This window comes from Uloborus diversus, unplaced genomic scaffold, assembly GCF_026930045.1.
Source record: "Uloborus diversus isolate 005 unplaced genomic scaffold, Udiv.v.3.1 scaffold_146, whole genome shotgun sequence".
NCBI lineage: Eukaryota > Metazoa > Arthropoda > Arachnida > Araneae > Uloboridae > Uloborus > Uloborus diversus.
This window is the reverse complement of record NW_026558165.1, coordinates 179982-252070: the sequence shown is the minus strand read 5'-3', so window position 1 is coordinate 252070 and position 72089 is coordinate 179982. Positions and strand designations below refer to the sequence as shown.

General features: G+C 35.1%; 2 protein-coding genes across 2 annotated transcripts; one reads left to right on the top strand and one right to left on the bottom strand.

Annotated features, from left to right (window-relative positions):
- Positions 1 to 24885: 24885 nt before the first annotated feature.
- LOC129232989 (bis(5'-nucleosyl)-tetraphosphatase PrpE [asymmetrical]-like) lies at positions 24886 to 41307 on the top strand. The gene is made up of 3 exons (XM_054867070.1): positions 24886 to 24969; positions 27901 to 28082; positions 39926 to 41307. Exon 3 carries the CDS (start codon positions 40012 to 40014, stop codon positions 40870 to 40872), a length of 861 nt encoding a protein of 286 aa, XP_054723045.1. The 5' UTR covers positions 24886 to 24969; positions 27901 to 28082; positions 39926 to 40011; the 3' UTR covers positions 40873 to 41307.
- A 6046-nt stretch (positions 41308 to 47353) lies between these two features.
- LOC129232988 (uncharacterized) lies at positions 47354 to 55216 on the bottom strand. The gene is made up of 2 exons (XM_054867069.1): positions 55013 to 55216; positions 47354 to 49824 (listed from the first exon to the last, which is right to left on the bottom strand). Exon 2 carries the CDS (start codon positions 49737 to 49739, stop codon positions 48465 to 48467), a length of 1275 nt encoding a protein of 424 aa, XP_054723044.1. The 5' UTR covers positions 49740 to 49824; positions 55013 to 55216; the 3' UTR covers positions 47354 to 48464.
- Between the last annotated feature and the right edge of the window lie 16873 nt (positions 55217 to 72089).

Here is a 72089-nt window from a genome sequence, read left to right as displayed (position 1 = left end):
GCCAGCTCAGTCATTTCCAGCCGAGGACTGCAGTTTCTCTCTTATTAGCACACATCAGCTTTGCATAGGATTAATTGAGCTGAAGGTGGAAAACTTCTTAAGGAAACCAAGAGTGCCAAACAAACTGGTAGCTAATAGAGAATTAGCGTAGACCAGACGAGTGATCGAAGCAATGGTTCGGTTCAACTCGAGGATTGAAGGCAAGGCATGGTATATTCAGTAAATTACCGACCCAAATAGTCAGGGCTAAAGCAGAAATACATGAAATACACCGCCAGCTCAGTCATTTCACGAAACTGCAGTCCTCGGCTGAAAATGACTGAGCTAGCGGTGTATTTCATGTATTTCTGCTTTAGCCTTGGCTATTGGGCGGTAATTTACTGAATATTTATCTTGATGTGTTTGACAGTTTAGGCCAGTTGGAACCTCATCGTCTATTTCAGGACACCCTGTATCAAATACTGTTACATATACTTGGATAGACATACCTCAGCTGTATGGTAAAGAAGCGGAATCACCTTGTAGCTTAGCTATGTCATATACACTCAAATGGTGTTCCTGACATATTTTCATACTAATCTTGTTTCAATGACAAGAATGCGAAAGTCATGTATATATTACAAATAATTATAAAATGAAAAGATAACAGCCGGTAATTACTCTTTTAAAATGTGCCAAAAACATGAAAGTTATTGAAAAAAAAAAAAAAATCGGCACTTTTTGCTCTTACATACCTACTATTCTGTATACTCATTAAACAAAGCAAAATTTTAGCCAATTTTCACTATATGATATGATGACCCATTAATCTATTAAGAAATTATTTGCTGTCTACCATACATCAACTGCAGTTAAACACTTTTCCTAACACATATTACTCATTTTATAAAGTATGATAGGCTTTTAAATCAGTTTTTAGAAATTAAAAAAGATTCCCCCTCCCCCCCCCCAAAAAAGAAAAAGCACTAATCACTGTCATTAACTTCACTATCATTAAGCACAAAATCACTTTTACGGTAACATATATGCCAAGTAAAACAAAAAAAATGTAAGAACAAAAATATCGTTAACTCACCCAGAGTACCGAATAATTGAATTTCAAAATTATCTCCCTAAGGGAATGGGAAAACACCAAAAAAAAAAAAAAACCGTAGCACTAAATAAGCTAAAAAAAAAAAAAGTCAGTAATAATCCCTACCAAAATTCTTTTGATAGGGATTATTACTGAACGTAAAATTTGTGACTTAGAAGTCACCAAGCTAGTAAAAAAGAAAGCCAGATTAATACAGATGGTAGTTAATAGGGATATTATAAATAGAAGACAAAAGGATGGTCAAAATGAAATACTAAAATGAATTTTTAGACAACATAGTTTTGGCGACAGAAAGCGTGAGAAGGATTTTAACAAGTGCGTGAGATAGGAAGTGGAAATTCCGAACATTTTGCCTAAACAAGTTACACTACATATTACTAACGGACACATTGAAAAAATGCAAATGAACTGCAACGGTTTATGAAAAATAATGAATAAAGCATAAAATAAAAATAGTTTGAAATTATCTAAGAGAAAAAATTCGCGATTTATTGAAAGTTAAAAATTTGAAGATGATTCTTATCGTAATAAAAAAATAAATAAATAAAAAAGAATGTGATTCTATCACAAGTGCATTATTGCAATGTTCCAAACTGTTCACGGCTCAAAAGAAAGATAGTTCATATTTTAGGAGATCGTTCTGACCCGTTCATTTTACGGATTCATTCCTTGGACAACAGTGAATTAGGGATGCGTTGTTGTTCTTCAACGAACGGATCTTCGTTGATGACAACGACGTATAAATATTCGATAACTTCTTCTTCTTCTTTACTAATAATAAAGCTGAATGTCTCTCTGTCCCCGGAGGATGTCTGGATGTCTGGATATCTGTAGGATGTCTGTGACGCGCATAGCGCCTAAACCGTTCGGCCGATTTTCATGAAATTTGGCACGAAGTTAGTATGTAGCATGGGGGTGTGCAACTCGAAGCGATTTTTTAAAAATTCGATGTGGTTCTTTTTTTATTCCAATTTTAAGAAAAAACACTATCATAAATTACGAAATTATCATAACGTGTAACCGTAACATGGGCACAAGCCAATTGGCGAGATACGAAATTATCATAACGTGTAACCGTAACATGAGTACAAGCCAATTGACGAGAAAATTCACAATACATTATTTGTAAATACAGGCGAACCAAAAGACCTTTTAATTTTTCTATTACGGGCGAAGCCGTGCGGGTACCACTAGTTATTACTAATAATAAAGCAGAAAATCTCTCTGTCCGGAGGATGTCTGGATGTCTGTAGGATGTCTGTGACGCGCATAGCGCTTAAACCGTTCGGCCGATTTTCATGAAATTTGGCACGAAGTTAGTATGTAGCATGGGGGTGTGCACCTCGAAGCGATTTTTCGAAAATTCGATGTGGTTCTTTTTTTATTCCAATTTTAAGAAAAAAAACTATCATAAATTACAAAATTATCGTAACGTGGAACCGTAACATGGGCACAAGCCAATTGGCGATATACGAAATTATCATAACGTGGAACTGTAACGTCGGTACAAGCCAATTGGCGAGAAAATTCACCATACATTATTTGTAAATATACAAGCGAACCAAAAGACCTTTAATTTTTCTATTACGGGCGAAGCCGTGCGGGTGCCACTAGTTTCCAATAAAATCCGAATTTTTTTTAAATGTGTGAAAATTTTATTGAAGTTAGTTAACTGAATTGACAAAAAAAAAAAAAAACTATAACTGAACAAGCATATCACATAACTTATGTGGCCCTGAAGACGCCATTTTCCCTTACATCCTGACCTCTCCCCGCTCTGTTTTCCTTTAATTTTTATTATTTTTTCTCTTTGTATTTAATCCAAAATCATGTCAAAAATATCAGCACCAGAACCAGAATGTGTTTTCACCTCGTAAAACACATAATGAAAGAACTCATTAAGTTAAAGAATTGAGAACATCACCCATTTCCAATATTCACTGTCGCATTCGATTCTTAGACCGCTCACCCAGTGTTGCCAGATTGGGGGAAATTTCCCCATTTTGGGGAATTCTGGTTCTCTCTGGGGAAATTTTTGGGAAATGGGTTTTGAGGGGAATTCTTTGGGGAAACATTTTTTTCTTGGGGAAAAGCTAAGGAAAAAAAACCTCTGGGAAAAAAATTTTTTTTTTTCGTATTTAAATTCGCGTCAAGAAGTTGTTTGTATCAAACAGCGTTGGTTTAGCTTTGCTCAACTTAATGGAATTCGCATTTCGCATTATGTGGAATATTATGCTACGGAATTCGCATTAATGTTCTGCGTGAGTAACTAGTTTTGATACGTGAATTAGGTACAAATAAGTGATGAAGAACGTTCTTGGATAAATGTATACAAAAATCATAGTTTAAATGTACATGCAGAAGCAGCGTAGTAAATGCGAGTAGAAAAAAGTATTTGGTTATTTCTTATCTTTCAGTCAGGCGCTTGTATTTATGACTAGTGGCACCTGCACGGATTTGCCCGTAGTAGAAAATTAAAAGGTCTTTTGGTTCCCCTGCATAGTACGTCACTGTTCCACATTATGATAACTTGGTAATTTACTCGTCCATTTTATCATAATTTTGCTCGGAAAAATGTTCTTAAAATTGGAATAGAAAAGGAACAAAATCGAATTTTCGAAAAATCGCTTAAAGGTGCACACCCTCATGCTACAAACTAATTGTTTGCCAAATTTCATGAAAATCGACCGAACGGTCTAGGCACTATGCGCTTCACAGAGATTTTGACAGACAGAGAGAGATCCAGACAGAGAGACTTTCAGTCTTATTATTTGTAAAGAAAGATAAAGATAAAGAAGACAAAAAAAAAAAAGCGAAAATGTTAAGGAAAAAAAAGTTGGGGAATTTTGTAAGAAAATGTGGCTATTAGGGGAAAAGTTGGAAGGGAGTTGGGGAAATCAGGATTCGAACATCTGGTAACACTGCGCTCACCCGCATAGCGAATGAGCTTTAAGACTGTCCCATTTTATGAAAAAAACTTCCTTTACCCAATAGATGGCGCAAAATGTTGCACCCTGGTTGTGACGAAAGCATCATGCTCGTTGTACGTTTTAGCCGCAAACTAGTTTTACAACTGACAGGATTTACGCGACATCCAGAAAAGGGGACAAACCGGAATTTGTGTGGAGGAGATATTGTTCTTCAGAGGAGTCAGTGAGGAATGTCTTTCATTGTTCGAAACACACCCCTCAAGTGCCTTCAGGCATTGACAGCGCGAAGGAATCGGAAAAGCAAACAAAACCGCTGCAGAGAAATGAGATGAGAGCATTTTTGCTTCGATTTGAAGTTTAGATCAGAAATGATTTCGTTATACTAAGGGTTCATCTTTTTAACCGCGGAAACTTCGGTAAATTTATCGCAACATATTTTAGAAATGTCTTCTTTTTGGCTATTAAATCTACTAATAAAAGTTGTCAATCTAATGTTTTTTTTTTAAATTTTAATCTTTAGAAGCTTTGTTTCCTTCATGCTGCATTTATAGAAATTGCTAAATAGTAATAGAAAAGATTGGAAAGTTTGTTAAATCAGACTTGGACAGTTTAAAAGAAAATTGTGTTTGAAAGGTCACATTTTTTTAATCTTTACGAGGAATTTTACCTTTTGTTCATGACAAAGGTCCACAAAAATTACCATGGAATTACAGAGAAAACTTGGTGGTACGAATCTTTTAAAATTTTGAAGAAGAAAACATAGTTTTTTACGGCATTTAACAGGGCCCAGTCGTGCAAAGAGGGGGAGGAACAGCCCCCCCCCCCCGAGATCGATCTTAGTTTTCGCCTAACTTGGAAATAGTCGGGGGGCTACGGGGGAAGAAACTGCAAATTGTGATAAAATTATGAAACTCGGCATGCTTGTAGACATTGTATAAACAAAAATTTTACAAAGGGGAGGCATTCCAAAATCCCCCCCCCCCCCGGCTGCCATTTCTGGTCCAGACCCAAAAACGGCGATTCTTTTTAAATTTTCGTTATTATAATTTTTTTAATCATTGGTTGTGTCATTCCATGGATGTTTATTACATTTTTTATTATTTAAAACTCCAAAAAAATCTAATTTCAGAAATAACTTCACAAAAAATGGTTTTTTAAAAATAAAATCAATATTTTTAAATTATGAGTTCTCTGAAGTGAATTTTTCCCCCATAACAGAATTACAGGTTTCTGAGTTTGAAGATACATTACATTTGTGTTATATCAAAGTAGGATTCCAGTTATCCAAACTCTAATTGCCCGAACTGTCCAATTATCCGGTCATGATGCCCCTCGTTTTAAATGACTGAGCACGCATAATTGAAACTATTTCAGAAGGGTATAATAGAATAAGGACTTGAAGAAAAAAGAGAGAAAAAAAATTAATTTTCAGACAACATAATTCTAATAGAAAGAAATTTAAAGTTAATTTTAAATTTCTGTTCATTATTATTATCGCTATTGTTGCTGTTTTTAATTCTCCGTCACCCAATTGATCATCAGTAAGCTTTTTCTCATTTTATAATTAAAAAAAACAAAAACATATATATATATATAAACAAATTCAAGTTTTGGAGCACCGTATCAAAGCTGGTGCTTTTAAAATTAAAGTTTATTAGATCATAGATTTCAACTAACTTTAGTATCGTTACTGAAACTTTGAAGGAGTTTATTTTGTGTGTGTGTTATATACAAATATACGTGTACAATATACGAATTTTGTATTAACTTATCCAATTATTTAAGACATTTTTAAACACCCTTTAAACTGTTCCAGACCATTTCTTAACAATATATTACCGTTTCTTGCATAAACAGCTGAATTTTTACCGTATTTAAAAAAAAAAACAGCAGTATTCAAACGATGCACAATATCAATTATCAATGGGAGAGAGAGACATGAAAAAAAAAAAACAGTACGGTACATATACAGTATGCAGTAATAATAAAGCACTACACTGTAATAGTACTATACAGTATTGCTGTGCTATCTTCGATCAGTGGCGGATTTACATTCTTTTCAAGGGGGTGGCGGTTGAAAAACGTGGAAGCCATATTTCTCCCCTCAACCCACTATGTAGGGGGGAGGGAATCAATTGCCCACTTTTAGAATGTATTTTAAATTTTAATCACCCCCTATCGCCCCTCACAAACTTATCGCTCCCCTCAAGAGTTAAATCTCCCTTTTGGTGGCTATCACCCCCAGGTTTAGAAACCACTGTTCTAAATCATAGCAAAATGTATCATCATACCAGTATAGTGTAGTCCATGGAAGAAAAAGGTTGGAAGATACATATAGAAATATAAAAATTATTAATGTTCAAAAAAGAGGGGAGGGGCGAGCTTCGGTTTCAAATTAAAAAGTGGGTAATGCTGTCCATCTTCGACTACACTGTCTCAACTTAATTTAAAGCAAATTTGTGGAATGTACTTGATTGAAATTAATAGCAAAAGCTAGTAATTCCTTTAATTCTATATTATTGGTTTTCGAAAATGACAGTTACGGAGGGGGCGGTCGTCTCCACCACTCCCCTGGTAAATCCGCCACTGCCTTCGAACCATTTTTTAGAGTTTCAAGCGTTCAAGAATTCCTTATCTTGTCACAAATTTTCACTTTTTCTTTCTATCTTCACAAACATAGCATGAAACAGCGTGCTTTGGTGCAGAATATTTCATCACCTTTCATATTTAGAATTTAAAATATTAAAAGAAAATTGTGGAGTTGTTATTTATACACACTAACAAAGCGATGTTTTGACTAGCGCTGGGTGGGAACTAGAGCAGTTAGTGATGCTAAAAGGATGAAAGTATATTCACGAAACTAATATTTAGTAGTAAATAGCGAAGCCGTCATTTTGCGCCACGATTCCTTTCCAAAAGTTTTCGTGTTGTGGGTGAGAAATTTGCGTTAGCTCTAACATTCGTTACTCGAGAAAAACTCGCGTTATAGGCATTTGGCGTAAGTTGAATCGCTTTGGAGCGGAAGCCGACTGTATATGAGAAATATAAATGTTCAATTTTGATTGGGGAAAATGTAAGTTTATCATACATTTCACGACAGTATATTTTTGAGTATTATAGTTTAAAGTTGGTTGTATTCAAAACGTTGATCAGAATAAAACATGCGTCTTGTTTTGCCACAATGACTTGAGCAGAAAACGGACAACCAAGTTAGAAAAGTTACTTATTGGATTTAGTTCAAGCACTTCTCTGCTTCCCAAACGTGATGAAATTTTAACTAAATACTGATTTTTTTTCCTTTTGTTTTAGCAAGATTAGTGAACTCCCCCCCCCCCCTTCGATGATGAGTAGTCATTTGATTGTCATCATTTTTATTTGGAGGAGAATGGAATATATACTATGACTACGAGCATTCTTCGGAAGGGCTAGAGAGGTGAAAACCAGGAAAATATGTAGCAAAAAGAGAGATCCAATGGGGTATTCCCCCAAAAATATTTTAAAAATCAATAAAACGATCTATCCTTCCTGGATTTCGTTTCAAAGTTTATTTCAGGTCCGTCATTTGGGAAATCAGGGTGAGGAGGGGCCATTGGAACCCCCTGGATTTTAGAAATATTTTTAAAAAAAGTAGTCTTTTTGTTCGTATTTTTTGTTTGTTCCTTTAAATATTAGGCAAATGTTTGGATAGGTAGCCTCTCCCCCGGAATTTTTCCGGAATTGAAGTTACCAAAACGTATTTTAATCAAGTTTTAGTGATTGGGGGGGGGGGGGAGAAATGATTGGGGGTAATATGAAGGAAACTTTGGAAATTTAAGTTTCAGAAATAGAATAGTAGATTATCTTTGATGGCAAGGCGAAACGATCGGAGACCCTCACCCGGAATTTTTTTTTAAATTTAAATCCTGAAAAGGAATGTTTGTACGGTCTTTAATTATGCAAAAGGAATAGAAGGCACTCCTGTGAAATATTTCCGAAATTGAAAGCTTAAAAATCCATTTCTTTGCTATTTTTAGGGAATGGGATAGGGTTCTAGGAACTTCTCGAAATATTTCCAAAATTAAGTCCTGAAAACGCAATTACATGACATCTTTCAGGATGAGGGTTGGGGTTAAGAGACTGTCTCACAAAAAAATTCGATATTGAAGTTCCAAAAACTAACTTTCAGACAATTTTAGATAATGTTATAGTGAGGTTTTTTTCGACTCTTTCGCGGCAATTTGTAGGGATGCAAGTCCGTAAACCAAAATGTAATAATGCTGAGGGATCATCAGGCTCTTTAAATTCGCCACTACGCTCAAGTATTGATGCTTCTCTAAAATGATTTTTTTCCTCTACATATTTTAGTTTTTAAACTGTTTAATGATATGTTTTTGAATGTGTTCTCTTATAAGAAATTCTTCGCGACTCCCTTGGAAGTCACAACATGCTGGTTGGGAACCGCTGATCTGGAGCATTAGTAATTAACCAAGCTAGTCAATTAATGGTTAAAATATTTTTTTTCTCAATAAAAGTTGTACTATACACATTCATATCTTTAGCATAAAAATGTTTGTAATTACTTTGGTATAAAGAAAAAGCTTTAAAACTAGCATTTAACTATGTCATTACTACAGGTAGATCGTGTTTGTTAATTACTGGCGTTGAAGGCATTTTAGATCAATGCATGTAATCGACCAACCTTCAATAACAAACAGCATAAATGGAAAGTTATTAAATGCATTTTTTTTCCTTCACTGAGAATAAGCATTGATCAGCATATCTCAGTAAATGAACCTGTAAAATTAAATTTAACCTAGAAAAAGGTGATTCAACATTTTATCTGATAACAATTTGCACCAGTAAGAAAAGTGACTTCCTTGAAAACTTCTAGATGTCTCTGTAAGTATATCGTACGTAACCTTCATAATGGTCAAATCAAAACCTTTGTTACAACTTAGTTCAACTTACTGGCTGATGGTCAGTAACTCGCGGATCACACTATAATACTTCCTGTGCAATTTAAATAAACGCTTATCAATATCATGTTTACTTAATCTGTTACTTTTCCAAGTCTAAAACTTTAAAGTATAAAATTGAGATGAAGATTTACTTAATCCATTTGCACAAATTTGACATTTTTATGCTTGTATTTGCAATTTATTCCCAGAATTTTAAGCTTTGTCTTAAAATTTTGATACATTCAAATATAAAAACCATTAAACGTTACATAATATACGAAGTACCTACTTTCTAAAAAAGTTTCGTGTCTACAAGGTAATGATTTGAGCCTATTACGCGTACGCACACAATATGTAAAAATCTTTACTTTTCAAGTTCAATTTTTTTTTTTTTTTTTTGAAAGTTCATATATTATCATACATAATACTTTGCTCTTTGTTATAAAGGGCAAATATATGCACAAAGATGTCACACCTGCGCAAATGGATTGAGCAAGGTTTTTTTAATTAAATAAGTACTATTTTCAGATCATCTTTGTCCTTCGTTAACATTAGAAAATATTAATTACTTCTTGAAAAATAGTTAAAATCGTTGTTGAAATAAAATATCACGAAATTTTAATGATCTCTGTTGCGTCAATTTAGAAAGATATTCATTGCGGATTAGGAAAGATTGTGTGGCGAGCACTCGTAGGCCAACCCTCCAATTCTAGTTCACCCACCTGTTTCTAATAACACGGAAAATACACACGGGGACGTCCTCCCTCCCCCCTTTCTCTTTCCTTGACTACAATCACTGCCGCCTCGAGCCCAAGCTACAAGCACTGACATCCGATACCACTGGCCATCACTTCGGGCACACGCATGGAAAGCCTCACTTTTTCGCAAAAATCTAGTTCATCTGCAAAACTGACTGATGGCGATATTTGTCCGGCGGGATCTCCACGCGATCAGGAACAATTGGTTTTAGAGAAAAAAAAATCTAGACTGATTTATGAAGAATATGAAGGAATGAAACTTGTTACAGAAAGTTTATGGTCCATATGGAATCATTTATTAGCATAAAAATGAGAAAAAAGCCGAGCTATTAATAAAATAGACCTTAATTTCACGTATCCTTACTTATTCGAGTTTTTGACGCCATCTATTGGCACTTTAGGCAACTATAAGATTAGTGGACAGAATCGAGTAAGTTTCAGAACACGTGAGCATTGAAAAATTTTTTAATGATATTTACAAAATATTTCAATTGCAATGCGTCTACATTGTTTCTATGGTTCAGAGAAAAAAATCTCGAATCTCTGTGTTTAGATGATTTTTCATGAATGTGTTTAAGAGAAATATTTCATATTTGACAAAAAGTACTTTTTAATATCATTTTGTGATAAATGTAGGTAACTCAGCAGCAATTTACTTCATGCACGTTGTTTTTTACACATTCATCTGATATAGTAAAAAGTTTCATTGCAATCCGGCGATTAGATTTTTTTTGTCGCTGTTCCCAAAGAGTCAAGTTTAGCATGTTTTTCTACCGGAACAGCCTTAACTTGATCTTTTTCTTTGATCTACATAGCGTCCAACGTCGATGATTTTGGAAATAAATAAATCTTCTCTGCAACTTAGCCCTGGTAGATACATGAAACTAATTTCGGGACTGAATATTTTGATGAGTACGCATTTCCCTCTTGCTTTTTCGACGGCGATAAAGAGAAACGACTAATTTTTTTACACAGAGATTTGTCCTGCCCTTGACGCTAGTGACTGACGACTACATTTACGTCACATCCTTCCCACGTTACATAGATATATTTTTATTCACATACTAGCATTCCCGTACCCGGCATTGCTCGGGTAATGGAATTAGAAGAGGTTAACAGTGCTTGGTGTACCTAGTTTCGAAAATCCCTATAATAATTACTTATTACCTATAACTTTTTCTAATTTGGGGAGGATCCCGGGGCCCCTGGGCTCCTTATATATATGCCCTTGTCCTTAACCGATCTTTAACTGTTACTAACGATCCTTTTAAAGTACTGATTATCTTTGCAAACACAGGCCATCTACATTTTATTGTTATACCTATGTTTAAGCAAGAACTTCTTTGATACAACATTTTTAGTTTTTTTTTCTGGTGCTAAAATTATTAAGCTGCTTGATGAACTCTGACTTTGGAGCAAGCTACATAACATTGGCCGTGTGAAAAAAGTCTTCTCTTAAATCGATCCGTGCTACTTTTAATGTCTGTCCTTGTGACTTATTAATGGTTATTGCAAAGCAACTTTTAACAGGAAACTGCACTCTTCTAACTTCAAAAGGATAGTCCGCCTGTGATGATGTTCTTAAAACTTCGTTTCTAGTTTTGAAAAAAATGAAAGCAAAAGACAGAAACATTATGATTTGACTTGAGAAAAGCCTCGAAGAATCACGCGAGAAACAAAAACAATATCAAATTTATAGTCCGCTATCGACCAAAAGTTGAGATGAAGTACTGAATAATGATTTGAATGGAGGAAAGCCTTCGAAAATAAGGGATTTGAATTTCAATGACAGGTTTTAATTTCGCAGAAATTAAGAGGCCATTAATTAATTTCTCCCGAACTAATTGAGATTTCGAAAAATCCTTTCTTAGTGGTTACTTTCGTAATCATGCGGACATGCCTGCCAAATTTCAAGTCTGAAGCTTCAGCGGTTTCGGCTGTGCGTTGATATATATATACGTAGATATGTTATCTCAGGACATTGATTTTTATATATTAAGATGTAACTGCCCTCGCGAGCCCACTCGCTGAGAACAGTTTTCCTAGTTAAATTAAAGTCATGGAAAACCGTTAACCTGGAAAGTCAGGGAAAGTAATCGGCAAGTGGAGTTTCAAATACTTATAAAGCACTTTGTCACATAAAAACCTGGTTGCTATTGACCAGTTACCTTGTAACGTAAATTTAAAAAAAAAGTGATGATTCTCGGAAATCCTTACAATGTTATGTCCCAGGAGCGTAACAGAGATTGTTTGACCTAGAATTTCTTTTTTTTTAATTGTTAGAAATAACTTTTCCGATGTGATTCCATTCTTATTGACACAATAACTCATTTATTTGTTCCTACAAAAAATTCTGAATAACTAGCAAGTCGCTCTTTTGGCGTGTTCCAATTGGTTCCTCAAATGTACTTAATTTATTTAAAGAAATTACATCAACATTCTACAAATTAATTTGTTGTACTAAATTACGCATACTTTAATGTGCAAAACGAAATTATTCTTTAAATAAATTTAAGTACATATTTAAATGATCAAGGTATACATCATTTTAAAGTTTGTCCGCAGATTTTAGGAGTGAGTTCAATTATTATATAGACAGAAAAAAAAAAAGGATTGCAAACCGTGAGGGCGTTGACAGGGCCCAATTTCCAATAGGCAGAGTAGGCAGCTGCCTACTGTGGCAAATTTTTAAAGAGCGGCACATTTTGCTTCCACCCCCTTTTTTTTTCTAAATATTATGCCGGGTGGCTATAAACTAAGTATCCCTATTTTGAGTAATCTGTAGCGTGAAGGAATCATCTGATTGCAACAAAAATTGAAGAGGATGGTGCACTAAAAAATTTTAGTTGCGAAACTCGCCAATTAGTCCAATCAATAGATACATTTTACCTTGCAAAAAATGGGGTCAAAGATTTTATTTTTTTAATTTGTACATATTGGTGCCGACAAGAAAAAACCAAGTTATCCAACACGAAAGACCCCGGGAGAACTTTTGGGGGCCGAAAAACCACAAAAATTTATGAATTTTTTTGTTTTTTCCAAAATATCTCCGAAATGGTTCAACTTAGAAAAAAGTTTTAAATGTAAAGTTTAAAGAACATAAAATTTCCTACAACTTTTGTATCTACAACTTTTTTGTAGCACAAATAACAAGCTTGCTATAGCTCTTTGAAAATAGGCAGTTTTCCTCCACTCCGAAAAAAAAAGCTTTCACACTGAAAGCAAGGCGTCATAATTATTAGAACTTGAATAGAAACTTTAGTTTCAGAGAGTTTATCGACAGTTAGAGTAGTTTGAGTTTCTTGCTCACCCCCCCCCCCCCCCCGCTGGGCACAGTAGCAATTCTGGCTGACAGATTAGTCCCCACTAGACTCCAAAAACAAACGATGTATTATGAAACTGAAATACATATATACGCATTCATTTAAAGCACATACGACGATGCAATAATAAAAAAAAAAAACCTTCCCCACTGCTCACGAACTAACTTTTCTGATCTGACAGAGGTAGTCTTCATCAGACTCCAATAATAGATGATGTATTGTTATTTGTAACTGGATTACACAATATATACATTCATTTGAGGGATATAATTCGTACATTCTAGTCTAATTATTGCAAACAAAGATGCGATTTTTAAATATTAATGTGAAGAAATGAATATTAGGCAGCTAATAAGCAAACAATCAACACAGTCATGCATCCTATGCTCTGATACAATAATAATAATAAACCCTCCCCCACCGCTCACGAACTAATATTTCTAGTCTGACAGAGATAGTCTTCAGTCAGACTCCAATCACATATGATTTATATTGCAGTTTGTAATTAATTACATAATTTTCTCATTCATTTAAAGCACATAATTTGTACCATCTATTCTATTACAAGCGAAAATGCAATATTCGAATATAAATGTGAATGAATAAATATTAGGGTGATAATAAGCAAACAATAGACATAATAATGAATAAATAAAGGTACAATAGTAATACGTAATGAACACTTTGAAAAAATTCTGCAGAAACTGACTTTTTGAGGCATGGAAAACCCAAAAGAATTTCCTTACAAAATGAAAATCCAACTGTAGAAGATTAATACATATATCTAAATTACAGAGAGATTCATTCGACCTTAAAGCAAATAGAGAAATGACAACAAAATACGCTGTTTATCTTCTTCGAAGCCGTTTTGAAGGTCCAAGTTCTCCCGGTTTAGAATCTGTTGGGGGTAGAAAGAAGCTGTGGTCCTTTAATTGTTCATCTCCTTGTTGCGGTGATTCTTAAAGCTCCTGGAACAAATCATCTTTTTCGGCAGTCTCATCCAAAGATGAAATTTCTGCAACATTTTCATAATTTGTGCCACTGCAGTAATTGCACGTGCTGGAGCATTTTAAACCTGCCTTGCGACAAGAACAGGCTCCAGTACAATTTTTCTTGCAGGTACAAGGTACAATCTTCAAAAAAGTCTGAGGAACTGAATCCCTTTTCGTGTCAACAGGCATTAGACTTTGCGTTCTGCGTTCCCAATCCCATTTCTCTGGATCAATTATGTTGGTCAACCAACTTTGAATTTGGTGGTAGCACCGATATGAGTGACAATTTCCAGCATCCCCCCTCGAGAGTTGGAGGTAGCCCTGCAAGATTTATTTTGGCCCTATATACTAGTTTTATAAAAAAGATTAAATCGCAAAGTATCCAAAGATAGGTTCAAATACTTTAAGTCACCTGTGTATAATATTTTCAAAATGCTTTCTCCAGCTGCAGCTACGACATCATGATGACTGATTGCGTTCATAAATACTTCAATAGCTTCCTTAATTTCAGGAGTTTTTTTGACTATGTTGTACAACTTAATTTTCCCTTGGCCAAAGATTGCCGAAATCGTATCACACCGACTAAATGCATGGATGAAAAGAATATTGCTGGGGTCAAACTTAAAGGATTTAGTGGGGGGGGGGGAAACAAATCACAAGCATTCTCTCTTTCAGGTTTTAAAAAGAACAAGTTGCTGAAAAGCTGTCCTAAAGCTGTCATCAGCACCAAAAGATTTATATCCTCTTGCCCACTATAACAACCTTTTCAATTTCCTTCGCCTTTGAAAGAACAGTAAGTAAGTCGGCATCTTCTTGAATCTGCCTGACTTCAATGCCACACTCTTCGAAATACATATGTCTCAAGAAGTTGAATAAGACGATTCTTGTTATAATTTGCCAGAAATCTTTCTTGAGGAATTCAGTTAACATGTTAGGTTCAACCATTACTTCAAGGGAAGAGATTGATTGCTCATTGATATAGTATTTGTGACAGGCAGTGTGAATTGTCACTTCTTTTAAGTCCTACAAAAAACGCTGATGTTCTTCATTTTGACGTTTTGCGCTGCATCTTTGAAGATTTTCTATTCCCTTCTCCTTGACAATCGTTATTTCGCGTTCATTTAAACTGATTTCGCAAATTAAAAAAAAAAAAAAAAAAAAAAAAAAAAAACCTTGGTCAGGCGTAATCATTTCTGGAAAAAAATTGTAATACAGAACACACAGATTGATAAAACATACTCTTGCTCGAACTCTGAAGTGATCAACATGAGTAGCTACTGAGTCGATACATCGCATTTGGAAAAAAAAAAAAGAAGGGAGGGGGGATATAATGAAGGTGTTTTGTTTAAGTTAAAGGGAACAGAGGCATTGACCCTCAGCTGCGAAAGACAAATGATTTCCAAGGTCAGATTGCCGGCGTTTCTCCTTTTTTCCTCCGTTATCCGATGCGCTTTCACGCACTTCGCTAAGGGGTTCAGAAAAAGTGTGACTTTCAAGAAGCTGTAACTCGCTTGCTTTTCATGCTACAAAAATGGTGTAATGACAAAAGTTGAAAGAAATTTACTCCTCTTTAACATTTGTATTGGAAGTTTTTTTGTAATTTTAACCATTTTTGAGATATTTTGAAAATAATACAAAAAGTCACAAATTTTGGGGGGTTTTCGGCCCCCAAAAGTTCTCCCGAGGTCTTTCGTGTTGGATAACTTGGTTTTTTCATATTGGCATTAGTATATACAAATTTAAAAAAAAAAACACTTTGACCCCATTTTTTGTAAGGCAAGCCCGTTTTTTTCTACCTATTGCCTGGACTAAATCTACAGCCTTTTAAAAAAAATGGCGCTGATAATGCAACCACTGCAGGCCCGTGTACAGGATTTCATCAAGGGAGGGGTTCTGGTTTCAATGTTTTCTCATTTTTTCTGTACTACAGGAAAACGCCAGTGTCTCAAATAATTCATTTCTGCTTGATGGTCACCATGAGGGACTTAGTGGGGGGGGGGGGGGGGATGGTTTGAATTTTCAGATAATTTGACTTTAAGTAATATTACCAGTTCTATTGTCACTCTAAGGTTGTACTGCACATATAAGGACCGTTATGACCCCCCTCCTCTCCCAGAAAGTGAATTTTGATTGTGTTAATAACCTCAGTATTTATTCATTTTACTGCTTGTTTATATTCAAACCTTATTATGCTTAGTGTGCAGGTTATTGCAACAAACAATTACTAAAAATATTTAACCAAGTTTTCTGACTTTATATTCTAAGAAAACGCTTGGCTAACTAAATAGGAATTGGTTTGCTGCTGATGCAAATTACATTACCTAACACAACTACTACGAATCTTCATAATGGCAACACTTGTCTCTTTTTGTGAAACGCCCAAGTCATCGTAACCTCCCTCTGAGAAGCAACATTAAATGCAGTGAATGCTTTGTATTGACAGCCTATTAAACGTTTCCTCCATCAGTTTTCCCAAAATATGGTTTTAGTTCATAAAGAGAGGGTGGGCATTTCTAAACTGCTGGGAATGTTAAAAAAAAAAAAAAAAAAGCTGTGCACAAACTTCAACATTCAAGTTAATTTTAAGCTAAATGTACACTTTTCTTCATTTGGTTTTTTATAATTTTTTCCTCAATGGGAGGGGTTTAACCCCTAAAACTCTCCCCTTGGACTGCGACTGTAGTAATCATGAGTAATTTAAAGAAGCAGTCATTTCTGCTAACAACGTGGTACGAGATGCTTCTCAATTTACCTGATCGCGCTTTGATTTTAACTAGAGACGTACCGAGTACTCGGTAACTACTCGGTACTCGGCATACTCGGCCAATTTGCCGAGTACTCGGTACTCGGTCAAATTCTGATCAGATACTCGGCCAATACCGAGTAGTTGCAAAAAGTTGAATGATTTCCAAGACAGATACTAAAATTTATAAAAAAAAAGAGCAAGCATTATGTTCTGCAATCATTTATCTACAGTTAAAATTTATAAGTCAAATTTAAATTATGAGATAAATGAAGTTTGTAATGCTTCAATGGAATAAATCTTTATTTTAATGTCCCAAAAGTTAATAAAACTTATTTATTAAAAATTATGCAAAAAAGGTAAGTATAGAAAATATGGAATTTTTATATTAAGAATGAATTTTTCGTACAAACAAAAATTAGTTATAAAAAATATGAAAATACCTTTGCTTAAAAAATAAAAGGAAATAAAACAACGTTAAAAGCACAGTGCAGGAACACTGCAGACACGTATTTGGTGTTACAAGGAATTTCTTTTTCAATGCACAAAATTGGAGCTCGTGGATTTAAAGACAAAACTCGGATTTTTTTGTCGTATGTCTTTACATTCTTTAGCTCACATGTTATGCACTGAAAAAGACGTTCCTTGTAATGGGGGGTCATAAACACGTGTCTGCAGTGTTCCTGCACATTTGTTTTATCTGTTTTTAAAAATTATTTATGTTGACTAGAACTGTAATTGATTGGTATACAGTGAAACCCCTCCTAACGGACATCCCTCTTATGCGGACAATTTTTAATTCCCCAGTTCCAATGCGAATAACATTATTAACCCCTGTCCTGCGGACACCTCTCTATTGCGGACAAAAAAAATTGTCCTGTTAGTGTCTGCATTAGAGGGATTTCACTGTAATTTGTTTTAATTCCAACTTGATAAATCATACTTTTTATTTTTAATTTCAAAAATAATTTTTTTTTTTGTAAAATTTTTGACACAAACAAAATTGTTTATATAATGCATAATTAAATTTCAGCAGGAATTTAGTTTTAAAAACTATTATATGGACAAGGAGGTCTATACTACTATTCCAATAAGTTCAAAATTCATCACATGTGTGTCGGTGGTTCTTCTTAAAACATAATTGGTACTTGGTAACTCGGCCGAGTAGTGAAAAGCCGAATACTCGGTAACTCGGTACTCGGCCGAGTAGTGAAAGGCCGAGTACTCGGTACTCGGCTACTCGGCCAAAGTGCTACTCGGTACGTCTTTAATTTTAACGATATTCTACAGAATTAGCTGATTGGCTGCGTAAAATTTCTTACGGCAACATTTCAGATAATTGACATGGTATTAAGCAGGTGTTTGCAAATGGCATGGCCTGCTAGATCCCCTGATCTGACTCAGTGGCGTAGCTAGACCCGACTTTCGGGGGGGGGGGGTTACTTCTTATATTATATATATATATATATATATATATATATATATATATATATATGTATATATATATACATATATATATATGTATATGTATATATATACATATATATATATGTATATATATATATATATGTATATATATATATATATATATATATATATATATATATATATATATATATATATATATATATATACATATATAATATATATATACATATATATATATATATATATATATATATATATATATATATATATACATATATAATATATATATATGTATAATCGCTTGGAATTTTTCCCTTTTCTTCTTTTTTTTTTCTTTCTCTTCTCTCTTCTTTTTCTCCTTTTTTTTTTTGAGACTAACTTTTCGGGGGGGGGTTGTCCCCAACCCCCCCCCCTTAGCTACGCCCCTGATCTGACTCCAAGTGATTTTTTGCTTTGGGGTCCTATGTGTACCATGGAGGTGTGACAAACCTCAGTGAACTAAAAGATAAAATAACTCAACATGTAGGATACATGACTCCAGATGCCTTGCTTTCCCCAGTTGGAAACGTCGCGCACCGCCAGGATTGTGTCCTCCAAGCTCAATGGTCAAGTCATAGAACCTGAACTCACACCACCATGAGCAAGCGTAATAGGCTTGTAACACTTTTAAATGAACCACCCAGCTTTACATGCTAGTCCAAGCCAAGCCAAGCCATGTAATAGCTAACAGGCGGAGGGGGAGAACCCCCTTTTACCTGAAATCTATGAGAAGTGAGTGCAGAAAAAGCGCCGGAGCGCACCTATGAGAAAAAGAAAGGGGGGGGAGGAGAAAGCTTTATGGCCTCGCTAGGGCTGCGAGGCCGCTTATGAGGGCATCAATTTGCTGTTGCTGGGCTTGGAGCTGTGTGAGGACCTGGGTGAGAAGTGCCAGGACCTGGCTGGAGTCGGGGACGGAGAGCTGCTGCAGGGCGACAGGTCTGGGAAGGAAGTCCGTAGTCCTGGGAGCTGTGCGTGGAGTCCTTTCTTTCCATGCGTTTCCGACCTGTGCAGAAAAGGTCCTGGGGGGCTTGGGTAGACGGGGTTTTGGCCTTTCAGGGCAGACAGGAGCATTTGCTGGATGAGGGCCGCCACACAGGGCGCAGCAGGCTGGGGTAGAACTGTCCTTAGTACAGTCGAAGGTCCTGTGTTCCTGGGCACATTTGAGGCAGCGTGGGGAGCGATGACACTTGGCCGCCGTATGGCCAAAACGCTGGCATTTGTAGCACTGGATCATTGTGGTCTTGGGACGAAGTCGCTCCACCTTGATGCGGAGGTAGCCGATGTTTCCGATGCCAAATACGTCGTCGGCCTTATCGTCTTTGTTAAGTACGGCCAGGTAAAGGGGCAGCACTCTTTTCTCAGGTCCTGTCTTCATTTGGAGAACCTTGACTACGTCGAATCCGTATCCTCTCAGGTCCTGAAGAATATCATCTGTTGGGAAGTTGATTGGCAGGCCACGGATAACGACTTTCAGCGGGCGTTTACTGGGTAGGACTCGACTATGAAATTGGAGATTCTTCTCCTGCAGGTATTTCTCAATGAGGTCGATGTCATCCTCGAGGGCTGGAAAGATGTTGAGGTCCTCGCCAGTGATTTTTCCTTGGATGGCACCTGCGCATACTTTAGAAAGGAATTCCAAGATGCCAACTGGATTAGGGGGGTTGGCGACAGTGATGGGAGGCGGAGAACGTGCCTTGGTCTTTTTGGGAGCATCCTGGGTGGCCGAGGGTTCGGACTGATCTGTAACCATACTAGGAGTAGCACTCTGTAGACTGGCTGGTTCGTCATCTTTAGAGGAGAGGGTGGAGAACATGTTTTTAGTAGGGATAGCCGTCACTTTTTCCTTGGGAGGGCTCCGACAGGTTCTTTTAGCCTTTACGAAATCGTTCTGTGTAGGCAACTCCTCGTCGCTTTCGCTGTCGAGGGGGATGTCTGGGGGGGAAGAGTCCGTCTAGCTTCTGTTGGTTTTCCTTGGAGAGAAGATCAGCATCGTCGTAGATTTTTTGTTCCTCCATAGTCCAGGTTCTTGGGTTGGTCAGATTGAAGAGGGCGTCGAGAAATTGGTTCAGGTAGTCCGCAATGCCGTTTAGAGTGGGCTGGTCGAAAGCTTCAACGTATTTTTCCTTGGTTGCCAGGAGATTAAACTTGTAGCGATCAAGAAGTTGTTGGAAGCGAGTGGATATTCCCTTTTTAATGGTGCATGGGTATTTCTTCCTAATGGTAGCCAAAGACATGAGAGAGTCGGGAGAAGGCCAGGCGTTGAGCTGGGGGACGGTTTCGCTGACGGGAGTTACCCCGCCGGCCCTGACAAGGGCCTCTACGCCGTTATCCCGAGCTGCGCACTGTTTCTTCCGCGTCGAGGGCATAGGCTTCGGAGAACGAGAGAGGAGAAAAAACACGTCCGACAAGGTCGGGCGCTCGGCGTGGAAATGCTAGTCCGCTCTTCTTGTATTACGCATTATAAATTCAAAAGCGCCACCTGTTGGCAATTTTTGTAACTAAACTTTTTTATTGCCCTATCCTTCTCCCCCCTTCAATATTAGTAAGTATTCCAAATTTGGTTGCAATCGGATGATTCCTTCAAGCTAGAGACTGCTCAAAATACAGATACTTATTTTATAACCACCCGGTAATTGAACATAAACTACTAGAATTCTTTCATTTTCCATAGCGGCATCCTTTTTCTCTCAATGTTTACTTTCGGACATCTTATGAGAATGAATTATTTTTCAAGGATGGTAGTAGATGTGTGTAAAACAGTAGAACGAAGACGTAAAGTGGTGTCGAGTGAAGAAAAGCAATTGTCATCGCGTTTGACCAGAAACTCAAACAAGATTGTAGTTAGACTAAGATTTTTAGTGCCATACTGAATTTAAGTCAGTTGTGGTTTCTTCAATGATTAGAGTATTTTTTCTTCTACATTATTAATAGCATGTAAAAACTTTTCTGTTAATATTAAGTTTCGGCGGTAAATAAAACTGAGTGGCAAGCGAAAAATGCTGAATAGTTTTAAGTGAAGGAAACATGTTGAATTAAAAACCGAAGAGCAAAAAAAGTCTTCAGAAAGTTTTTAAAATGTGATATATATTTTTTAAATGGGCAATTTTTCAAAGCAGAATCTTTGGACTTTTTGGAATGTAATCCAGTAACAATTTACCAATGAAATACATTGAACAAGGAGGAGTGGTAAGAACATAAGAAAGTGAACGTAATAACTGAGGAAATTATTCAAATCGTTGCTTCATAGATGAAAACAATTTTCAATTTGACGAATGATAAAATACGAGCATACACGAATGTCATACATTCATAACCTAATCGAAAGGAACGTAAGGCATCATTAAAAAAACAATTATAAAAATTTTTTAAAAGAAAAAAAATCTCGATGTCGCAATATTGTCTCCAAATAAGGAATTTTTTGAGAGGTCTTGAATGTAAAACACCATCATTTCTTCATGAGCTTGACAGTTTAAATTTCGGGAAATCTATTGTTTGCGCTTTTTTTTAATCACGGAAATTTTGCTTCTTTTTTTTGAGGGGGGGGAGGCAAATTTTCAATCTGCCTAGGGGCGGCGTTGAGCTAAATTCGGCTCTGGGCGTTGATTTAATTGAACAGTTATAAAAGTATAAATTGTTACAAGTTTAGGAATTTGCTATTTTTTTTAAGTGCTTAATTTGTTTTAAACTTACTAAATTTAGCGTTTTTTCTTCCATTGAGCATTTAACCTACAGGCTTGGGGAGAAAGTGAAGAATATATATATATATATATATATATATATACAATAAACTCCAGATTGTCCGTGGAACAGGCAAGGACTGTGACCAAGGATAAGCGGATATTTGTTTGATGTTGCACAATAAGTTTAAAAAAAAAAAAAATCTAGTACAAACATACAAAAGCAAAAAAAAATAAAACCTAATTTGAATTCTGAAATTTTGAATTCAAATTATGTTTTTCGAAATCACGAGTTTAGGCAGGACCCTACTCATTGGAGTTATTGCTTCTTAAAACGTCCCCTGTCTCCTCAAGCCTGCTCCTCCTCCTGGGTGGTTACGTGTGTATAGTTGTGTATGTAGGCTTCTGTGTGTGCTTAGACCTGTGTGAATGCACGTTGGCGTGCATGTGTGTAAAGGCGCGCGTGTGTATGTGACTGTGTATGTGTATGAGCGTGCATGTGTGTAGGCCATGGATGCCACCGACCAGGAGAAGGGGGACATTGCTCAGGACCAGAGGAGACACGCCTGCAGAGGACGGTGGGGTTGAAAAAGGAACCGGACGCCAAGGACGGTCAAGTGAAAAAAATTAGCAATCGTGATTGCTCAGAAACAGGAACACTGACGTACATTGAAACTCTCGAATAACAATACTGGAAACGAACGTTCAAACTCGTGCACGAAAAATGATAACTGTACTTTGTAGAAAATGTATGTGAATGCATAAAACGTCACTTTTATGGCAAACGGATGCAGCAAATCATGCAAACAGATCAGCTAGATCAAATGAAGTTAGGTTACCTCCCAAAACGTGTAAAGCAGGGTATTTTTTGGAGCAAAACTGGTCCGGCCACTCATTTACAGGCGTAAGGAGTGTGATGTGTGAAATTCGTGTTGCACAGGGAGTTTTTGAAAATTTTTTTTTTTTATTGTAATACTAGTTGCATTGCCTGGCATTCCGTGGTTTGCCTCGAATATAAAAGTAACTAATGATCAACAATCAGATTAAAATTTAAAAAAAAAGTTTAATTAATCTGAATTCCGAAATTTGGAATTTAAATTGTATTTTTCGCAATCACGAGTTGAGACAGGACCCTACTCATTGGAGTTATTGTTTCTCGAAACCGGCTCCTGTCCCCCCCCCCAAAGCCTGCCCCTCCTCCTGGGCGGTTACGTGTGTACAGTTGGGCGTGTGTGTGTAGGCGCGCGTGCGTGTTGTGTAGGCGCGCGTGCGTGTTGTATAGGCTCGTATGTGTGCGTAGACCTGTGTGTGTGCACGCAGGCGTGTGAGTATGTGTATAAAGGCGTGCTTGTGTGAGTGTGTAAGTGTGTAAAGGCGTGCTTATGTGAGGGTGTATATGTGTAAAGGCGTGTTTGTGTGAGTGGGTATGTGTGTAAGCGTGCGTGTGTGTAGGACATGGACGTCACCGCTCAGAAGAAGCAGATTCCGGGGGACAGTGCACTGGCAGAGGCCGGTGAGCGGTGGTGCCGTTGCAGAGGCCCTTGTCCATATTGAAAGCGGAACCAAACATCAAAGATGGTCAAGTAAGAACAATAAGCAATCGTGATTGCTCAAAAACAGAAAAACAGTGTCGAATTTCCTCTTTAACGTGTAGAAATGAGCAATTTCATGACTCAAATCACAAAATTCACTCGGCATTCAGTCAGTTTATAGGTGTAAACATTCCGTTACCAGGATTTTCTGGTGAAAACCCGCTGCCCCCACCCCTCCATTGAGGCGAAAACTTTCTATGGGAATTCCTGAGCATCAAAAGGACCTTTGATAAATTTGTCAAAAACTGAGAAATGAACTGGATTTGAATAAGGATAAACACGAATCCCCCCCCCAAAAAAGGTAGGTGAAACCCCCCCCCCCCTATGACCATTCTTGAGCATCAAAGTACCTTTGTGACAAATTTTGCAAAGATCGAACAAAACATGTGGATTTGCATAACGCAAAAACCCCTTTATGTTTTTTTTCTCTATCCATACCTATACGAAAACTACAAATGAATTCCTGAGCATCAAAGGACCTTTGTGCCAAATTTACCCACAATCTGACGTAAATTGTGGATTTGTATAAGGGGAACAGTCCCACACACCTAAACTTCTATTTTTATACAAAGGATGATCCAAAAGTCAGCACCAACTTTAAAAACGAATAATTCGAAAACAAATAGATGCGGTTTGCACTGATCGAATCAAAAAGATGCCGGGTTTTGGGCAGCAATGAAACAAATTTAGTTCTGTTTTCGAATAACAGATAGCGCTATAGCTTTTTATTTCTCTATAATTCTTATAATACAGTTTAACTAAACAGGCTTTCTCAACTATGGACAGCATTTCGATGCATAGAAGCTTCGACTACCATTACCTGCTGCCGCTGCTCCTTTTTACATCGTCTGTTGATTTGCGTGATCCTACATCAGAAACCCAACTGCGTCATCTATCGGTTGCCAACCGAACTATTTTTGATTCATTGCCAGACAAAACCTGGCTTCTTTTCCCTCCGTTTAGTGCAAACCGCATCTTTTTATCTTTATTCGCTTTCGAATTATTTATTTTTAAAGTTGGTCCTGACTTTTAACCAAATTGTCTTTGGTCCCAGTTAGTCCGGATAAACGAGGATGTACTGCTGTCATGATTTCGCCTACATTTTACCGAGTACAGATAATATTTGCGTTGAATATCAACATTTTAAAGTGTGTTATGACAAATTGTCTATTTATATAAGCTGCGAAATCCTACTGAGATATCATTTTGAGATAAAAACTACACATTGTTATGATCGCAGTAATCACGTGACGTGAGCCAATCTCGGGAGGTAACTTTCAACTGGGAGCTTCTCAAATTCTGAATCTTATCTCCGAACGCTATCGACAACCGAGATTACTTGATTTTTGTGTGCTACTTGAATTCATTCTATTGTTTCGATTAACATGCATTATTTTTTCTTTTTCAAATTCGAGCCAAGAGGTTTTCTTAGCTCCTTGATTAAGTTGCTTTCTTAGGTAATGTATTTATTTGATGTATTTTTTAAAAGAATATTTTTATGTTACACAGCGGGATTTTTATATTTCGAATTTGAGCAAAATATTGGGTAATCAATATGGATGGACATTCTGTTAAATATTTACGATAAACGCAGCTTTTGTTCTATATTTGAATGTGCTCTTCTTTTATGGATAGATTAATGTCTATCCATAAAAGAAGAGAATATCAAACATATAAAATTTGGGAATGGTGAGAATTTCCCAAATTTTAAGTCTGATTTTTTTTGCACCTAAGATTAGTCGTGAGCTCTTTGTGTGCTCCAATGCTTAGGAGAGAAACAGACTGACACACACGCACACACACATACACTTCGATTCCCTCCCCCCCTTTTTTTGCTAATGTTACTTACCAAAATAAAATTTCGCAAAATACCATTACTATTTTCCAATCAAATATTGATTTCAACATCTTTATTGACATAATTTTTTTCCTGTGAAAAAAATATTTTTTAAAAATTTTGAAATGCACTAATTAAGCCTAGTGTGGGTCAAGTTGAAGTTCTGAAATGTTGTTTTAAATCAAGGCTTTCATAAAATATTTGAAGTTTTAATCTGAGTTATAGATGATAAAGGTTAACCTGATTTTCTAATAATAAAGCTGAAAGTCTGGATGTCTAGATGTTTGTTACGTATAGCACCTAGACCGTTCCACCGAATTTCATGAAATTTGGCACAAAATTAGTTCTTAGCATAGGGGTGAGCACCTCGAAACGATTTTTCGAAAATTCGATTTTGTTCTTTTTCTATTCCAATTTTAAGAACAGTTTACCGAGCAAATTATCACGACGTGGACGAATAAATTACCGAATTATCATAAAGTGGAACCGTAACATGGGCGAGCAAATGAACATGGCAAATTGGCGAGAAATTCATCATCCATTATTTGTAAATATGCAGGCGAATCAAATGAACTTTTAATTTTCTACTACGGGCAAAGCCGTGCGGGTACCGCTAGTAGTTAATACAAACAAAAGCATGGCTATCTTTTTTGAAATACCCTCTTTGAAACACTTCAAGATTAATTTCCTTCCTTCGAATACCTTTGCCATTTTAAAGCATAGGAGAAGGGAAACTTAAAAACTTGTAAGTTAAATTTTTACACGGTATCAACATGAATGAAGCGCGATACAATAGGCGCTGCTTAATGTGATCACGGTTAATAGAATCATTCGCTTAATGTTATCAGAATCATGAAGTCCCGGAACTCTTGTATGTTAACACACGTTAAAAAAATCGGACATTGTAATCAGCGTCTTCTTTTATTGTTATCACTTTTTCAAAAACTTTCAATTTTTTCCCCGTTTTTGTTCCTCAATTAACAGAAGTAGCATAGGCAAAACCTGACGAGACTAACTTTCTGTGTAGTATTTTGTGGTTTTCAATAGCAGTTCAAAATTTTTCTAGGAATGAAGCTACAGAAAGTTCGTCCCCAGTGACCACAGACTCCTCCTAAGAAAACTTTCTTTTGCACCTAAAAAAATTCAGTCACTGGACATGGCATTGATGTAGGACCTCCATTGTTGCCATTACTTTGTAAACTATTAAAGAATTGTGTCGAGATTGAAAACAAAGCGATGTTAAATTAAAATTTAAACAACAAGCAAAACCACGCTGGAAAAGATAGAAAAGCTGAATGTGCTTTGAAACCAGTTTACGAATATCACGGAAAACGGTCATATTTTACTTCACCTATTACTATGTGATTAAAAATTGCATAATTCAGCTTTAAGTTTTTATAATTCAGATATTTCCATTCTGTTAATTTAATAATTTATAATTTGAAAGTTCGTTCAGTTGAGACACTGTGATTTTAATTTGAGGTTGCCACAATAAATGCACCTTAATTGGAAAAAAAAAATCATTATTTTGTGTCTCCTGGATTCTTTTCGGTTATTTTTACCTGTCGGTTATTGTTATCAAACTTATTTGTCCCAAAGTGATCACATTAAAAGCGTCGCCTACTATATTCACTTGACCCAAGCAACACCATTACGTCAACTCAAAAACGAAGAACTCATAAAAGGGCTGTTCACAAATGAGGCTGTGAGAAGCAAAAGGATGCAAGTTTCAAAATTAAAAATTTGGAGATAACCAGTACAAATGGTAGGTGAACCTCTCCTTTGTCTTGGGGCAAGAGATAGTACTAGTAGCCCTGGTAGGTGCTGTTATACAGCCTGATTTAGAAAAACTTTTCAATGAAAGTCTACCTAGGAGCTATCTTTAAACTCAAAACTTCAAAATGTCCACTTACATCCCTTTGCTTCTCACTGCCTCAAATGATATCAAGATTTGAAGGGGAGGGGAGGTTCGTGAAATTGCGAATTTGGGACAAGGGGGAAGGAGGGGGGTTAAAAAAATGTGTGACATCACGCAATTTTTTCATAAAAATATGGTTAAGAATAATATCGTGATGAAGGGGGAGGAGGATCAGAAATATTGAGAAAAAAAAAGTGTGTCATTTTTTATATAGGCAGCTCCTAAGCGTAAGTGTGTAAGTATATATTCTTATTCGTACATACTGAGCATCGTATACAGTAAACCCTCATTAAACTGGATGCTAATAAACCGGCTTACCTTGAATCCGCACAGCCTTATGTACGTACTGTATGAATAAAAGGCGAGTTAGCCGAATAGTGTATTTTTGTAGTTTGTATTTTTGTAGCGTAATATTTTTGTAACTTTCTCTTATGCAGTTTAAAATTTCCTTCTCTTGAATTCAAAATACAATTTTTACTGTGTGCAGCAGTTTGTTTATGTACCTTGGCTCAATTTACAGGTTATTTCGTTTAATCCGTTATCTCATTAATTCAGACTACCTGGATCCCCAATTAGTCTGGATTAATGAGTTTCTGCTGTAGTTAAATAATTGTTATTGTTTACCTTTAACAGAACACTTCTTCAGATTGATCAGACTCCACCTAAATTAGAAAATACAACAACTCAAAATGAAAGCTGTAATTCTTTTGCTGGTTCCAAGATTCACGATCTCTCCTCCTTCTGAACAAATAAAACCTTCTAATAGTTGACACAACAGAATGGAAGCAAACTATTTGCTCTGAAGTTGAATGTTGGTAAGTAATTCCTTATTTTGTGTCTTGTTTTTTTTTTCCTTTTTGTGGTCATTCTTTAAAACAGGGTTGGTTGGGATAAGAGGAACCCCCTTTTGGGAACAGTTCGTTTTTGCAACTTTATACAAAAGTTTTGAAACAAAAAAATTTAAACTTATTGTATTATTTTTATCTTGGACATTATTAATAAACAAAAGTTCATCATCAGTTTCTAAAATAATGCTTTAAATACTCTTAACGATTATATTAAAAAAAAAAAAACGGATGGGTGTCTATTTACCCCATAATAAGGGGTAAGTTGGCAACCTCCCTTTAATTTAAATTTTAATCAAACAAATCTAAAAAAGGGTTGAAGAGATTTTTACTTGATAAAGTGTATAAATTTTTAGTATGAATTATTTCTTGGTAAATGCACCCATTAAATGAGAAATTTACTGTCTTTTGAATCTGTATGACGGAAAATTTTAAAAGAATAAACAAAACAATAACATCGGTGGGATTTTTTAAAAGCCTATTGGTGCATATTTTACTTTTACACATAAAGGTGTGTTGAATAAACGTAATATAGTTGATAAAGGTCAATTTTGGTAACTTAGGCAAAACTACAAGTTGAAAATAAAATTGGAAACATTAAATGGCTGCGTCTACTTAAATTTGGCAAAGGAAGAACTATAATTTAAGCGGAAAAAACTAATGTTTCAGTGGTTATTGAATACGGAGCAACCATCTAGCGTTATCAGAGTGAATTTTATGAGCCAATTGGTGGCAACAAGGCAGTGGTTCTAGTTTATAAACAACCAGCACGAGGTCAGCTGATGTTTCATACACATTTGAATTTAATAAGGCTTTAGTTCTAAAAATATAGAACTTTTGCGCGTTTTGAAGGGAATTTTGTCCATTACTTATCCTTTCCTCATCCTATATGTTACTGAGTATCATTAGATTTTTCGGTGTCTGTTACTGGGGGGGTCGGACCTTTTATCGAAATTATGCAAATAAAAATAGAATTAACTCGTTCAGAGAATCCAGAAGCAGCCAAACGTTAGATGCGATGTTGTTGCATGAGAGAAAAATAGTTTAAAAACTCTAAAAACATTTAAAGGCTCAGAAAATTGAGTTAACCTGAGAGCGATGCCTTAAACATGTCTGTTACTGGTTGCCGTTACCCTATGTGGTAAAGAGTGTTCGACACCATTAACAGTGTGTTTGGTGCCAGGGTTATTGCTTACCAACACCCGAACAACCATCCTGGGGCATTGCATTGGCCACTGTATTCACCGGATATGAATCCGTGCGACTTCTATCTTTGGGGTCACATGAAAGACTTAAATTAAGGGAAATTCCGAAGCAACTATAAATCCTGGTGAATTCGCTACAAACAAACTTTGTTAGAAAAAGCTCTTGATGAAGAACCATGTATAGAAAATATCTTTTTGATTTGAACAATTTTCGTTCAATTTTGAGCAGTTCAAATCTCTTAACATTTGCGCCTACGGGACGGGGAAACTAAAAGTGAATAGTATGATTTGCTCCAAACAAATTTTGTTGGAAATCGCTCTTGATGACCGACTCCTGACTCCAATTCCCAGAATTTTAGTGCCGCCGACTCCGACTCTTATCCCCGAAAATTAGTTGGACTCCGACTCTTTTATCCAAAAATGACTCCGACTTCACAAACATTGGTAGAGTTGCGGACTTTGAGAGAATGTGACCGATTCTGACTCCAAGTCCTTGAATTTTAAATCCTTCGACTCTCGATTCTGACTCTTTAACCCCAAAATGAGATTGACTCCACTTCGACTCCGCACGCTATGGTCTCTACTGTGAATTAATTATTGTTTTTACGATTTGCTTTTATTTTCGTTCTAATGTTTAAATTTAAGAAATTCGAAGTCCTTCATGTTTTAATATATACAAGGTCCGGCTATTAATTTCCACGACTGACGTAACTGTAGGAGAACAAAAAGCCGGAAGATGGCGCTAATGACTGCATATTGAAGAGCATTTTCTTGCGCATGTGCAGTGCAATCGGGGTCATTCTAAAGTAAGTGGTTCTCGTGGAAAAAGTTCATTAAAACGTAGCTCTCGAATTCCTGTGGTCTAAGTTAAAATGGAGCAAAGAATTAACATTAAATTTTGCTTCAAATGGGGCAAGACAGCTGCAGGAACATACGAAGTGTTAAAACAAGTTCAATTGAACTTTTGAATGGTTTAAACCAGGGTTGGCTTTCTGCCGGCAGAAACTAGTTTTTGTCGTGCCAGTGGCAGAAACTGGTTATAACCGGTAAAAACTGGCAAAAACTTAAAAGCATCTTTAATTACTTAAGTGATTGCTAAATGATATTCGTTTAAGTAAACTAATTATAAGGCATTTCTGATTTTAATTTGCTCACTTATATGCTTCATCTAAATTGTTTGTGATCGAAATTATCACGTGCTTCACGAAGAAAGTGCCAGAATTTTATTTGCCAATATTGACATAGATTTTGTACCTAACGTCACAGCTTTGCAAAACAAATTGGCCCTATTTCTCGAAACTTATTTTTCCAGTTGAATTTCTCCCACTACCCCAGTTACAACATGGTGGACCAGTTAAAAAAAAAAAAAAAACAATAGATGAAAGATTCATGAAGATTGCTTGTTCCTTCATGCATTGCCTGCTAGCTCTTCTGTTGCAGGAATATTCTAAAGTTTCTCATTTGTACATATTAGATTGAGAAACTGTTTAGATTTTAGAAACCACCTTTTTTAAGAAGCAACTGCAGGGTCCAAACAATGTAACGTTTGATTTTAAGTTGTGGTAATATCGTAATTAAATTGTGCTTTGGTTAATAATTATTTTTTCTATGCATTTCCTATTGCATGTCAATAATTTAAATTTTTTTTTTTTTAATTTTGTGAGTTTTTGCCACAAATGCGGCAGGAAGTGGTTTTTGCCATGCCGGTTTTAACCGGTTTCTACCAGTGGTTTTAACCGCCTCGGCAGAAACTTGCCAGCCCTGGTTTAAACACCTTCGGGAAGGGCGCAAAAGCGTCGATGATGATCCACACACAGGTCGGCCGCAGTCCGTACACACGCTGGAAGCAATTGAAAAAGTTTGCATTATGGTGACAACAGGAATTGAAGAGCTACGTTTTAATGCGCCTTTGGACGAGAACCACTTATGGCGTCTATTGCACTGCGCATGCGCAAGAAAACGCTCTTCAATATGCAATCATTACCGCCATCTTCCAGCTTTTCTTTCTGTTACAGTTACGTGAATCCTGGAAATTAATAGCCGTACCTTGTAGAGAAACAAACGACTTTTTTTTTTTTTGATACATTGTATTTATTTTAATGAGCTTATTATTCTTTTTAATTTTGAAAACGGTAAAAAAAATGTTTAATGGGAAATAATACATTAGCTGGTTTGTTTAAAAGTCGCTACTACTTTATTTGTTTGTTTAGTTATTTTTTATGCATCTATTTCTTTAGATGAGCGAGGCACATTTAATTTCTAGAAATTAGCTTAAAATGATAATAAGTTATTTTTGAAATAATTTGCAGCTTTGGCTAATTTTGAGAAATTGATCAGATATTCGAAAGTCGATACTGAAATGAGGGAAAATAGGCTCGTTTAGTTCTGATCGGAACTTCTTGTTGATGTTCATTTCAATAAAAAATATTTTGCAGTGCTGTCTGCAACAAATCTTATGTTATTTCATTTTAAAGTTGTTGATTAATTGAAAGACAGTCTGTATAAGAGAAAAAGTTAAGACTAGATGTTTATGTTCAAATACAGTTTTTTAATAATGAAACGATAGACTTAACGATACTGATAGCTCTTTGCAAATGGACTTTACCTAATTTTTAATGTGTGCCGAAACGTGTTTTGTACCATTCTTTAGATAACATTCAAAGATAATCGTGATTTTGCTATCGTATTTGATGCTTGACAGCATATCATTTTTTCTCCAAGATTGTTAAATAACTTGATGAAGATAAGGAATTTTGAGAAACTTATTGGGATGTCAGCGAAATCAAAGCAATAAAATATCTGAACGATTGTTTCGGTTTATACTTATCAGTGCACCCATTGACACTGAGATACTGTAAAACCGAATGTTAGAAGAGTTGACGGTTCAAAGGTCGCTCGATAGAAAAGAAAAGAAAAAAAAAATTAAAAAATGGACTTGTATTTATATATTTTTTTAGTTGAAGAATGATGGGATAAAGCTGCTTCATTATAAACATTTTACTTCATAGTAATTAAGGCAACAATATTTTCAATTATATCGAAGCTATATCGACTAAGCTATAATTTTTTTCAATAATAGAAAAAAAGGGGGGAGAAAATTAGCATTAGTCGTCCTCAAATTTTAGACGGGGACGCTGGGATCGAAAAGGTCGAGAACCACTCTGATACTATTTTAAACTTAGTTACTCGGCTCATATTTTGAATGATCTATTCTATTTGCAGGAAGGATAACACTTTTAACCTGGATTCACTAGCTACAAAGGTTTTTTCTTCCTACAATATAAAAAAAAAGTAAATTATAAAAGTAATTGGTAGTTAAAACAAATGATGTAGGGCAGCGTTTCTGAACCATTATTGACTCGCTGACTGACAATGACTTTTTAAAAAAATTCGTGGTCTGGTCAGTGCTAATTCTATGTTAGCTACCAGTTTGTTTGGCACTCTTGGCTTCCTTAAGAGGTTTTCCGCCTCCAGCAGGGTTAGTCCTATGCCGGGCTGATGAGTACTAATAAGTACGAAAATGGAATCCTCGGCTGGAATTGACTGAGCTGGCGGTGTACTTCATGCAGTGATATTTTGTTTTCAACATCTATTTCATCCTTGATCATTTTTTTTAGAAAAACGTACCCTCGCATTTGTAGACCGTTTAAAACATGGGAATTTTGTATAAGAATCGGTGAGGTTTTTTTCTTCCTTTCGACTGAGGGACCGCAAAATACTCGTGAAAACCATTTGACTGAGTTTTTTTTCACCTTTTTTACAAAAATCCTCAACGCTCCTGACGTCATCAACAATAAATCTCGCGGCATTGCATGATATATTGATAACGTTTTTCGGTAATGTTTGACATGCAGGGAAAGGCTTTATTTTGACAAAGCTGAACTCGATCCGATTACAAACTGTTTTACTGGTTTGACTCATTTTAGGAAAATGAAGAAACGAGAAATAACAGACTTAAAAAAAAAAAAAAAAATACTAAGCACTTTTCATAATGCACTCAGAAGGACAAAATAACTTTTCTGGGTCAGAAAGGGCAATTTAAGAATTCCTGTAGTTTTCGAAAATTACAAAAAAAAAAAAAAAAAAATGACACTACAAACGAAGAAAAGTGCGGCTCGGCTGGAGAAAACCATTGAGAAAGAATGGAATTAGTATTCCTTCTCAATGACAAAAACGTAGCTCCACTTATTCCGATGACATCAGAAGGCAACGTTGCTGTGACGTCAGTGGTCGACCGTTGCAGATTTATCCGAACATTTATTTTATATCCACCCTGTTCTTTACTACTCGGCTTATGGTTCAAATGATCTAATTATCTACTGTGGTCTCCCTTGCCATACGTAAGAGAGACTTGCAGGAGGGGAAAAAATCTATGTATTTATGTCTAACAGTTCAACTTTTTTTTTTTTACAATATAAAAGAGAAAGATAAAAATAACTGGTAGTTAGAAAATTATGTACAGTGGGACCCCGATATAATAAATTTACCGGGACTGAAACTTTTATACGTTAAATCGCGGTTATTCGTAATATCGAGGTGGGGAAAAAATTAAGAAATACACTTAATTTACATAAAACCCCTCTAATAAGCAACTGCGCAAAAGTATCCATAATAAGAAAGTATACACTTTTCATTCAGCATTCCACAACTTATTACATGCTGGTTAAATGAAATTCTAAACTACTGAGTAATAGAGGTTTGACAATTTCCTTGATACTTGACTCGAAATAGTTCTCTTTCGATTTATCGAAGAGAAGAAAATACTGTGTCCTTTTTGCAGCCTGCTGCATGAGATATGTTTTTAGCTTCCAGGCCATGTAAAGCATTCGAAAAAGTAAGTTTTAATGGGAGTTTCACTATCGCTTTCTGCATCAGAATCACTATTCGTTGATTGTCCTCCCGCCCTCGCTCGTCAAAAAATGGCTGATTCCAAGAAAACTCTTTTTTCTACTTAGGACAATATGGATATAACATTTCGAAACAGTACAATATTTGCTAACTCAAATTAACAAAAAAAAAAAAAAAAAAGAAAAATTCTTTCGGCTGTTAAATTAATGCGTTATTTCTGTTGGGAATTCCAAATAATATTATCAATAATTCACGTTTATTTTGATATATTTGGCATTAATTAAATCCCCATTTTCTTTTATCTTGCAAAGTCACAAATGCTAGTTTCAATGTATATAACGTATTTCCCGATCTTAGACACGTGCGTTCCTTACGTCATGAAATGACGAAATTCCTTATCCATTTGATTGGCCGCCGTTCTAACATCGGGAAATGCGCATTTCACATGCAAATCACTCTGGCTGACTATATATGTTGCTTCTGTAGCTCAGTTGCTTTTTCTTATTTTTAAGGCGCCGTATTTTTCTTTTATTTAGTCAGCCAAGTCGGCTACTTGCCGTCATGCTGTCGAATAGGCATTTTATAACAGTAAACTTTATCTGCAAACCTTAAGTTTAAATAACTAAAACTACGATTGCATAAATGATTCTTCATTTGTCATAATGCAAATTTACAAATAATGGTTTTGCTTGTTTTACTAAACTATCTATGCTTCTAGAGAACTTATTTTGCAATATCATTTTTCATATGTAAATAGCTCGCCAAGGATACCACTGTATGGAGTATGGTACTGTCACCAAGGAGGAAATAAAGTCATAATTTAAAATACAGGTATTATTTTCTGAAAAGGACTCCAGTTACACTCTGCAACTAAAAATGGACTAATTAAATTAGTCATCGGTGCGATAAGTTCATTGATAAAACCTCATCGCACAATAATTTCGGGGTTTATTCTTCGGTAAATAGGGGTTTTTTACCTTCATTTTAGACGTAGAAAAAGAAAAAATCGCTAAATCACGAAATTCGTTGAATAGAGGTTCGTTAAATCAGGGTCCGACTGTATATGTGTAGTGACGGTCCGTAAGTTTTTTTCTTTCTTGTTTGTAGGCATTTTTTTGTCCAGCTGATCGAAATGCTATCACATTCGGTACTTCGGCTGCTTTTTGCCTCAAAACTTCTTTATTCAAAAAAAAAGGGTGCTTCCAACCACAATGGGGTCGTTTCCAAAATTTTAAAGAACTTTTTCTGAAAGAGCATGTTTAAAAACATAGGATCTGACCATTTTTTAAATAATTTGTTTAAGCTTAATATTTTTAAAAAAAATACCTAAATCGGTGCGCTTTTATTGTTTACGCTTCTGCACCTGACATCACAAATGATGAAAGGCCATTCAGTGTTGCATTCACAGAGCAATATAATTAAATAGCATCTTTACTCACGTGTATTGGCAACGATATGGTTGATAGTATGTGTAGAGAGCAATTTTAATTCGCTTTTTGATTATCATAACGTGGAAACGCGGTACAAAGATGCGCCAAAAAGCACCATTTGTGAGAAATCAGGACCACGCCATGTTTGAAAAATCGGACATTTAAAAAAATTAATTAAAAAATAACTGTTGGGAAAATGAAAGTATTTTCTGGGTCCATGTTCTTTTTTTTTCTGCTCTTTCTATGAATTCTAATGACTAAAAGTACTACTTTTGACTGAAGGAAACAACCACAATTCAATTTTAGTACTCATTTTTAGTTTTACACTGTTCTTTATCGAAATTTCATCTTAACAGTTTCAAAAAAGACTTGAATTACACCACGCAAATACAATATCGACTGACATCTTTCTTTCTTTGCAGTACAGTGAACTCCTGAGTGGCTACGATTTTTCACACTTTTAACAAGAACAATTTTTTTTTTTGGCGATTACACTGTAAAAAAGTTCCGAAACGTTTTTACTGCCTATTTCCGTGGAACGTTTCGGGATTTTACAGGTTTTCATCTATACTTCCCCGTAAAATCAAGTATCTTTGCAAAAGTTTCCTGAATCCCTACTAGAATGCAGATTTTTCACTGTTTAGAATAATATTTTTAGCCACCAGATTAATCGAGGCAGTGAGAAGCAAAGGAATGCAAGTGGACTATTTTAAGTTTCGAGTAAAACGCGTTTAAAAATCAGATCCTAGGCAGGCTTTCATTGAAATTTTTTTTTTTCTAAATCATGCTGTATAGCAGCACTTACCAGGGTTTACTAGTACAATCTCTTGCCCCAAGACAGAGGAGAGGTTCACACACCATTTGTACCGGTTATCTCCAAAAGATTGACTGAGCGTACTGTATCGACTCCAATATGGATACTGACCGTCGAGACTGACTAAAGCTATTATAAAAGCGAATGATAAAGTCAGTGGATAACTGTTACAGTGAAACCTGTGTAAGTTGACCACTTGCGGTGCAGTACTTTGGTGGTCAACTTAGACAGGTGGTCAACTTATAAAGGGTGGTAATGTTTTTTTTTTTTTTGTCATTTTCTTGCACCATGGACCATGTATTCATTTCTGGAATCATTGCCACTTACTCTTTCTGTTTAAGTCACTTTTATTGTTTAACATTACTTTGAAACAATAATTAAAAAAGTTATTCAAATATTTTTGCTTTTTTTCCTCGTTTTTTACTAAATTAGACATTGTAGTTTTAGAAATTCCGTATGTGTCAGCTAATTTTCACCAACTTTCTTCCTTTTCATATAATTTTAATATTTCATACTTTTTATCAATCTCAAGTTCAACTAACTTTCTTTTTGAAACCATTTTATGTAAAACTTTTACACAACGAGCAACAAGCTGGACTCTCCTAGTTCATAAAGGCAGTTGAAAATGAAAATATCCTATCTCTTAATCCCTTGCACCAGAAATAAGTAACTTTTCTCTTCAGCACAATTCCAGTGTTGCCTCAAAATATTGCTACTGGAAGAAAATACTTTGTACTTTTTCTACTGACACCAGTTTTTTATTTTCATTGAACAGAGAGTACAAAAAGCAATCTCATATAGAACAACAAAAGAAAAACAAGTTCGGAGAATTAGGAGCAGCATAAGTTTTATGCTGTTGTTTTATTTAGTTGGTAAAATGCTGGTCTAAAGCATCAAAATTATTCTTGGAAAGTTATAAAAAATAATAATAATAAAAGAAAATAATTTGCTTGATTAAGTTAAAAAAAAACCCTAGTGGTCAACTTACAAAGGGTTTTTTACATTACTCCGAACCAAATTTGGTGTACATTAGTGGTCAAGATAGACAGGTGGTCAAGATAGAGAGGTGGTCAAGTTACAGAGGTTTTCCTTCATTATATAAGATAGGTCCAATTCCGTTCCCGACAAAAGCGGTCAACACAGACAGGTGGTCAACTTACAAAGGTAGTCAACTTTACAGGTTTTACTGTACTTTGCGAGAGAGTTGTTTGGTTCTTACTTGCAATTCTCGCATAGCCTTGGTTATAATGCTTCCGGGGCTCTCTTGGTAAATCAGGAAAGTTCTTATCAATTAGGGGCCATTCATTAATTCTTACGTAATATTTTTCAAGTTGAAATCGCGTGGTCTTTGTTTTACAAAGAATGAGTAGTGTAAAATACAGGGTGTCCTGAAAAAGACTGATTGTTTTCAAAAATTTGTAACAGGAGAACTGTTAATGATAAAAAACAAATTCTTGTAGAAAATTCATGTAGTGGGTGCTAAATTTTTCCCCTCAAAGTTCCATTTTTTAGTTCAAAATGTTTCAATAGGTGGCGCAGCACATAGTAGGCTAGTAAGTCAAAAGAGAATAATTGTATTTCACCGATTTTTCCTCCGATTGCTACAGCCTACGATTGTTTGAAAACATTGTTCTTTTGCTCATTATTTTCGAAAATTATGATGCAATTTTCGATCTTTTTTTTTTCATTTACGGACTTGTTATCTGCAGCGCCATCTATTACAAAAATTTTCAACTAAAATTCGGATCTCAGGGGGGACGGGATTTACGCGGCCCGCAACATAAATTTTCTGCAAGAATTTAATTTTTATCATGTACCGTTTTCCTGTTATAAATTTTTAAAAACAGTCAGTCTTTTTCAGAACACCCTGTATGGTAAAAGAAACGCATTATGTATGGCATGTTTTATTTTTAATTAGTATCGCATCATGTACAAAAATATGCCGAAAAAACATTCAGCCTAGATTCTAACTTATTTCATGATAAATCTATTTCTTTACATAAAATGGTTGAATTTAATTATAGTGAATTTAATTTTGATTCCAGTGATGTAAGATTCGTTATTTTATTATTTTGAAGAACGAAATGGAACCGTAAGTAAGAATAGGGGGGAGGGGTTTGAAAAATCTTACGTACCCTTACATGGGGGGAGGGGGGTCAAATATTGCTAAAATCATCCTTACGTAATTAATGAATGGCACCTAACTCAATTTTTCTAGAAGATTTCCGAGACATGACTGGCTTACGGGAGATTTCCCAATTCTTCAGAAAGTTTCAAAGATAATTTCTGAAAGGTTATGACTTTTAGTGGAAACGTTCCTTGTTTTTGCAAGGTATGTTATTGGCAAAAAATGTTGGGTATGTCTGTTGCCTATTATTTTCCAGGAACGTTTCTGAATAATTGTTTTTACTGTTTTTACACTGTATTGACTGAATCTGTATATAAGGACCCATTTCAACACAGCAAGTGCAAAATCTATTTTAGACATTCATATATTTCTGTCTCCCCCCTCCCCTTCCTCATAACATCAAAACATTCAAGATCACTGACTCCTGGCTAGTGCAAACCGTGCAGTGTAGAGTTTTAGATCTGCACAACGTATTGAATTTTAGATTGCACTACTTGCACGAGTAAACGAGTGATTAGACCAGTTTTTTTTCGATAAATTCCCCTATTGTCCCCTAGAAGTTTTTGGCATAACCTAACATCTTCCTTTGCTGTTAATATTTTCGCATGATTTACTCGCGTGTGTCCGTTTGCAATAATGAGTGATTCTGTTTTAGGTTTTACATACAATGTTTTCATTGTTTAAAAGAATGCGAGCGTTATTTCCAAGCTACATTAGAATTGTTTTTCCCCATTTTGCGAATTATCGGCGCAATTCGCTTATCCGCTGTTACCATGCGACCGTACTTATAATAGCCGATCAATTAAAGGTGATCTGATTTTGTTCTTCACGACAGTACATGACATATGTGTGTATTGTCCATTTTTCACGAGAAGGCACTTCGCCACGCCCCCCTCGAACGCAGAGTTCCATTTTACGCGGGGGTGATCGGTAAGCAATCCCCGCGCTTGTAAAGGAGATAACCAGACATCCTCAATTTGGGCGAGCACTTTAATGTGCAAAACACTCTTAGTGGCCTTTACCTTTACATCACTTGTCTGTTGTCATTTTAGTTATTCTTACATTTTAAAAACTGCTGCTTTTACAACAAAATGCTATGATCCGAATACACCTTCTGCCAAAAACAGTGAAATAGAATCATCGGATACCACGTGACGAGGGAAGAGTCAAGTGCCTTCTCATGGAAAACGGACAATATAAGTACGTACATTATCAAAGGTGATGTTATAGTTATCTACGGTGATGCTTCAGTTATCCACTATAGCTTTAAAAGTCAACTGCTGTATATTATTTTGATGATTTGTTGTACTTTACTATGTTGTGTATCCATAGCACAAATAATTTTCAACCATTCTTCATATATTTAATAACGGTTTTGATTTTTTCAGGCACACAAAATTAAACGTTGATAAGCAGCAAGACGGATCAAAAACGTATTTTTAAAATCCTAACACCAAGTTTTAAAGCTGTTACAATGATAGGCCCGTTTGATTTGACGTACATCTCTTGTGTCCTTCTCACGTGGTACACACCACAGAATACCCCTTCTCCAGAATCTGCAGAGGGAGTTCTGTACCCTCTACCAGAAAATTTACACGTCACACTTGACGCCAAGTACGTGGAATCCTTCGACGAAATCTTCATCATTGGAGATGTGCACGGCTGCTACGACGAGCTCTTGATGCTGATCCAAAAAGTTGACGTACCCGGAAGGAACATTCTGAAGATTCTAGCAGGCGATCTTGTCGTGAAAGGACCGAAGAACATCGAACTCCTGGACCTGGTCAAAGATTCAAATTCCATCATAGCTGTCAGAGGAAACAACGAGGAGAAAGTTCTGAAAGAATATTTTCGAATGCAAAATGGCGACTACGAATTGAAGAAGAGCGACGAGTGGATCAGGGATCTAACCCCAGACCACATACGGTACCTAACAGAGTTGCCTTACACAATCTCCTTACCTTCAGTGAATGCTGTTGTAGTTCATGCTGGTCTTCTCCCCGGAGTTCAAGTGGAAGCCAACGATATCCATGCCATGGTCAATATGAGGAACATCAAGATCAACTTCCAGGAGGGAAGCTTCAAAGCACTGGATAATGTATGCGAAGGTGAAGCATGGGCGTCTTTGTGGTGTGGTCCTCAACATGTTTTCTTCGGGCACGATTCCAGGCGCATGCTTCAAATTGAGAGGGCAGCTACTGGTCTTGACACCGGTTGCGTGTATGGGAAGAATTTGACGGGTATTTTCGTCAGTGGGCCTCGTAAAAGTCAATTCAGACAAGTAGCAGCTTTAAAAGAATACCGCGTTCAGAAGCCTAAATTTTGTAAAAAATAGTTTTCTTTGACTTAATAGGAAGACAAAAGTAGCTGTAAAGAAAAACCATAGCGGTTTCTGATTTAAAGTCTCGAAATCAGTACCGTAAACCAGGACAACTTTGCTAAGTGGGACCAGCTTAGAAAATGACAAAGATGTCCCTTTCGCAAAAGTGTCCTGGTTGACGGTGATAAAAAAACGCAAGTATGATTAAAAGAATCCACTGTTGCTCTTAATTATAGTTTCCATTAACACCTTTATTGAACAACAGTTTAAAATATACTTCGATTTTCTTCTTCTTTATTGTACTGTAAAAAGTTGAATGAATAGATAAAATTCTGGTCACATATATACCGATTGTTACAATATTTGATTGAAAAGGGCAACTTTTAATTATAATGTTACCATAATTTGTACGATTTTGAAACTCAATTTGTAATGCATGAATCAACACTTCAGCTGTTTTGTTTTGTTTTTTTTTTTTTTTTTGTATTTCAAATTGTGAATTAAAAAATATTTTTTTTTCCCACTAAGTGAACTGTTTTAAACTTACACATCTAGAAACAGTATTTAATTTATTTAAAAACAATAGTGGGGGAGGGCTTAAATAAAGTTGTCTGAGGGTGAAAAATGGTGGGGGAAGGTTGTCATAATTTTTCCCTTTGTATCGCGATTTCTTTAATATTAAGGGGCATCCCAAAACTAAAATGGAAAACGGATTGCGATCGAAATGTATCGTTTCTAGCCTTACGAGTTCGGAAACCAGGTCATCTTTATGTCCAAATTTAAATAATTAGTTACTATTTCTGACAACAGGTGAAGTTTGAAAGAAGTTAGTTGAATCTGTAGGTCATTTATACTTCAAATGATAGATACTTGTGAAATTATTCATATTTTGAACGAAGTAAGTTGGAAAACGATTGCATAAAATATTTTGTTCTCCATCTCGCTCAATATCACTTGGGAACCCGCGGGATTCGGGATTGAAAATCCTTGTTTGAAAGTGCTTATGATATTATGATTATAAAGTTTGCGAACAGCATTAATTTTTTGCAAGATTCCTTGCAACGTTTTGATATTGCTTTTCATTTCGCCAGCTATGCAGCACCACCTCGCGTAGAAAGTGGTAACTAAATATGCAAAATAAATGGGATAATATTTTCTTATTTATAAAGCGACAGAGTGCAAAAGATACATTTCGATCACTTCCTGTTTACTTATTTTTAAGATCTAGCAGTCATTTTTGCGAATTCCGGTATCTATAACCTCTACTAAATCAGAAGTTTTCCTTGCTGGTAACGGATCCGTACACTCTAAGCCAAGTACGTAAACAAAACCTGTATCTTTGGAAGATAAAAAAAGTTTAGAGCTAGCACTAAATATATCCTTAAACTCAAAAACCAAGATACATAAGTTCCAAAGAATTACAGGTTATGAATCCACCAGCTACTAACACACGAACCTACTTGTAAGGAGATGAGAATTCATTACCTCCGCAGGACGAAAAAATATTGTTTTCAAAAGCAATTATTTTTCAATAAAATTTTAAAAGAAAATACCGGGTGATCCAAAAGTCAAAATCAATTTTAAAAATGAATAAACTTATAAGGATAAGAGGATGCGGTTTGCACTCAACAGATGGAAAAGAAGCCGGGTTTTGTACTGGCAAGGAACCAAAATTAATTCTGTTCGTGACCAACAGACGGCGCTGTCGGATTTCTGATCTACGATCATGCGAAGCCATAAACGATATAAAAAGGAGCAACGGCAGCAGGTAATAGTAGTCAAAGCTAATACGCATGGAAACTCCGTCTTTATTTGAGAAAGCTCGTTTAGTTAAAGTGTATCATAATTACGGAGAAATAAAAAGCTATAGCGCCATCTGTTGAACGAAAACAGAACTATTTTAGGTTGTTGCCACACAAAACTGATTCTTTTTGATTCGTTCAATGCAAATCGCATCTTTTTATCTTCTTTCGTTTTCGAATGATTCATTTTTAATGTTGGTCCTGACTTTTGGATAACCTTGTATATAATTCAAATTATAGTATAGTACTAAACTAAAATACTTGTAGAATCAATACCTAATGTAGGTTATAAAATCTTTTCTGTATCATCATTGTAGAAAAGGTGCTTCTAGGAATGGAAAAGAAAAAAATATATGCTACAGACAAGATTCGTATATTGTAGTAAGTTACCGCCCTAAAGCCAGGGCTAAGGTAGAAATACTTAAAATACACCGCCAGCTCAGTTATTCCATCCGAGGACTGCAGTTTCGTGCTTTGAGTGCTAAAAAGCACGAAAGTGCAGTCCTAGGATGGAATAACTGAGCTGGCGGTGTATTTTTAGATTCGTATATGTTTATTATAAACGAAATATACGTACATTGAAGAAATCACATTATACACGTATTGTACAGCGAGTCCTAGCTATCTGTCATAATCAAGCCGGTAGAAAGATGGATAATCCAAACTAGCGCATCCTTGATTGGCGGTTAATAGGGAGGGTTACATTAACGGAGAGATTAAAAATCCTAAAATAAAATGACAAATTAATTTCATTGGCGGAATTTCCCCTAGGCTACGTTCGCTGACCTCAACCAGTAGCTACCGGTGGGTTGATCACATGACAGCTAACGACGTCAGATGAATAACACGCAGGTGAAAAAATACGATCGAGGTCGGCGAACGCACCTCTAGTCAGACACACATTAATGAAGAAATAAAAAATCCTAAGATAAACTTACGAATCAATTAATGCCATTGGCGGAATTCCCCCAGTCAGACACATATTGACAAGAGATCGCGGACTTTCACTGACGCGCGCAAGCTATCGGCCGCTAAGCACACTCACTGACGCCTAGAAGCTATCAACAGGTTATTTTTCTACCCTTTTTGTTGCATTAATGAATTAAAATCAAAATGTAAATGTCTGGCACGGCGGATAACTCGGAATAGCAGACAGTGGATGGCCGTAAAACCGGAGCTCTACTGTACTAAAAAAGAAAAGACATCAATGCCATTTTCAAAGAATGTTAGCAACGTTATTAACATGACATAGAGATAATTATTGATTGAAATTCAAATTTTGATGCAGTTTATGAATACAGTTATTTTTGTAACTATCATTATCACTGAAATTCAATTAAAATCACTCTAAAATTTAATGCTCAAAAACTGAATTGAACAGAATTTTAAAACCAGTCATAACTGATATTACTATTTCTTCTCTAAGATGATAAACATTGTTTTTCTAGGAACCAACACATGCCACCTCTTTTTCGTTCAGTTATTTTTTTTCCACTTTTCACACAGAATATCGTTTTAATATTTGAACCAAATACGGTATATTGCACCAAAAGATAAAACATTCATTTACAAGAGCCCTAAAAAATGAGAAGGAAGGTTATGGTTCCAAAATAAAATAAAATATAGTGGGGAAAAAAGAAAAAATAAAACATATCAATAGCTAAATATAGAGTCGCTTTGTATACAGGCCGACGCTTCAGTTTAAGTTTAGCCATTTTGGGTCGGATTTTTCATTGTTGCAGAGCTAGGGTTACCACAGCAAAGTTTCGGGTTTTGCCAAAAACAATATTTTATTTAATAAACAGTTCACGTGCTGCTGATAATCGCTCACAGTAAATAATAACCAAAGGCGATAACTGGCCAGAGAAGACAACCCTCAAACACTCACTCCGAATCAAAATGGCTGATCTTAAGCTGATGCGTCCGCTCGTATATTATATATATATATATATATATATATATATATATATATATATATATATATATATATATATATATATATATATATATATATATATGGGTCTTAGTTAAATATATTCCTACGTCATCAGAGAAGACTTTAAAAAAAACGAGCTGATGTGTGAATCACATGACTTCCTTTTACTCCAATTTCATGTCATTTTCCCATTATTGGTAATTTTAATGTGATTTAATAGTTTACTCTGTAAATATTTCCTACAGTGGCCAAATTGAAACCAGATTTAAAACTTAAAAAAAATCGCCAAATTTGTCACCAAGTTAGCGACAAAACTTGGCGATCAAAAGACTGGCGATATATCGCCAAGTGTTCGCCAAATTATAACACCACTTGAGTTTACATCAAAATTATCAATGATTTCCCCCAAAAGGGGGCAAAAGACCCCCTTAAGAACATCTGAATGCAACCAAAAGGGGAGGTGCACAACTAGATCCCACTAGGAGTCTACGTACAAAATTTCAACTTTCTAGGACATACCGTTCTTGAGTTATGCGACATACATACGCACATACACACATCCGCACATACGTACATACGCACATACATACATACGTACGTACAGACGTCACGAAAAAATTCGTTGTAACTAACTCGGGAATCGTCAAAATGAATATTTCGGGTGTCTATACGTTCTTAGGCACTTATCCATGTGGTCGATTTGAAAAAAAAAAAAAAAAAAAAAAAACTCAACATTCATTCGGGGGTGAGCAAAATGGAAATTAAGGTTGATTTTTGAGTGAAAATTCTTTCGGGAAAATAATACTTAAGTAAAAAAAAAAAAAGTAAGAAAAAAGAAATCGTTTGTTTTTCCCCTGTTGCCAAAAAATAATTTTGAAAATGAATTACTGTACTTTCAAAAATAAATAAAAATAATGTGATTCAATGATTAACTCTCTAAATATTTCCATCGGTGGCCAAGTTAATACCAAGTTATTTAAAAAAAAAATCGTCGCCAAGTTGGCGAAAAAACTTGGCGACCAAAAGCTTGGCGATACGTCACCAAGTGTTTACCAAATTATAACACCACTTAAGTTTGCATTGATATTAACAATGATTTCCCCCCAAAAAGGTGCAAAAGACCCCCTTAGGAACATCCGAAAGCAACCAAAAGGGGAGGTGCACAACTAGACCCCACTACGAGTCTATGTACCAAATTTCAACTTTCTAGGACATACCATTTTTGAGTTATGCGAGATACATACGCACATACGCACATATACACACATACGCACATACATACAGACGTCACGAGAAAAGTCGTTGTAATTACCTCGGTGATGGTCAAAATGGATATTTCGCGTGTCTATACATTCTTAGGCACTTTTCCGCATGTGGTCGAATCGAAAAAAAAACTCAACATTCATTTGGGGGTGAGCAAAATGGAAATTAAGGGCGATTTTTGAGTGAAAATTTTTTCGCGAACACAATACTTCCTTTTTTGTAAAAGGAAGTAAAAAATAGATTAAAGAACAACTGGTTACTAGCAAAGATATGGATTCCAGAGAGTGTCACGATTTCTTCTCAAATAGTTTTCAGATGTTTCAAATCAAAAGACCAATTTATAAGTTAAATTATACTTCGAATCATTGCATCAGCAAGTTCACTACTTTATATGATTTAGAAAACATAAGAAACCATTTTCATTCCCAACACAACTGACCAAAACCAAGGTGTCGAAACATTGCTATGAACATTAATTTAAAAAATATGCCACAATTGAAAAAGAAATGATCAATAAATTTGAGTTTGAGGTTCCGAAATTAAAATTCAGGTTTACAGAATGCTATTTGATTCTCAACCCATATCAGCGAACCTCGAATCACGAAACGTCTTTCACCAAAAGAAACTGAAATAAACATAGTATCCAAAACAATTTTTGAATCTAAAGTCAGCTTTATAAGTCCTACTCCAGCTGTGAAATGAATAGAAAATAGTACTAAAATAGCAAGGATGCTGCAAATGCCCATGAATGAATAAATGTTTTCATTGTAGCAAAACTAATAGACGTAAAAGCGCTGAAATGCAAAAATTCAACTTGAAAAATAGTTTCATTGCCTAAAACTGTAGATATATAAAACACTCTGTTGGGAGTACGGACTGAAATTTTCTGTACACCCATCCTTTATTTTGTTCTTTGTTGAGTTCTGTGCTGTTTAATCTTAATTTTAAAAGCTGCACAATGTTTTGTAATAATATATTTCAAGTCAAAAAATTTATAAGCAATAAATAGTTAACAGTAATCAAGTATCTAAAAATGAATCGTGTAACAAACATGATTATTTTAGATGAATACGGCAAAAACGGAATTTCAACATTTTGACATAATTTTTAAAAAATGTTTAAAAAAACGGATATAACAAAAACTTCTATGGATTTGTGGCAATGGAAAGAATTATTTCACTCATTTTAAATCTTTTATGGGAATTTAATGCCACCAATTGCAACTTTTCTGCAATATCAGTCATCAAAAGTAGGAAAAAAAATATTTTTTTTACCAGGGTTCGCCTATATATATCAGTCGATATATATCTGGTATTTATTTTTCAGTATTACAGTATTTTCAATGCAAAAATGAAATTAATCAAAGCATCATTGTTCATTTTTTATTAAACATAATCAAGAAGCTATATAATATATTTTTATGATCCATTAATACATCATTAATATAACAAAGTAATATAATATTCCTTTTCTATTTTATATTCATAAAATTATTAGTAATGTAACAGTTTTAATACATATTAAAAGTGTCTAATTAAATATTAAACAGTGGTCAGAAAAAAAGAAAATGTCTTATGACTGTGCACAGACTAATGCATATTTTTTATTTCTGAATAATTTAACTAAAAGTAGCTGACAGAAGAAAAATGAATAAATCAGCTAATGCTAAATTGACACCATTAAAATCGATAAAAATGTTAAATGAAATATTTGATATAAATAATATAAGAAACTTTAATTTTAAGTCTACATATTGTAATAACAATATAAGAAAATAAAGAATGATTTAAGGATGTATTTATTATTTTGAAGACTTTAATTTCAGCTGGTTGAAAATATCGGATACATAACAAAATATCCAATAGGATATATCAAAATATCGGATATTTTTGAAAATATCATGTCATTTTCGAACCCTGTTTTTTACTCTTGCTAAAAACATCAAAAAACAGCATTTGGTGAAAACTTCAATCCAATTGCGACAAATCAAGGAATTGTTTTAAAAAAAATCAAATTCTTTATATGTACTTTGCTCCACCAATGGTACTCTATGTTTCCACCCTATCCATTCATCATTGAAACTTCTTTAAAAAAAAGTGTTTTTTGGCCCACCTTATTATACAGTCATATGTAACCTATTTGAAAAGTTAGTGCTTTTTTTAAAAAGTCTCGTTGTAGTAGGTAGGTTCTTGCCTTAAAGTATTGTGACTTATCTGCAAGTAAGCATATAACAGTGTTGATAGCAACGATACAAAAATTTCAAAACGGCATGTCAGTTTCTGATTCAACTTATTAGCTATAAAGTTTACAAAGATCCTTTTTAAAATTCAATATTATGTTGTATATTGGTTAGTAGCAATAAAAGCTTCAATAAAACAATATTACTGTTTTACCAACTAATATTTACTGAAATGGCTCTCAAGCGTTCTGACCCTTCTGAAGCCCTGGAGGCAATAGCAAATAGCTCTCACAATTTGAATTTGCTAGCTTCTTAAAACTAGTTCTGAACTTCCGGTGCCGACATGAGATCACTGATGTTTTTCTTTTTTTTTCTATCATCCAACTGCATAACATCGATACTTCCCCAATCTCTGAAGCAGAGGAGATCATTTCGTTCTCTCCTTGCCTTTCCTGTACTCTTCAACACGTTCTCGGGCACGTTTCTTAAAGTATGGATCAATTTGAGGTTTTTTCATATGCCAAATAGTTGGGTTTTGGCACTCACAGGCGGCCAAAAGTATGCGCCCAAGCGCAGAGTGGTGTTTAATGTGCAAGTTGGACCAGAATTCATTATGGAACAGCCTGCTCCAGGGTGCCAAGTACCCGGGATAGGCAGGATTATTAGCATCCAAGTATGTTTCAAAGTAAGTGCAGATTTTCGCCCAACTTTTGTTGGTCGCATCATTATGAAAATACTTATGAAAGCTACTGAGGCTATCCCCTTCTATATCGGAAGTCATTTCTGTGAGAGCAATCATCTGCATACCGTTGTACTTACAGTGCTCGAGGAGAGTGAAGTTGAGTATTTCACAAGCTGCAGGGTGTATGGTTTTGCTGTAGTACCTATGAAGTAGAAACACCTTCAAGACTTGCCGAAGGAATTTTCCTCCGGGCTTAAAGTACAACCCTAGCATCTTCAGAGATTTAGTCATTGGGGTTGGCAGGATAAGACCCTGAATTCTGTGGCTGACCAAAAACCTGAAACTCTCCTCAGTTTTTTCAAGGTTTCTTTTGACTGTTTCCGGGCTTTTGACGCAGCATCTAACCAACATTGCTGCAACGAAGCAATAAAAAGCAGCTTTGACTTCGTCACTTACGCTCTCAAAGTGACTGAAAAATCTGAGAGTATCATCCCAGTCAGGCTTATTAAGGTGCGGGTATCGAAGGAAGAAGTCTTCAGCACATCTCAGATCCAGGAAGAATTGAGGTCTATTACCCTCCTCCCCTTTTTTGAAAATATCTGAAATTTTATGATGTTCTGCAACAAACATTTCAATTTCTTGGAGCACTTCGACTGAAACAGTCTGGCCAATGACGTCCCCTTCTAAAATTCTTGCCTCGAATTGATCCTGGGGAAACATCCTGCGAAGTTTGTGATCCCGGATTTGTAGAGCCAATGCTGCTACAAGTTCACCAAGTCGGTCGGTGGGACCCCTGGCTAACATAATGATCATGCAATCTCCCATGCGGATGATATCTGACAATGAAATGTCAGGACTGTGAGGAGAAGGCACATCTTTTGCCACAGCGTCAGTCCAGACATATGATTTGAGACGGGTACGTAGGCTCGGGAGCCTGATTTCATCTAAATCTTCAGCTTTGAGATCAGACAGAAGTAAACCTGTCAAATCTAAATCATTGCTCCTGCTGGCGGACGCCATTGATAGAAAGTTAGTTGCTTCAGGTGATCTTGTCTCGGTCTGGATCTGAAGCTAGAATCTTACTTGTCTGTGTTTCATGAAAACTCTACAAAGAGAAAGAAATCTGCTATAATACTTTCGTTTCAGATAATAAATCTAAAAACAAATAAATCATGATAATGCTATTTGCACAATGTAAATATTAGCCATAACGTTTGTGAGTAAACTACTTTAAGCTTGCTGGGTATTTTTTTAATTTTTTTAAAAATAGAAAAAGAAGAATCAATATAGCTGATATGTTCAGTAAATTACTGCCCATTAGCCAGAGTGCATGTAGAAACGGGAATAGTTAAAAATAGATGGTTATTAATGAAATCACTTTGGCAGCAGTTCGATAATACTTTTGTTTGAAGTTTTAAAAAAATACATAAAAATGAATAAAACTTTTTTGTGTACAGTAAAATTTTCTGACTCCAAAATTTCTAGCAACAAATTTCTGTAAAAAACGAATCAATCCACGTCAAAATTTTCCTTAGGAACTCTGATATGTTACTACAATCTTTAATTTTAGAAAGAAGAATTTTTCCAATCTCTTTGCAAGGCCATTCCACGGAAAATTGTCATTTTGGTAGTGTTCCTGCTAGGCCGTTTTTGAGGGGCGCAGCGCCCTGCCCTTTTTCATATCGGCAGAATGCGCTCTGCCCTTCATTTAGTGCCCAAAATACGCCCTGCCCGTTTCAAAAGTAAGGAATTGCTCCCTGTGTTTTTAAAAAGACATCGCGAGCATCTGATCGAACCCCATGATATCCAGCAATTTTATTTGCCCAGCGATCGGTCACAAAAACGTCTAAGTATTGTCCCCAGAATTTCGCCAGGAAAACGGCCCCATAAATAAAAGGAGAAGCAAACACCTAGGCAAAGAGAGTAAATGAGATTCTCAGAATTCAGACAGGCTTATCAGTTGGGTACAAAAGCAAGTTCTTCTTTCTTCCCAGGGGGGGCTTAAAAGCCATCGTCTACGATCTGTGAAGGGGGAGGGAGAGATTTGTTTCATTCAAGCCCCATCTTTGATCTTCAGAGAATCAACAATGAGAGTAAATGCTTCATAGTATTTTCTGCTGTAGTATCAGGGGGTGTCTGTTCCAGGAAAAGTAGAAGGATACTTGGAAAAAGTCTGAGTGAGAACGCAAATAACACGCGTCTTCTGCTAAAGGAAATTTAAAGAGTTGGAAGAAAAGAATGTAGATGCCAGCAGATAAAATATGAAGATTAATGATGTTTCAGGCTTTTTTTCTTCTACAAAATAGAACAGAAGCAGGGTTGGTATGCTCTTGATAAAACTTAAAAAAGGATTAGGAAAAAAGTTCATTTTTAAATGATTGAAAAAGTTATGAAAGATAATCTAGTGCTTGAATTCCTTAGGCATTTGTTGAATTGTGCATTTTTCTTTTTTTTTTAACCTTTCATCAATGCAATTTTCTTCACGTGTGTCAATATGCTTAACACGTGCATCGCAGAAAATCGTCCACCGTGATTGAGATGTCAATCCTTTTGCATCTTGTAAATATTTTAATATTTTTGACGGTTGGAAATTATTTTGACACATGCTGATTTATATTACCGTATTTCATGTTTTATTTTTAAAAAATACTTTTTTTTCGAAACCATGCCAACATTGAACTCTTATTTCGCGGAAACTCGCTTTTCATCTTTGAGATTTCAATCTTTTTGCATCTTGTAAATATTGTAATATATTTGACAATCGGAAGTTGTTTTGACATATGCAACCCAAGATTAGCTGATTTTATGTTTTATTTTAATAAATCATAACACTATTTTTGGGATGTGTCACAAAAAATTACTTCCACTGTTTGAGATTTCAATCCGTTGCATCTTGTAGGTATTTCAGTTTTTTTAACAATTGGAATGTATACTTTAACATGTGCGACTTTAATTAACATGTATTGATTTTCATTTTAAATACTAAAAAAATTATTGTTTTTGTTTTTTAGTCTTGTCTATTAATTATTGCAAATAGGATTTTAATAATTATTTCCTCATTGGTTATCACCGATTTTTTGCAAAAAAATATTAAATTGAAACAAATGACCTCATAGTATTTTAATTTAATGTCTGGCTTGAAATGCAATATTTTTTATGAAGTTTAATTTACATTCATCATGATCTTGATGTCTACTAAAATATTTCATGGTATAAATGTAGATTACTAGGATTTTTTTTTTTTTTTTTAAATCTAGGAAGGGGGAATCAGTAATTAAATACTGTTCTTACATTGCAATTTAAAGGATTTTAAAATACCTAGAGTTTTTATTCTTACAGAATAAGTAGTCACATTTATAACCCAAAATAATGTTGAAAAACACCCAAAAGCCGAATTTCAGGATTAGCTAAATGCTCCTTAGGAGTGGGGAAAATGTGCTTAGTTAGTCAAGCGAACCCTTTTCTAAGGACAAGTGACTCTGGATAATATCACTACTAGCCTGCGTGCCCGGCGTTGCACGGGCTACTTAAAAAATGAAAGAGCTGTTCAATTGATGTTTTTGTATTATTCTGAGACATCAGTTTCTAAAGCGCTAAGGAGTAAATAATTACGCGTAATGCAAGGTTTGCAAAACACCAGTAGAGCATATTTTTGGCAAAAACATCTTTAACGTTAATCATATTTATCAATAATACAAGTTATGAGTATTTTCAATTAGCACAAAAGATGAAAATATATGCATTCTCAACTATAATATGTGCTCACTTTAAACTGAATTAAATCTGATAGAATATATCTGAAATATTTATGTACAATTACAATCAGCTTTTTACATAAAACTTTTTTGTTGATTACATGAAACTAAACTACCAAAACTTATTAAATACCAATAAGCATTAATTTAATATCAAGCCATCAGATTCCAATTAAGCTTTAGTTAAAATCCTTAAAAACAATCTTTTTTGTTCAACTCTGTTTCACTTAAAGAAATCCAAACAATCTTAATTTAACATGTTCTTTTAACGATACAAACTGTATTGCAAAAATCGAAACAGGAAGGAAAAAGAGATTTATTACAATTCGAAAACTCACCCATGTGACGGAAAAAAGTCCAACAAAATAAACATAATTAGTCGCACATCCTAAATGTACCCAAATATGAGGCCGGTGAATGATAAACTTACACTTCAATCAATAAACATTACTAAAGAAACATTTTTCATATGCTGAAAAGAGTTAAGAACGTTGAATGAAAAAATAAGAAAGGGCAGACGATAAATGTCCGAATAGAGCAACCAATTTTAAACTAATTAAAAATGAAATTCTAGATGGAAACGTTGTTTTAAGATTTGGACAGCAGCCAAAAAAATCTCTTTTGACACAATTATTAGAATTTTATTTGCTCACCCATATGCAAAATGGCAACAGGAAAGAAATAAAAATTCCTGAATAGCGTTATGTTAATTAACGTTTTAATTAATATCTCCGCTAATTAAAGTCGTACAATTACGAGATTGGTCCTATTGTTTTCTTTGGAAAATTTCGAATTGATCGGTATCTCGTTTGACTTCTGATTCACAGTGGTTCTCGAGAAGATCGATCTTCAGACAGACAGACAGACAGACGGACGCGAACAGATTTTAATATTATAGTGGATATTTAATTCCAAAGTCAGTGGTGGCAATCGAAGAGGGGGGGGGGGGAGGGAGCTCATGGTGCAGACTACACTGTTTGAATATTTGCAAGGTGTTTTAAATTGTTATTTCTCTTTTTGGGGGGGAGGGGGGCTGAGTACGTCATTGATCTTGGGTAGAGGGGGGAGCGGGGAGTGCAACCGCGTTGAAATAGTGCCCTTTTTATAATTACAGTGCCCCTTTCAAAGACCAGCACCCTGCCCTTTTTCCTCTAGAGTGAACACTAATTTTGTCCTGCATGTGACGCTACATACATTTAATTGAAATTAATTATTTAAAATGGTAATGAACAAATACACTTCGACAATGGTACCGCAGATTTTCCGTTGGCCAGATCCTGCACCAGGTTCAATGATTTCATCGCGATACAATGCAACAAAATTTTGTTGCTTAACCCGTTACATTTGAGGTGGAAAAGTAAGACGAACCAGGAGACATGAGGTCTCGGAAAACACTCTATTTACCTACTTTTTTTTTTTTAATCGTGTAATTAAGATACATTCCTATAATTTCCCTTAGATGTTCTTTGAACTTATATTAGCACGGTGTAAAAATATTTTTCAATTTTGAATCAAAATATACCTTTTCCGAGGAAATTTTGCTAGTCTTAAGATTTTTGGCGAAAATCAAATGCTACAGTAAATAACTAACTACTCATAATAAAAACAAATCAATTATTCATTAATGATCTTTTTTTTATATACAGAACAGTTTAGTACCAGAAAACGGATTATATCATGTTATGAAAAATTTTTGACAGCACTTTATTAGTATTTTGCGTCATATTTTGAGGACTAATTTAGCCTTCATTGACCCTAGAACATCATTGCGTAACGTTTGTGAATATTTCAAACAACTCTCAACCTCATCTAAAATATTTTGCATCTCTTCCCGCATAACGCGGATAAGATAAATATGAACCTATATCCGCGATTTTTAATGTTAAGAGCCATGTCTTCCAGCCTCACAGACCGCTTCTCAAGTATGCAATGAAATTTAAACCAGATGCACTTGCCTGAAGATATTGATAAGCAAGGGGGGTGTTCAAGGTCCCACAAAAAAAAGCTATTGGGAAAAACCATTCAATCAGATTGAATATGAAATGGGGGTGATTGGATGAACTTTTGATCAGTCTTGAGACCAAACTTTTCCTATTAAGGGTTAAGAAATCACAAATGTATGCGTGACTTCTAAAGACAAATTTTTCGTCATTACCCTTTTCCTTTTTTTTAATGAAATATAGGAACAGTTACTTGCACAACAAAATGACCGTTTTCAGAGAAATGATCATACATAATTTTCTTCCAATGCTTTAAATTATTATTTCTCAACAAATGTCATATCTTTCCTTTGTTTAGAACCTTAGCTTCAAAACCTGCAATTTGTTTCGTCATTGCTACATTATAGACCAAAAATATCAAGTAATACAACAGCAAACTACATGAGGTTGACTTTGATTGTCCCGCACGTGATGCATGCAAATAAATTAAATTTTAAGTAACAAAGTTATTTGATAAAAATAATAGTGTGTCAGGAGCATTTTTGTATCAAACAGGCAGTACAAAAATTATTACACAGGCAAAATAAAGGCTACATACCCAAAATAATCAAAGATGTCTTCGAGTTGGATGCATCAAAATTTTAAATTAAAGCACACATCTAAATGTCTAGCGTCTATATGCGTCTTCTTTGCTATAACCACCACTAATTCAACAAAACATATGTTTCAGGTTCAATTTCAGTTTCTATCTTCTGAGAGGGAGGAAGGATAAGATAATTTCAGTTTCAGTCTTTCAGTTCACATTTTCTTGTTTACGCGTGGAGCATTTCGACTTCTGTTGCCATAGCGTTAAAACCAAATTTTGACACTACGATTTGTGGTTTAGGGTTGCCAGAAGAAAATCATGAAACTATCCGAAACGCTACGTAATATTTGCCAAAATAATAATAATAATAATAATTTGTACTGTGCTACCTGCCGGAATTCTCAAAATGCAAAATAAAAAAGCTAATAAGCTACTTCTTGAAAAAAAAAAAAAAAAGCGCTGCCAGATTTAACTAAAACTAGCTGTTTTGGCTATTTTTCATCACATTTGGCTAGAAAAAACTTCAGAAACATTTGCTAATCCAATCATCACCTCCAACTCCGATCCACATTTCGCTTTGGCACTTACGGTAAAATTTATTGATCAAAGGATCAGGATTTAAAAAAGAATATTAAAAAAAAATTTTCAACAACAAATTTTGAAAAACGTTAAAGAATTCAATTATTGGATTCATAAATATTGTTCATAAAAACAGAGGAAATTTCTTTTACGAAATAGATTCCTGAGCTTGCTTAGATCATTTTAGGATTTGTTTGAGAACATAGCTGCAATCGTTGATTTTGGAATGCAAATTACAGGATTCCCCCCTCCCCTCCCTCCAAAGGGATGGCGCATCCCCTGAAGTGTTAGGGCGTACCCTTCCAGAATTAAAGCCCTCAAAAAGAGAGAAATATCCCTTCAAAAAACTTTCTTCAAAAACTTTTGAGTAGTATTTATTAAGTAGCATATTTTTTTTTTCTTTTTTAAATGAAGAGGATTTTTTTTCTCCTCCCAACCTTTCTCACAAAACCCGACGCACAAAATGTTGGACATTTTAAACCCTTCTTGTTGAAAGGGTTAATTTGCAGCAGGTTTTAACTCTTTTTTTTTATGCTGGGGATTTGAGATTTTTTCGCTTAGTTTTTTAACAGTACTATTGGAATGGCGAGCGGTTTTCGTGCAGGTTGCCTATTTTTGGCTAATTTCACGAAGCGTTTTCGCTATTATCCCGAATTTTCACCTGGCAAATCTGCTTAAAAACGAAAATATCAGGTTATGCAAATAAAAAGTATAGTTCGAAAATTGTTTTCATTAAAAATTATTTCTTGCCTTACCACCTTTTCTGTCATAACACCTGTGAATTCTGATTTTCAATTGTTGCTAAGAAGAATAGGAATTATATAGTTGATTTTGTTAATAAAATCAACGAGCTAATTTCAAGGTTGAAGGACAAGCATAGGTTTGTGTATTTTGGGCATTTGAAAGTTTTCAATTACTACAGGTTTTTGAAACTTCCTTTGATTGAATTCATTAGTTTAAAAGCGTTTTTAAAAACTTTGTTTTCACAAGGGAAGAGTGGGCCACCTTTGAACAATTTTTAACAAGATAAAGATATCATTCATTCAGATCATAGTTATTATCCTTTTGACATTACATGATAAAAGTATGGTATATCTTTATCATACAAGCTCCAAAACAATTATTTTGCAACTAAATTAAATATGATTCAAAGCTTTAAAAAATTTCAATATTCATGTTCGAATCTGCTCCAGAGAGGAGTACTTTTGAACAAGCTAGGGGCACATTTGAACAATAAAGAAAAAATTAAACCTGCATATCAGTAAGAACTATAACTTATTCAAAATAAAATTGTACCACTTATTTATTTATTTTTTTGAAATTGCAAAATTTTAATTATTTAACTAAATTTATGCTTATTTAGGCGAACACCCTAAATATTTTTTTCTTCAACATTCATTGCACCTGTCTAAAACTTTATACGATTGTCAAATGTGACATAAATAACACATATTGACTACTTATTGTTGAGAAAAGGAAGAAAAAAAAATCTTTAGGGTTTTTTTTCATAAAAAAATCACAGCAAAAAACTACCATCTCCACTTCCAGGAAAAAAGTTTTTGTTGCACCCTAAATAATTTTTTTCTCCAATATTCATTGCACCTTTCTAAAACTTTATACAATTATCAAATGTGACATAAATAACACAATTTGATTAGTTATTTGTTGAAAAAAGAAAAAAAAACTATAGGGTTTTTTTTTTCATTGACCTATAGGGTCAATTTAAAAAAACCTATAGGGTTTTTTTTTTCATGAAAAAATCACAGCAAAAAACTACCATTTCCACACTTCCAGTGTATTCATTTTTTCATAACTTTGGAAACTTTTCGTGTCTGTCGATTCGTTAGATAATAGGGGTGATATGATCGTCTCATTAGAAAATAATTAACAAAAAACAGGTTTCATGGGTGAATGTTTGAAACATTTTCCGGAAACAGGTGGTTTTTGCAGCCAAAGTTTAACTGATCACTATTTCAAAGCCACATGTTGCAGTTTCATTCACTTTTCATGGTTCATTTCACAGTAATACAGGGTGTCCTGAAATAGACTGACTTTTTTCAAAAATTTATAACAGGAAAACTGTTAATCATAACAAAAAGAATCCTACAAGAAATTTTAATGATAAAAACGAATTCTTTCAGGAACTTAATGTGATGGGTCGTATTTTTTTTTTTCATTTTATGAATCCAAATTTTAGTTTAAATTCTTTTCAACAGATGGCGCTTTAGATAGTAAGCACATAAGTTAAAAAGGAAGAATTGAAATTCACTGATATTTTCTTCTATTGCGACACAAGACTTCAGCCAGCAGCAGACATTTCAAAAATAATGTTATGTAATTTTGTTCTTTAAAAACATTTTTGGAAAAAGTACAGGGTGTCCTGAAAAAGACAGATTGTTTTGAAAAAAATATTACAGAAAAACGGTTGATGATAACAATATAATTTTTGCAGAAAATTCATGTAGCGGGCCGTAAATGTTTTCCTTCGAAAGTGAAACTTTTAGTTCAAAGATTGCATATAGTAAACCCGTGAATCAAAAAACAATTGAACAATCAATCATAATTTTTTGAAAGTGTTTTGAATAAACAAAATAATTTTAAAAAAATTAAAAACCTTTCAAATTTTCAAAATTAATTTGAATTCTGAAATTTTTAATTCAAATTATGTTTTTCGCAATCACGAGTTGCGACAGGACTCTACTCATACTACCCCACTGGCTTGTTTCTAGAAAAGGTTCCTTTCCCTCCTCTTAAGCGGTTACGTGTGCATAGTTGTGTATGTGTAGGCTTTTGTGTGTGCGTAGACCTGTGTGTATGCACGTTGGCGTGTGTGTATGTGTGTAGAGGTGCGTGAGTGGATGTGTGTGAGTGTGTATGAGCGTGGGTGTGTGTAGGACATGGACGCCACCGACTAGGAGCAGCGGCTACCGGGAGGAGTCGCGCCTGCAGAGGACGTTGGGGTTGAATAAAGAACCAAACATCAAAGACGGTCAAATGAAAACAATTGCAATCGTGATTGCTCAAAAATTGCGACCGTTTCGTCGGTTGCAATCACATATCGTAATGAAAAAAAAAAAAAGTCGGTGAATTTCATTCTTTGTCTTTGACTTACAGACTTATTATCTGCAGCGCCATCTATTAAACAATTATTAAACTAAAATGGTAAAATAATTTCAAATGAATGCTTCTCGTGGGATTTCAAGGGAGGGGAGGGAGGGGACCCCTGCTAAAACCTTGATTGTGACATGAACGAAATTGAATAATGCGGGTGAGGATGAACCCCCCCCCCTCCCAACGTAATTTTGGGCACGGGCCTGAGACTATTGTGCTTTTATAACTAATGACTCTCACTGTTATTTTCTCTGATAAAAGACTGTTTCAAAATTTACGTTGACTTAACTTGTTGAATTATTCTGGGGTTAAAACTTGAAGTAAAATTTTCCATCAAGTATTTCCGTTTATGAACCTTAAACATTTTTTCTTGAAAGTCGCATTTTGAAAATTAGTCGTTTTTGATAACTTGCCAAGTTTGTCAAAGGTGTTCAAATATAGTCTGACCACGGATTGTATGGAAAGACTAACATCCGTTTTACAGCCGGAAACGGACGAATCTATAATTTTTTAGCGATGCCAGCTTTTGCAGAAGCAGAGTCTCAAAGGGCATTTGCTCTGCACGCCCGCTACAAATTACGTGCTGCTGCTGCAAATGAGCGGAATACAGGCATCAATTTTTTTTTTACTTTTCTCCCTCATTCAGATAAATTCGTCTTATCTGGACATTTGAAAATTCCATATAATCCGTGGTTGGACTGTACGTGACTACGCCTCACCTTACTGCCACGTTGGATTGTTAAACTTGGCTGGCGAGAGCATAATCGCTTCTAATATTGTGCACATATTGCATTCGGTCATTCAGTAAGAAGACTCAGACTAAATGCACAGTAGCCGTTGCGAGAGCTACTGTGCACCGAGCGATTTAATTCATGATTATCATCACCCGTTGTCATCATCGGTCTTAGTTCAGGTCATGAATTGACCCTACTGAATGACAATCGAAGAGTTGGGGCACTGGATATTTATTGACTACTTTTGTAAAATTTTAATGGTGGTTAGCGTTGCCAATTTCATTCTCGCTGGATTTTTTCGGCAAAATATTTGTGTCATTTGTTTACGAAATCACAGGATAAACGAAGTTATTGATGTTTGATTAGGTCCGTTATTTCCAATTTTCCGGGCGGGGAGGTGGGGGGGGGGGCAAAAGGTGTGTACTCAATGTGTCAACTTGCCCCATGTCTTCGTTCTGCATTTTTTATCGGGCGAAATGGTAAAAGTGGTCGATCCCCGTAGACATTACTGATAATATTTTTTGCAATGTTCACTAATTTTAGTAACGGAAGAAATGTAATGCTTTTTGGTTAGAAAATGTCAACTGTAATGAAATTTGATCTTCTTCGGAACGGGGAAGGAATCATGGGATTTCTGGTCCCTTTATCTTGTCCCATTTTATTAGTTAATTTATTTAAATTTGCAAGTTGAAAATAACTCACAATCTTAACTCTTGAGATCTGAAGTTGGGCTTGTGCCATCAAAACGTTAAAAAACTTCAAAATATTCAATTTATGATAAATTTATTTTTAGGATTGTTTAGTTTAGTGTTTAAATTAAATTTAAATTGGGCTGAGATATGAAATGATGCATCGTTTCATAATCGTATAATTACAAATAGTAATATGATTATGATTATAAATCGTAATATACGCGTATTTATAAATCATAATTTTAAATGCGAGTCGGGTGAAGACCCCCCCCCCCCCCCCCGGATTTTGTCAAAATTTGCAAGAAAATTGTATGAAAACGGATTGTTTTCAAGGTAGCAGATATTTAAATGGCAATTTTTGTAGCTCCATACGTTTAGGAAAATCCTAGTATAGTAGGGAAAATCCTAATATAGTATTTTCAGTTCGACGCGTTCCTTGAAATTTAGTCTACCCGAGTTTTTCTCTGTTCTTGTGTAAGAGTTTTTTATATTTTTTCTATTTTTGTAGTTGTGAGTGTCTGCAAAATGGGGTTATGGGAAGGTTTAATGACATTTTCTGATTTTTCTTTACGAGATTTTTCAATAGTTCTTGGGATGGTGTTTACAAAATTTTTGCATTGTAGTTACACACACACACACACACATATATATATATATATATATATATATATATATATATATATATATATATATATATATATATATATATATATATATATATATATATATATATATATATATATATATATATATATATATATATATATATATATATATATGTATTATTTAAAATTTTTGAAGAACAAAAATGCCGTTTCGCGCTGAAACAATCAATCACTTTCTGATAAAAAAGATATTGTAAATATTTAGGGTATTTTGCATTTATGTTTCCTGCAAGAATTGCTATTCTTAGTGAGTATTTTGAATAAGTTGCAGTTTCTTGATTACAGCAGTTTTTTCGCTTTCAGTTGGGAGTCTGTGGTGCCCTGGACTTAGAAAACCTCTGGTCTATAGCAATTAACTGCAATTATTAAAGCAAACAGGAGTGCCCAAAGAGGGGGGATATGGCGCAAGTTACGCCATCAAAATTTTTGAGGGGGATTTTTTTATTTTTATTAAGTTTCTTAATTAAATTTTTTTTATTAAATTATTTTAAATTTAAATGATTTATTTTATTGTTTATATTTCATTTCATCTATATATTTAGTTTGTATGTGTATGTATGTCATTAAAAGTCAGAACTCTTTTCTAATAAAATAATAATAATAATGAAGTTACGAAGAAATGGCGTAAACGAATTAAGACCTAAATTTCTTTTTAACGAAGCACATATGTTATCTCTGCATAATATTTTCTTTCTTTTATATCCTTTTACGACAATTTAATGATTTTTAATCAACATTTTCAGAAAAACACCAATATCATAACCTTACTTAATTCAGGCTCGTCACTCACGTTAAGGAAACCAAAAAACATTTCAAATATTAACTAGTTCATCGCGAACTGATCCAAAAAAATATTTTACAGAGATTACGTTACCAACTATCGACAATTTTAACGTGATTCAGTGGATAACTCTAAATATCGCCAAATTAAAATAATAATTTTTTTTAACCAAATTAGTCGCCACTTTTTCTTCGCCAAATTTTAACATCACTTAAGATTGGATTGAAATTTCCACTGATTTTTCCCCAAAAAGGTGTAAAAGACCCCAATTGGAACATCTAAATGCAATCAAAAGGGGAGGTGCACAACTAGACCTCACCAAGACTCTACCTACCAAATTTGAACTTTCTACGGCATACCGTTTTTGAGTTATGCGAGATACGTACATGGTAATTAACTCGCGGATTGTCAAAATGGATATTTCGAACATCCATACATTCTTACACATATGCAACGGCGGTCGGGTCGTAAAAACCTTTCATTCATTCGAGGATGAGTAAAATGGAAATTTTGGCCGAAATTTGAAGAGAATTTTTTTTCGCGAATACGATATGTACTTCCTTTAATGTAAAAGGAAGTAAAAAAAAAAGTGCGCATTCTAAACAAAATGTACAAACATTCAACAAATCACTTAAGTATTCATTATTTATACAAAAAGGGGAAAAGGGAAGATATTGATACATTTAAAATGATATGCTGCAAATAAGATTCATGTCTGCGCTGTGTAAACAAAATGCAGGTACACACAATAAATAACGAAAGTAATTATTTATTTATATATTTAAAAAAAGAAAAGACAGTTGTATTTTTTAGATAATAGTGGGATAATAATTTTCAGGACATAATGAGATTATTGTTGATTGAAACTTAAACTTGCAATTTATAAATACAGATCCATTCGAAATTAATATTATATTGGACTTTAAAAAGAAAACAATTCGCAGTAAATTTAGTGATCAAAACCAAATTCAGTCAAATTTCAACGCCAGCTATTACTGATACAATGCTGTATAAACACACTTCTCCACTTCGTAACTTATTTTTCTGGCCTTGTCCTTTCTGTGCGCTTCCATTACGCTTTGAACAATCGCCTTTGATGTTTCATTGACTCTTATTCCTTTCATTTGCCAAATATTCGGGTTTCGACACTCGCAGGCTCCCATTAGTATGTGCCCAAGCGTAGAATGATGTTTAATGTGTAGGTTTGACCAGAATTCATTATGGAACAGCCTGCTCCAGGGCGCCAAATACCCGGGATAGGCCGGATCATTAGCATCCGAGTATGTTTCAAAGTACTTGCAGATTTTCGGCCAACTTTTGTCTGCCTCTATAGTATGATAAAGCTCACGAAGGCGATCGTAGCTCACCCCTTCTATATCTGAAGCCATTTCTGTCAGAGCGATCATCTGCATACCGTTGTACTTACAGTGCTTGAGGAGAGTGAAGTCGAGTATTTCACGAGCTGCAGGGTCTATGGGTTCGCTGTAGTACCTGTGAAGTAGAAACACCTTCAAGACTTGGCGCAAAGTTTTTTCTCCCGGCTTGAAATACCTCACTAGCACCTCTAGAGAGCGGTTTATCGGGGTGGGCAGGAAAAGGCCTTGAGCTGCGCGGGTGACCAAAAAGCTGAATCGCTCCTCAACGTTTTCAAGGTTTTTTTTTTGACAGTTTCCGGGCTTTTGACGCAGCATCTAACCAGCATTGCTGCAACGAAGCAGTAAAAGGCAGCTTTGACTTCGTCTCTTACACTCTCAAAATGACTGAAAAATCTGAGAGTATCATCCCAGTCAGGCTTATTTAGGTGCGGGTATCGAAAGTAGAAGCCTTCAGCACATCTCAGATCCAGGAAGAATTGGGGTCTACAGCCTTTCTTGAGACTTTTCGCAGTTCGATGATGTTCCGCAACGTACGCTTCAATTTCTTGGAGCACTTCGGCTGAAGCAGTCTGGCCAATGACGTCCCCTTCCAAGATTCCCGCCTCGAACTGATCCTGAGGAAATATCCTGCGAAGTTTGCGATCCCGGATCTGAAGAGCCAATGCTGCCGTAAGATCACCAAGTCGGCGGGTGGGGCCCCTTGCTAACATAACGACCATGCAGTCTCCCATGCGGATAAGGTCTGATATTAACATATTAGGACTGTGAGGAGGGGACACATCTTTTGCCACATCGTCAGTCCAGATATAGGACTTGAGATGGGGTTTCCTTGGCACCCTGAAATGATAAAAAAAATCATCTTCGGGATTTATGACGTCATCTGCGAGACGTAAGCTCGTCAAATCCAAATCATCGCTCCGACTGGCGGACGCCATTGACAGAAAGTTCGTTGGTTCAAGTGCTCTTGGCTCCGTCTGGATTTCAAGATTAAATCTTACCAGCCTTTGATTTGGGAAAAATCTACAAAGAAAAAGAAACCTTTTGTGAATATTTTTTTGTTTCAGGTCATAAATGAGGAAAACAAAAGTTGTGATACTTAGAAACTGAGTATGAATAGTTTTAAATACAGTGGACTGCCTATTTTCGGAACCCTCATGGGACCTAACCAAAGTGTTCAGATTATGGGGGTATTCATTATAGAGGGAGATTGAATAATGCATGTGCATTTATTCTATTGCGTTAATGGACTATATTCAGTACTTGTAACTTGTATTGGTGGCTAGTGCAATGTATAATTAAACTCAGTAGGACCTAAACTCTTGCATTTACTTCTTTCTTTTTTAGCTTAACTAATTTTCCAAAACGTAAAAAAAAAAAGTAATTTTTAATTTGTTTTTGCAGTGTGTATTCTCATGGAAGGTACGTGTTACCATTCAAGTAAAAATGTTCCCGGGTGATTCTTAGCAGCATTTTTACTTTAAAGGTCCTGAATACTACTTGATACAAAGATTGGATTCTTGTTCCTGAAATATAGTTTAGTGGCAAAAACTTCAGACTGTGATATTGCTCAGTTCAGGGTTTCTCAAACTGGGTACCGCGGCACCCTTGGGTTCCGTAGGAAAGGGCGAGGGGTGCCGCGAAATGTCCGTGTTATCGATATAGCATCTTTTGATGTGGCATGGTAAAAATTTGCTAGATCGTGATTTCATCTTCATCAGAAAGCCTACCAAAGGATAAAGCGTTATCAACAAGCTGTTTTTAATAACCAGGCAAAAGTACAGCATAAGTTATGACAGAAAAGTGATGTAAAAACTACATGGTCTTATTTTGCTGTAAATTATTGCTTCTTTAGGTAAAAATTGTTTATTGTTCTTGTAGCCTAATTTATGTTGTTGACGAATTCACAAATGTGGCAGTGAGAAGCAAAGGGATACAACATACAAGTGGACTTTTTCAAGTTTTGAGTGAAACGCTTTTGAAGCGATCCTAGGTAGGCTTTCCTTGATTTTTCTTTCTTCTAAATCCGTACAGCTACAGCTACCAGGTATAAATGCTCTACCTCTTGCCCCGAAGCAGAGAAGAGGTTCACCTATTATATGTACTGGTTAGCTCCAAATTTTTAATTTGGGCAGCAACATCCCTTTGCTTCTCACTGCCAAGACGTCGTTGCAAACCGTCATTTTTTCCCCTTGTGATTTCATAGCCGAGAAAAAGTAAATTTTAACCGTTAAGCCATGGTTAGCCTTCTTAGCACTCTGGAGCATATTATAAGGATACAACATGACACCGGAGTATTGCATGGAAGATATGACCATGCATATGCTACACAAAAACGCAAGAATTGTGCCCATGAGTGGCAAAAAAAGAAAAAAAAAAAAACCCCACCAGAAAATAAAGTTGTCTCGAACGTGACGATCTTTCTCCTTTCCATCATGGAATTTGAATGGAATGGCAAATGTGGTTTGATATACATTGATGTTTATTACTCTTTTAATTCGTTTTTATTTGACATTACATTTTGACGCTTTCGTCTTCAACTTTGTGCGGAGTAACATTTCTTTGAGTCTTCTTTATTAGGGCCCATGTTACTAATAACATTAAATCGCTCTTCTTAGGTAAAACTGCGAAGAAACACAATTGGAACCTAAATTTTCACTTGGTTTTCTTTTTTCCTTAGTTTTTTATGAGTCATGAGATGAACCTGCAAAAGCTGGAACAATTCAATCGTAAAGGAGAAAGATTTTAGGTTTAGAAACATTAGGTAGCATTATTTAGCGCTCTTACGCAGTAACTAAAACTACAGTCGACTCCCGCTACAACGCGATCCGATTACACGAAATGGCTATAACGCGATTTTTTCACCAGTACAGAATTTTAGGCCTTACGCGAATTCCTCACCCGCAACGCGAAATTTTTCGGTGCGAAATCGTGGTGTGTAAGTATTGTCTTTGTAATTGGCTACAATATTTTTTTCGTGAAAAAAGATCTTCATCCCTTTCGCATCACTGAACATTGAAGCAACTGTTTAAAAATATATTAGTTTAACCGTTTGATTACGCAGCATAAATCATTATCATCTTCACTTTTTTAAGTTACAAATATCATTACTGGATCTACTGTACAGTACAACTATAGTGCATTAGCTTTTCTTACTGTACACTGTACGCACCGGTTAATTGTCTTTCTTTCCCATTGATCATTGATTTGGGCGTTGTAGCAGTATTTAACGTTAAATAAAACTTTTTTTTTTAAAAAATATAAGTAAACATTCACTTCTTTATGTAAGAAACAGTAATGTTTAGTTACGAAATGGTTTTTAACAGTTGAGGGGGTGTTTACAAGTGTCTAAAATAATTGGATACGTTTATAAAAGTTTTTACACATACCCTTTTCCACAACGCGAAATTTCGACTTACGCGAAGGATCTTGGAACGTATCCCTCGCGTAAGTCGGGACTCGAATGTATAGAGGTGGACAAGGGAGTCGTGAGAAAATTCTAATTCTTCAAAGGGTGCCGCGTGTAGAAAAAGTTTGAGAACCCCTGGCTCAGTTGAATAACTGTATGTAATGCAGTAATATCCATGTAATGCAGATTGTATGTAGTGCAGGAAAATAATTTTCTCCTTCCTCTCTCCATCTTTTTCTTAATACCCTTTAATCATTGTGATAAAATTGCAAATGTAGTTCAGGCTTTCCAATTTGATTCGTAGGAATTCCCTAGTAACATGTTCAATACATAGAGAGGTAATAATTGAAGGGGCTAAAAAATAGTGTTCATAATACAGGGGTGTTCATATTATAGGGTAAGTGTAAGGAGTTTCGCCGGGACCATCAAAATGTGTTCAGAATACCGGTGTGTTCGCATTAGGGAGTGTTGAGATAGAGAGTGTCCACTGTATTTGAACATTTTTTTTTTTGCCAAACAAGAATTCTACATAGAAACAAAATAAAACAAATAATTGATTAAGAGAATTAAAAAAAAAAAAAAAAAACTTTTACTTAAGATTATCTCATTTTTTTTTTTTTTTTTAAATATTTGAGTTTAGAACACAAAGATATGCTAACTTAAAACTGTCAATTTTATTGTACTTTTTCTTTGAAATACGTATATGGTTTTAGTGAAACAGGATTCTTTTCTCTTTGGAGTTGTTTCATGCAATGCAATGAAGAAAAAAAGAGCTTTCAATAAAAGATCAAATATTGATGTAACTATGTATAAAAGTAACATAATTCTTCCAAAACCCAGTACAATAAAAGTGCTACTTCCAAAGCTCAGGAAGTAGCACTTGTACATATTCCCAGACATCATTTAACAAATCTTTTGGAAACTTTAATCTGCATTAGTTTTCTCATGAATATTCAATAATTATTTTTTCTTTTTCTTTTAAAAAATTGTGGGTTAATAATGAATGCTTATGGCTGTTTTAAATTAAAGATGATTTTTCAATTAATATCAATTTAATATGTCCTTAAACTTTATGTTTTTCACTCTACACAAAATAGAGAACAAGGTAGTTGCAATGTCTGATAGCATTAATTACTAAACTTGTAACAGATATTGTTTGCGCTTTGCGGTCCAACGTACCTCACCAGGCGGACCAACGTACCCCACCCGTGGGGCACGTTGGTCCACTTTACAAGGTTCCGTTAAAAATTAATGTAAAAAAAATCAATTCAACATTTTCAACAAAATTTGAGGTGTTGCGAAATGTTCAGTGAAACTTATGGTAAACGAGCTGATGTGTGCATCACATGACTTCCTTTTACTCCAATTTAATGCCATTTTCTTATTATTGGCAGTTTTGATGTGATTCAATAGTTTTACCCCTCAAAATTTTAACAACAGTGGCCAAATTAAAACCAGATTTTAAAAAAAATCGCCAAATCGGCCGCCAAGTTGGTGACAAAACTTGGCGACCAAAAAGGCTGGCGATATATCGCCAAGTGTCGGCCGAATTATAACACCACTTGAGTTTACATCGAAATTAACAATGATTTCCCCCCAAAAAGGAGCAAAAGACCCCCTTTAGAGCATCCGAATGCAACCAAAAAGGAAAATGCAAAACTAGACCCCACTAAGAGTCTACGTACCAAATTTCAACTTTCTAGGACATACAGCTTTTGAGTTATGCGAGATACATACACACATACATACGTACATACAGACGTCACGGGAAAACTCGTTGTAATTAAACTCGGGGATCATCGAAATGGATTATATATGGTGTCTATACGTTCCTAGGCACATATCCACGTGTGGTCGGGTTGAAAAAAAAAACTCAACATTAATTTGGGGGTGAGCAAAATGGAAATCAAGGCCGATTTTAGGGTGAAAATTCTTTCGCGAATACAATACTTCCTTTTTTGTAAAAGGAAGTAAAAATCGAACAGCTCCTTAAATTTTTTGATGAGGTACAAAATGAAATGTAAGAAAACGAATCAACGTGACCCCTATATGTATTTATCCGTCAATAGAATGATCTTTTTTTTTTTTTTTTTCATCTATCTAACCCCTTCTTTAACATCAGTATTCAGTCTTGATTTACGCGTTATTTCTGTAGAACGTAACCCCCGCGTAAAACGAGGCCCTACTGCAAGATTATTTTGAGCTGAGTAGCTCAATCGGTAGAGCGTTCGGCTGTTAGTCAGCTGGACCGGAGTTCATGCCTTATCCGCACGATCTGCCAATATCGAATTTTTTGACCACTAACGCGCATTACATGTACACTAAACGTACAATAAATACCACACATAATGCAATAAAATAAATAAACCGGGAACGCTCCTTGCTGCTTCGAAACCTTGATGCAGGCTGTAGTTTTTATGCAGTTAAGAAAAAAAATTATTTGCTGAAATGCTGATTCTTCTAATGATAGTTTTTTTTACCTTTTCTATAAATAAAAATTACTCTTTAAAAAACAGATTGAGGTAAACTGATTTTTAGAGACGTACCGAGTACTCGGTAACTACTCGGTACTCGGCCTACTCGGCCAATTTGCCGAGTACTCGGTACTCGGCCAAATTCTGATCAGATACTCGGCCAATACCGAGTAGTTGCAAAAAGTTGAATGATGTCCAAGACAGATACTAAAATTTATAAAAAAAAAGAGCAAGCATTATATTTTGCAATCATTTACAATTAAAATTTATAAGTCATATTTAAATTTTGAGATAAATGAAGTTTGTAATGCTTCAATGGAATAAATCTTTATTTTAATGTCCCCAAAGTTAATAAAACTTATTTATTAAAAATTATGCAAAAAAGGTAAGTATAGAAAATATGGAATTTTTATATTAAGAATGAATTTTTGCTACAAACAAAAATTAGTTATAAAAAATATAAAAATACCTTTGCTTAAAAAATAAAAGGAAATAAAACAACGTTAAAAGCACACTGCAGGAACACTGCAGACACGTATTTGGTGTTACAAGGAATTTCTTTTTCAATGCACAAAATTGGAGCTCGTGGATTTAAAGACAAAACTCGGATTTTTTTGTCGTATGTCTTTACATTCTTTAGCTCACATGTTATGCACTGAAAAAGACGTTCCTTGTAATGGGGGGTCAGAAACACGTGTCTGCAGTGTTCCTGCATATTTGTTTTATCTGTTTTTAAAAATTATTTATGTTGACTAGAACTGTAATTGATTGGTATGCAGTGAAACCCCTCCTAACGGACATCCCTCTTATGCGGACAATTTTTAATTCCCCAGTTCCAATGCGAATAACATTATTAACCCCTCTCCTGCGGACACCTCTCTATTGCGGACAAAAAAAAAAAATTGTCCTGTTAGTGTCTGCATTAGAGGGATTTCACTGTAATTTGTTTTAACTCCAACTTGATAAATCATACTTTTTATTTATTTTTAATTTTAAAATATTTTTTTTTGTAAAATTTTTGACACAAACAAAATTGTTTATATAATGCGTAATTAAATTTCAGCAGGAATTTAGTTTTAAAAACTATTATATGGACAAGGAGGTCTATACTACTATTCCAATAAGTTCAAAATTCATCACATGTGTGTCGGTGGTTCTTCTTAAAACATAATTGGTACTTGGTAACTCGGCCGAGTAGTGAAAAGCCGAGTACTCGGTAACTCGGTACTCGGCCGAGTAGTGAAAGGCCGAGTACTCGGTACTCGGCTACTCGGCCAAAGTGCTACTCGGTACGTCTTTACTGATTTTGTATTTTGTCCGTTCGGTTAAATAAGGAACACGTTCTCCCATTTAAGTCATACAACCTGCTATGGAAAATTGTATAACATTTGAAACTAGGGACGTACTGAGTAGCACTTTGGCCGAGTACCGAGTACCTATATGTTTTAAGAAGAACCACCGACACACACGTAATGAATTTTAACCTCATTGAAATAGTGGTATAGACCTCCATGTCTATATGATGGTTTTTAAAACAAAATTCCAGCTGAAATTTAATTACGCATTACTTAAAAGATTTTGTGTGTGTGTGTGTGTGTGTGTGTGTGTCAATAATTTTACAAATAAGTTATTTTTTAAGCTAAAAATAAACAGATACATAAAAGGTAGGATTAATCAAGTTGGAATTAAAACAAATTATATCAACTTATACTTCTAGTCCGCCAAACGTAAATAATTTTTAAGAGCAAATGAAACAACGTTAAAAACACGAATGTTCATGAGCACTGCAGACACGTGTTTCTGCATTACAAGGGACATCTTTCTCAGTGCATAAAATGTGAGCTAATGAATGTAAAAAAAAATCCGACTTTTGTCGGTTGTCTTTAAATCTATAAGCTCACATTTTGTGCAATGAAAAAAAATTCCTTTTAATGCCAAAACACGTAATGCCAATTACGTAGCTAAGCGCTTATAAGTATTAACTAAAAAAACAATTCTTCTTAAAATCGTGGTTGCAGTACCAGTACGTCAATTACTTCAAGACAATGAAATTAATGGCGGCTTCCTCTTTGCCTGTACCTAGTTTATTTTACGTAGTATGGAAAGCGTGACAGGATAATTCAAGCTACGTAAAATAAACAACTTTACAGACGCAGAAATAATCTTAGGAAGTTCATTCTGTGGTTAATAAATTAAGATTCCATACTTACATTACACTTTGAGGGAAAATGATGCACTAATATGTGGCAGGGTATAATCGCACCTCATTATTTCTGCTTTTTTTAAACAGATATTTAGCGGGAAATGCGTAGGAAATTAAGGTACTTAATTTTGCAAAACAAAAAAAGAAAAAAAAAAGGTTTTTCCATTTAAATTTTTCCTGAATTTTTTATATTTTTTCGAAATTCCCTGACTTTTTCCCTGATCAATCAAGTTCCCTGACGTTTCCCCTGAGTTCCCTGATCTGTAGCCAATCTGTTAAGGAATCATGGGTTTAGGAATGAAACATTTTTAACAAAGATATGTATTCTAAATTTTATTTTTCACTTTCATTTCGGTAAACAAAATGATTTGCTACGCTCATCAGAAGTTATTTTTTCACAGCAGCATTACAAAAGTTATTCCACGAATTAATTCAATAAAATTGTTCTCAAAGCATTTTAAATAGTGCTCAAATTCAAGGGTCTCCAACCTTTCTTACTCGAGGGCCACTTCGTAAATTTTTTAAAGCGAGGCGGGCCAGCAATCCAACAATATTGGTTCAGTGTTCATCACTATCAAATTTAACTCAATAAACTTGATAGAGCAAAACAAACACAAACGCCTTTTCAAGCTGAAGTGAAAAATTATTTCTTTAGATTTACTTACTGTTACTTTAGACCAGTATTTCTCAACGGGGGTCATACTGCTCACTTGGGGTCCACAGAAAAACATGAAAATAGGGGAGCGTTTGCGAAGGGGGCTATTGTTAACTCATGTTAGATTCGTAAAATCTTTTACATAAGGGAAAATATCAGGGTTGGAAAGGTTTTGGACACTATGGTAAAAACCCTGGTTTTTACTGTCCTGTCCAAAACCCTTATGTCCAAAACTGTCCGAAAGTGTCCAAAACTATATTTTTAGAGAAATTGTATTTTGTGAGAAAAAATCAAAATCAGAATAAAATGCACCAAAGTAAAGTTTAATAGTGAACATTTATTCAATGTGAACATACAACTTATTTATCGCTGATTTTAATCTAGTTAAGAAGTTGAATTCTTGATTTAAATTT

Bases quoted from the DNA above. Each gene is read 5' to 3' on its own strand.
- LOC129232989 (XM_054867070.1), top strand. From the start codon at position 40,012: ATGATAGGCCCGTTTGATTTGACGTACATCTCTTGTGTCCTTCTCACG.
- LOC129232988 (XM_054867069.1), bottom strand. From the start codon at position 49,739: ATGGCGTCCGCCAGCAGGAGCAATGATTTAGATTTGACAGGTTTACTT.